We start from the raw sequence: 72,089 nt of genomic DNA on the forward strand, positions 1-72,089 counted from the left end.
CTAAATGGAAAGATATGAGCCCCTTTGAAGAGCGTGCAAAGCACATTTGGGTGATAATTAGCAGCAGACAAGTGAAACCTACTGTTTATTTGCACAGAATCTGATGTTACTGAAACCTGACTTGAATTTAGGTATAGGAAAACCAAGTGCCTGAATTTCCATGAATTAATTTAACAGTTTCATCACTGAGGCAGAAGCTACCACACTTTTAACAAAATGAGACAGATGTGCATGTGCTTAAACCCTTCATTTTAGCTACTGTCCCCACTGCACAGTTCCTGGGCTTTCAAGGCTTTATGCACTGTAATTTTTTCCCCAGAAGAGTCCTCTCCCGGGAAAGTGATGCAAAGTGATGCCATAATTGGAATGGAGAAGAACCGCGCGGCGCCGAGCTATGATGAAGCGTTACCTCCTACAATGTCTGCCCAACTCGGTCCCCGCTCGTTTAACTTCGTTTGCCAGGGAACATAAATACACGTGTCATCAGCTACATGTTTGGCACACCACGCAGTTTCTGCTGGGGATGTGCTTGGCCTCGGCATGAGAGGAAGCCCAGGGTTTTGCAGCTCGAGTGAGGATGAGAAAAACGGCTCTGCAGCACAAAGAAGGCTGGAGTAGCAACTCCCAGATGATAGGCTTGGCCAGCACACTGAAGTGAAATTTTGGTGTATTTTTCTCTTCACTGAATGTTTTACAGAGTTGTTAGTCAGCCTGAGCCATCAGCGAATAAAAGGAGGCCTGATAAAGATTAAAAAGAAAAAAAATATGTGACAGCACCTTTGCGATGAAGGACACCAGCAACAGTGCGATGAAGGCAACGAGTAAGGGGGAAGCAAATGCAGCTGCGAGCTTTAGAATGCAGATGTCCCTGCATCAGTGACTGCTCCCAGTCTCAGCTTCCAAAGGCACCATCCCGAAAAGATGCTCGGATGCACCTGGTGGAGCTCTGAACTATGCGGATAAAACCGCTTCCCATGGCGCTCCTCCCTTTGCGCCCCTCTCCCAGAGGCGGTGACGGGGACGAAGGCACCACCATCAGCGGCAGAGCTCCCTGCAGAGCTTCCCCAGCGCCTCCTCCTGCTCCTGGCGGGAGAGCAGCAGCCGCGGATGCCGATTCCCTCCCCTGTGGGCACGCAGCCCTCGAGCCCTGTGTGAATAAGGGCTGATGAAAGAGCAGAGCTCTCACGCTCATTAGGTGCCCTGGGACATGCTTTGCCTCTCCCGTGAGCTAAGAGCGTGACTCTTAGCACAGCTTCAGGGGGCAGACATCCCGAGGCAAGGTTATGCTCTTCAGGATAACAGCACCCTCCTCCAGAGGGTTTTTCCACATATTTTCCCCTCAGCCCCAGGAAAGTATATTACTATTTAATTTCCATATTACTGGAGCAGAATTATTCCCATTAATGATAAGATTTACTAATTATGACTAAGATCACTTGAAGTTCAAGCTTCCACAGAGGATCTAGAGCTGGGGCATCTGACCAATTTACCCCACTCTTAACAGGTTACCACTTATCGACAGACCCCTCAGTAACAAACTATACATACACACACACGCACACTTAGCAGTCAGAGATGTTAGGAAAGCTCAGCTCCCCTCAACCTCTTTAAGGAAGGTTTATGTTGACTTTGTTTGCCAGAAGCTAGAACACCCAAAGGGAGAGTGACCAAACTTCACCTGGATATGAGTCACATACTCAAGAGGCTGGAAATCTCAAAGCCCCGTCTAACAACTAAGTGTCTAAGTCATAGCTAAAATTACTCAGGAGCAAGAAGAAAGTACAGCCCTAAAAGGTGAAGCTATGCAGTAAGAAGTCTTTGTGTATATCTGAAAAAATAAATATTGTTGCTTATTTAATTCACCAAACTGGTACAAATTATATTAGCCAAGAGGGGAAAAAAAAAAAAAAAAAAAGCATTGGGACCTCATTTAACCTCATTTATCCAATCCATTATATACTTAAGAGGAGGTCAGGGTAGAGTTCATGGACATTTGCTCTGAGGGCAAAGCCATTTACCACATCTGCACCTTCCTCACCTCACTTCATCCTGCTCCTCACCTCTTTCTATATTGTGCCAACTTAATAAGAACACAGCTCACAGCCCAATAAACAGAGAAATAGGGTTTAAGATAAAGAAAAGACAGGGAATCCCAAAAATTTAAGGTTTTGATTGCCAGAAGTCACAGAAAACTAAAGTGCGTTTCAGCTCAGAGCTCACCGCGTGAGGCCTCTGGGACCGCCACTGTCGCCAGCCAGGCACGAGGCCCTCGGCGGGCAAAGCCAGGCCCCGCAGAGGCAGCGCGGCACAAGTTGCTTACGCCTACGGATGCCAGCTGCTGTTTCTGCCCCTCGTGTTTCACACCGCTCAGTGCCAGCGCCGCCGGTGCCGCCGCGGTGCCGCGAGCCGGGCTGGCTGCCGTGAGGTGATCGGCGGCGGCTGCCTCCATCTTGTGGAGAACCGCGAAAGTGGAGAGCGAAGGGCAGGCCCGGGGCTTGGCAAAACCCGCAGGCTTCAAAAGCAGAAAAAACCTTTCCCCAGGCCCGCCTGAGGAGCTGCAGCTTCTCTGAGAGGTGTTTTCAGTTCTACTTGCTCTAGTTTACGTGGTTAAAACCTGTGGGTTTGCACTAGAGCTGGTACAAGAGAACTGGCAAGAAGCCTAGGGAAGAAACTTAAGAGGCCACTACTGAAAGGGAATGGCCGCATGTTATAGCACCTCAGAAGCTGCAACGCCTCTGAATTCCATGTTCTCCTAGGAAAGAGCAAGGAGCCTCACATCATTTGGGTTTTGTTTACATTGCTTTCTAACCCCAACTCACCCCAATTTCACTGACCGGTTTCAATACCTTGTAGCAGTAAATTCCACTGTTGTTACAAAAAAAAAGTAATTTCTGTATTTCTAAAAGTAGTACTATAAGAATATAAGCATAGTATTCTTATATACACATATATAAGAATTATACTTTCCAAGAAAAGCTATTTAATCCCACTTGCTGCTTACCTTTGCTTCATCTACTGTCCCTTTACTCTTGCACTACAAAATTGGAACGTTTTTCTCCATGTCAGTCACTGTTTTAGCAGGTTTCCTTTAAGACAATTCCTCTTTACAATCACGGGAACATTTTCTTAATCTCCTGTCTCCCAACTCCTTTTTGCTATGTCTTTCTGACAAAACGTAAAAGAACACTTCATTCGAATTAACTGTAATGGCATTATAATGTTACCAGCTTTTGTGGGGGGGAAGAAGGAGGAATATTCCCATTTCTGTAACCTCCGATTGCATTTCCTCTTTGCACCACTCCCTTATCTTAAGTGGATTACGTTTTCACTGCCATGTCCATATCGGCACCCACCCGGACACTAAGCAGGGACCACACAGCTGCACTAACCACAAATATTAACTGGGAGCTAATTGCATGGCCAGCAGCAGGGAAATTCGGTTTTAAAATCAACACTCCATTAGGACAGCTGGGAGAAATTCACACTTAATGGAGCTACTGTGCCTGCAGGGGTGCAGAACCACCTGTACCGGGCACTTCTTTCCAACAAAGGGCAAGAAAAACAAACAAACAAAAAACAGGTCTGCAGAGTAAACTTGAGTTTTACGTAGATTATAGTGTTTATAAGCCCTTATTCCTTCTGCTGGCTACTGAAGAACAAAAAAGATTATCTAATAACTACCAAACACCTCTGTGAAAAGTTCAACTCACTCCTGCAGTCAGTGAAAACAAAAATTAAATTTAGCATTGAACACTTAGCTTTTGTAAGTTAAAAAAATATATATATCTACAAAACATTATCTTGCTAAACATAACTGGCACATAACACTGCAAGATTTCTAAGCTAAGTGCTCAGAATCTACCAAGTCAATCCCTGCAATGTCCTTAGAATTATTTATTTTCTCATTACAGACCAGCACTTTGGTGGTGGTGCTTTTGGGGAGAGGAAAAGGGGGCAACCATCAGTTTTTCCATGTTTTCCACATTAAAGAGACTTTAATCGGTATCGTTGTAGGACAGGGTGGCAAATAGCCTGTCTAAAAAAATAAGGATTAAAAAAATTAAAACTATCGAAGTAGAAAGAAAAATGTGGATGCAAGCAACCAATTAATCTGATTTTGCATAAGCACTGGAGGGGAAAAAAAAATAAAAGGTTAAACTGTACCCATAATGACATTTTGTTACATCTGTATTGCTTACTCTGCTTACTCCAAAGCCCACCAGAAACACTGCACTATGAACAACTTTTTAAGCTCCTCTACCTCTAACCAAATCATTCCCAAACTCACCAAACAAGCAAAGCCAATTCACAGATTGACACAAATTCACCTCCCCACTGAGGCCATGAATCCCTATGTATATAAACCAGAGAGACACTGATTTATCCGGCAGATAAACACATTCCCAACATTTCTTTTTTCCAATTGACTTTTTTCCACTTAAGCTGCTTTTGGTTTGAATTAAAGATTCATCATAGCGAAACAAATAACTAAGTGGAAAGGCATGAGCCCCTTTGAAGAGCGTGCAAAGGGCAGTTGGGGATAATTGGTAGCAGACAAGCAAAACCCAGCGTTTAATTGCCCAGATCCTCACGCATCAGAGCTGCCCTTGGAACAGACACGTATATGCACCCTACTTACAAACGTTTGTTTTTTGACTTCAAATAATTGATCAGTCCAAAGCTAGATCGGTCTTTTAAGTAAGGGAGAGGAAGCAAGGAACAAGCAAAATGCCAAACCCAGATTCTCCTTGTTTTGGCTATTCTGAAAAACAACAGACCTTTGATGAAGTTCTGCTGCTCCTTCTCCTCTTCCTCTCCACATGCAAAACAAAGAGCACTCCGGGTCAGGGATCACTTTTGGATTCCAGTACAAACCCATAGAGCAAGATTTAGCTTTGGCGTTTCCAGCCACTTTGCCCCGCTCTCAGCCTGCGGCAGCATTTCAGTGATGAGACCCTCGTCCCACAGCTGCCACAGAGGCACCACCATGAAGCTCCATGGGCACCTGCGTGGCTCAGCGAGCCCAGCAGGTGAAATATCTATCAAACCTTGAGCTCCCACCACCCCTAATTACTTTTTTTTTCTACCAAGCTGGCCAGGTTAAGAAAGACCCTGATCTTTCTTGGGAAATTTTAAAAACAAAAATGCAAATAGCAAAGAGAGTCCCTCTGTTTTGGTTTACAAATGAAAGGGGAAATGATAGAGATATCCACGTTTGCTTATTTACTTACAGGTTTCAAATTTAAAACAATCGGTACTATGGGAGATCTCTTTGGGCTTTGACAGATCAAATGTGCCGTAATTCAAGCTTTAAAAGAGCAGGTCTCCTCCTGCAAAACTCTCCGCGAAACACCTGAGTTTTAAATGTAAGACTGGCCAAATTAAAACTGCCCTTCCATTAAGCAAAAGTAACACGATACATTCTCAGAAACAGTACACTAATTACTACAGGCTTCCTAAGATTGTATATGCTATAATCACAACCTCGAAACTTGATTTTCACTATATGGAAGAGTTCTCTTACCTATCAGTGGGAAAAAATAACCTCAAATGTATAAATACATATATATAGTAACAAATATTTGACCTAATCCTTGTCTCTTGTATGAAATACGATTATGCCAATTGTCATTAAATACCATGAAAACACTTTCCCCAAGAAAACACAACTGTGACACTGATAAATTATTTCGTAAGTGCTGGCTCAGTGGCGGAATAACCCAACGTAAGAAAAAAAAATATGCACATTTAGAGCCACGTGAGCTCAAATAATAATCTCTGAAAACAAACCAGGCCACATTTTTCTGAATTTCATTGCAACCTGTAGTTTGCCTGTGTGGAAACAAGTGCATGTTCAGAGCAGCTTGCTAGGAGGCCATTGGCTGCCCAACTGATGAGGAAGTGGGGGCACTCAAAAAACAAAACAAAAAGTGGAAGTAACTTGTGCCTGCAGCTTTATAAGTTAATAGTTTTGAGGTTTATTTCTTAAGGCTCTTTATCAGTGTTATTTATGTATCATCTGAAGCTTTCAAAAAGCTGTATGATTTGAGATATTGGAAGTAATTCTCATAGCTTGAAGACAAGGAGAATCCAACTGCAAAGATGGTGCCCAAGCATTTGTTGTCATAGCCCAGGAATAACATGGGTTATTTTAATGATTTCAGCTTTCTCTTCCTTCTCCAATTGTATTTCAGAATTCGCTAGCTGTTGAATTTCAAATTCAGTTTTGATGGCAGCAATCCAAATAGCATTTTAGCCTCACCTAAATGGCAACTCCATCAGCTCACGCTTATCATCTTCCTCACCGTACTGTGCACTGGTGAACTCCTTGAAGTCCTTTCTTACCCTGAATTTACCACATCTCAGAATGAGATTCCTAGGATGGCTGGATCTCCATACACTACCAGTGTACCCTATCTCAGTGGCGTGCAGAGACTCAGCAGCTGGACCAGGGCAAGACTGTTTTGGCAACTTAAAAAGAAATGTCACTATCTTGTCAAATTGTAATACTGATAACTACGTGGCAACAACCAACTTGCACAGCCAAGAGCCCAGCATCATTTTGAAAAGCTCCCCTCTGCTATGACATTACATATGTAATGCTATAAAGACGTACAAGCTAACTGAAACATTAAAAGCCGTCTAGCCACATCGCCATGAGTTTTGGTTCCTCTTCAGAATGCTGCGTTCTCCAACGGCATCAATTGCTGTGGCTTCACTAATTACAACAACGTAACTCAAATGAGAAGGTCTCACTTTGTACCTCTTTTTACAAGCCGAAGATAATTCTTGCAGTACAAAAGCAGTGAAGGCAGGGTACGACGTTCCAGAAGTTGAATAATGTCCAGAAACAGTGGCCTTCACCTACATGAAATCTATGTATAAGGTAAAGCTGGGGGTATGCTACAGAAGAGACCTAAATTATTTCTCCATTTGAAAAACATGTATTCCGACAAATTTGTGAGTGCAATCTCAATTCTATAAAAAATAAACCGAGTTTTCTTTATTCAGCAAATATATTATTTTTAAATCAAAAATATTGGTTCAACAGGATGCTTCAAGAACTACTTACCATTCTTTGATCTTCGGGCTTCTCTCACCTTTACTTAAGTGGTTACTATTTCAATTGGTTATTATGGACACTTTGTTACTCATTTCCAGGAAGGTGACAAGCTGCAAGAGCAGCAGCTCAGTTACTGACACACAAATTGTAGACAAGAAATCAAGCACAGCCACCACTACGGTACTCTGCGACCCACGTACCGTGCCCTGCACCAGTGATGTTCAGATCTGCAGGGCTACTTGCTTGCTTTATTTTCTCTAGGGTCTTCTTCAAACCAAAATGACAACTGACCCAAGTCCTGGGGACAATTACTTGCTGGAACTGTTTCACAAAAGACCTCATTGTGAAAACTCCAAGAAAAAACAAAAGGGCAATTCTAAAGGGGGAAAAAAAAATCCATGAAAAATAAATTCCTGGAGAGTTTCTCTAACGTTTTAACTTACTTACATACATACCTACTCTTGTGCTGAATTCTGGTTCTTATTCTGGCATTAACTTTTCTTCATATGGATGCTCACTAGCAAACAGGTTAGGACTTTCTTTAAAATCCCATACATAAACACATATGCCCAGATGTTCAGAAATTCTGCCCAGAGTGTTGAAATAAACACAACAAGCCCCTTCATAAAAATGCTACTACAAGGCAATTAAATATACACCATATTTTTGTAGCAAAATTAAATTCTAAAGTGAAGACAGCTGCATAATAAGCTGTATATCAAGTCTTTCACAATCCAGAAAGCTTTCCTGGTAATTCTATGGGGACATGCAAAAGAAGAAAAAGAAAAACCAAGTGGTTTAGCCATCCTGATCCACATAAACATTAAAATAACACGTAACTACTTTTATCGGTCTCGTTACTCGCTGCATCCACGTGAGATGCATTCCGACAGCAGGTTTTTGTGCCTCGCAGGCACAACTGCTCAGGTTCGCCCCGCTGGGAACACCCAGGGCTCCCTGGAGCCCCCAGAGGGGCTCTCCGAGCGCTCACGGGGCTGCGCAGTCCCTCTCCTCTCTGCTGTCGCCCCCAGGCATCAGGAACACGACATCAGGAACACGATGCCTCCGCTTTGTGCAAATGCAAAGGGGAAGACGGCATCAGATCACGGCAGGATTTGCAAAGACAGCAGGGCACGACCACTGCTGGTCTTGTTCTTTTGAGACCAGCCTTGCTGCGTGTTGTTATGACGCTATACGAACCTGGTCTAAACAGTCTATGTTCAGAAAGTTCCACAGACAATATGAAAAGCAGGTCTACTAAAAATCTATAATACAGCTGCAATAGGAAAAGCACAGAAGGATATGTTGCAACCATATTACTTAAAACTGAGAAGAATCTTCTTCTGGAAATGTAAATATTCAAATTGGTTAAATCAAGACAATCACAGATAAACATTTTTCCCAAATCTTTGGCTGTATTGCAATGGTTGTTTCAATTTGTAATCTCCAACTAAACATTTCCTATCCATGGATTAACAATATATTTACTGACTTGTGTCTTTTAACAGTATTTATCCAACATAACAAAATAAACTGCAATTTGTTATACTTTTTTTTTTTTTACAAAACATTTTATAAATATTTTTACAAAATGTATACAAAGCAATTTCAAGTGAGACATACTTTACAAATGAAGGTATTTAAGCAAATAAAGTCCATACCACACTGACAATAAGTGACACATCCTCCTTAGGTGAAGTCAGTCTGTAAGGCCTCCCTAATCTAACAGATAAATTATACTAAGATCTTCAAAATGAACATATTTTCTTAATTGCCAGTTTAAAATTTGTTTTAATATTAGGCAGTATTAAATAACATTGAAATCACAATGCTGATCCAGCAAAATAATGAAAACGCTTCAAATCATGCACATTCACAATACTTTGCTGGATTTGAGCTCATATGATTAATAAATTCATACTTTCTAAGCACAACAAAAATACAATTCTTTCATTTACTGCTTCATAACGTACCAAAATTCCTTTAGAATTGAATTCCAAGGAGTGAACAACAGAACACTAACAATCTAGGATGGATCCTGCCAGAATTGGTCAATGGTTTCCCCTCGTAAGTAACTCAGAGTAATGTGTATGACCAAATCAACAGTGATCACTCTTCGCAATCTGTCCTTCGTATACGCCATTGTCCCCTATCCCAAAATAAAATTCAGTAAAAGACACGTAGCCTCATACTTCACTTATATATTCGCTCTGCAGATGCTGGAAATCTCATACCCATTTTAAGGTGGTACAAAAAGCAAGCGGATCAATGAATGTGCAACTTGTCTGTCTTTCCTATTAAAGAAAATTTTAGCTAGTCAACATATAGCTGTGTAACTTACTGTTTTTCCTTCCTAGATAGTTTCAAATGGTTATATTTCCAAGATCATAAAATACACACGCATCAGCATACACAGCTATAAGCATATTATTTAATCTAAAAAGGCAATAGGTGATGTCCGTATTGTCGGTTTTGCCAATAAGAAAACAGCTAACTGCCTCAGAGTCTATTCTATTGACACCTAACTAGAAATTTAAAACTGGCAATACTTATTACTTTTAATATTTTATACAACACTTGGGAATGCTGGGTTTTTACAAACATGTACTTTTAAATTGGCACATTTTTTTAAATGGCAATTCATAACATACAAAAAAACAGCATATCCATTTATGTTCAAGGGGAAATGAGCTTTAAATAAGTTGATCTTTCTCACGTTGCTTTCTAGATTTGGTTTCCTTCAGCGTTCAGACAGTGGACTGTAACTCAGCACCGAGTTTGCACTGTAATTTTCTGCTGTCACAAGGATCTAATTCTGCTTTCTTTTGCAGTATTCAGATAGGCTGATTTACATGATAGCAAGACTTTACCCTTTGTTTTCTTTGCTGGCTATGTGGCAACCAGAGCTTGTCACAACGAGCCGCTACGAAAATGCCTAGGAACATGGCAACAGGCAAGTCTGGAAAAAAGCAGATTCTCGAAGGAACTGTGGGGAAGGTCTGGGAGAGAACATGAGCACACCTCAGAAATCACCGAAGCTACATCCTCCTGAGCGGACATATGTACTACACGCACGCGACTAATGTCAGCGTACTTATGTGCACAACAGCACTGATGACCAAAGTAAACTAGTAAAAAGCAGCATGGGCAGCAAAAAGAAAGATGTCATAGAACAAAATAAATAAATAAAATAATAAGATTCTATCTTACCAACACGACAGCAAGCCAAATGCAAACCATGCAATGGTTTCATTTGGCTCTAGAATATGAATTAATAATTACACTCTTTTAGATATGTTTTAATAATGGGGTTGATGATTGACTTTGGTCTGTACATATCTCAGTAATTATGACTGCTACCGTGTATGATTTAACATTCTTTGAGAGCAAAAAGAAAAAAACAAAATCAAAAATAAACACTGGCCTTCAAATTTAATCAGAGTAAGGCTAATGTCCTCTTAAAATATAAGCTACTAATATTATAACAGTTTTCAAATAAAAGTGCTTTTGACACTTGGTCTAAAAAAAACAAAACAAAACAAAGAAACCAAACAACAAATTAAAAAAAAAATACCACTTCAGAAAGACTCAAGGCTGACTACATCCAATTATAAAATGCAAAATCTTTTCCTCAAGAGTTAACATATATATATGTATTATATATATAAATTCATGGCTCTGTCATGGCCTCATCCTGTACACTTCTGCCACTCACTGGCTTCCACTCTACCTTCCTTAGCCAAGCAGTTATTACTTCATTGCATGCCACTGCGACTAAGATCATATAGGATCATCCCACAGACTAAACTTACCCACTACAAATATTTCATCAAGTCCTAGCTTCTGCTCAGAAAGCAATAGAAAAGCACTTGGAAGTATGAAGCCTTGTACACACACTGATGACATCCTTCTGACTCCCAGAACAGACGGATTCATTCATAAAGCATGAATAGGAGCACAGTGGGTTTTCCAGAAAAAATATAAATAAATAAATTTGATGATCTGTGGAAGAGAAGGGTAGCGAAAAATTGTTGCTTCCATCACTTTTTAAAAACATTTTCTTAATAAATATATCCTTTCAAATGACTGTGATTGTCAGTATATTACCGTATTACATAGGGCCTAAGGACCTGCAACCTTGTTACGTTGCAGTTCTGCACAATTATCAAAAGCACTATCATAATAATACTTGAAATAAGGCCCTAACAGACTGCATTCTAACAAGGATTAACTTTACTTGGATATCTCACTGTAACCACAATGAGTATTGCTCTCAAACACAGAACAGAATCTAGTTTAGAAAGGTTAACCTTAAACATATGTCAGGCTGTACTTGTGGTGTCATTCACATTTGCTTCTGCTAAGAGAAACATCACTTGTCCATGGTACTGCAACTATTAACACTCTAAGATACTATTTACAGCTGCTTCTAAAATAGAGTCAGTTTCTACACCACCTTCACTGTGGTCTGGAATAAATTTCTCCAGGCAGTTTTCCTGTGAAGCAATAGGTGAAAAATTAGGAAATTCTAATTCAACAGAGCCACTACTAGTCGCCTCGCTTTGCGGCTGTCTCCCAGCTTTCTTAAGTTCCAAGATGTTTTTAAATGTAGTTTCTAAACTCTTACTGAGCAGTAAGTCTTGCTGGGGTTCACCAGAGCCTTTCATGTTATCAGGATGTGAAACCTCATTCTTTGGAGAACTCCGCAGAGTTTTATCTTGGAGGGAATTATTACAGGTCACTTTTGAGTAAGATTGAACTATATTCCTTGATATTTTATTGTGTGTTGTATGACCAGCTCTTGACAGAGATTTTGACAAGTCTTCAGAACTCGAAGAATTCTCAACTGACTTGGCCAGGTCTTTGCCAGCCCCCTTTTCTTCAGAAAGGGCCATGTACTGGCTCTCAGGAGAACAATTAGCCTTCTCAAACTTTAAAGCTTTAGTGAGACCCTCTGATTTTTTAGTAGAAATCTTTCCTTCTTGTGGTGTCAAAATGTTGTTAGGCACTAGAGGAAGTTTACTGTGATTTGTGGACTCTGCTGAGCTGGATTTTGGTCGGTCTCTGGCATGGATCTTTGCAGTGTGACTTCGAGAGGTTAATGTTTTGCTAGACGGATGGTCACTTTTGCTGGTCTGTGCTTCATCAGCTGTTTTATCAAATTGCTTGGCAGAACAACAAAAATCGGCCTGATAACCATCTGAAAATTAGAGCAGTAACATTTTATTTAAGCTACCTACATACCAGAGCAACCAAGATTCCAACTTTTTACTGAGTATTAAAATTCAATAACATTAATAGAGTAGAAGGTCTTTAAGAGCTTAAGAGCTGTGCCTAAACTTAAGCATAGGCTTCAGTGTTCTGCTGCATTAATGCTTTAATGACTATCATTAAATTAGCCAGCAAGCCATGTAAGTGGTCAGTACTGTAAAGTCAAACTACAGGCATTTTTGAGCATTCTACATACCCAAATATGGCATAACAAAAACAGTATTTTGTTGTCTAAACTTTCATTGTCATACACTCTCTGAATATCTTTTAAAATATGCAGAACATTAACAAAACTACCCTTTCAAAATGACATTTAATTGACAAGTATATTGACAATTTTAAAACTAAAAGCAACACTTCTTTAAGATGAACGAGAGTATTCACACTTCATACATGTCTTTGCTTCATAAGAGCAAACTCAAAGAGATTCTTCCAAATTAGACTTGACACCACAAGGAAACACAATTATGGTCAGAATAACTTCAGAAATATTTCTCTGTTGACCGGCCCAGTACTTCCTTTTCTTAATAACCATCTTCAACTTTAGAGCATCTCTAGATTATTAAATCTGGTAGTTATTAAAATTTAAGTTGTAACTGCTTATTAGGAATTTCAATTAGTAGAATCCCTAACTGTCACCATAGTCACAGGTACTTTTAACACCCTGTGCTTATGCTGCTTCCTTAAGGCTTTGAAGTTAACCACTACTTACCAGGATCCATTAGTGCAAGACGCTTATCCCGGGACAGAGAGGCCCTTTCTTCCTGGTTAAACATCCTATCAATCATAACCATTTCAGCAGAGGGATTTATCCGCTGGAAGAAAAGGAAAAAAATATAACCATCTCTGAAGTCACTTCACGTTCTGTACTAAACCAAAACTTACCACTTAGAGGTAACTCTTCAAAGGAAGAGACCAACATACATTTGTAAAATGTAAAACTGCCACATTTGTACAGAATCTTGAAAAAATCTTCACAGTGACCCCAAGCATTACTGAAACTCAGCCAAAAATAAAGTATTATTCATAGTTTAAGGTACATACATATACATACAAATACATATGGTATTTGATGAAGATCTTACAAATTATAATAAAAGCTTTACAAATGGCTTGAGGCCTCAGAAGGGAACTTTTCAACATTCTTTCAGGCACTGTCACCTGCAGGAATGTAAGGGAACCCTAACTCCATGGAACCACCCACCTGGTTACAGAGCCATTCAGAGCAAGAGCAAAGCACATACAGAGAGCAGTAGCTCCTGTGCCTGCAATGCCTCTTTGCTCAGGCAATATGTGAATTCTAGTCCTGTTCAATTTATTCATCAATGACCTGGATGAAGGGATAAAGTGCTGCCTCAGCGAGTTTGCTGATAATACCAAACTGGGAGGAGTAGCTGATACCCCAGAGGGCTGCGCTGCCATCCAGAGGGACCTGGACAGACTGGACAACTGGGCGGTGAAAAACCTCATGCAATTCAACAAGGCCAAGTGCAAGGTCCTGCACCTGGGGAGGAATAACCCCAGGCACCAGTACAGGCTGGGGACCGAGCTTGTGGAGAGCAGCTCTGCAGAGAAAGACCTGGGTGTCATGGTGGACGACAAGTTGACCATGAGGCAGCAGTGTGCCCTCGTGGCCAAGAAGGCCAATGGGATCCTGGGGTGCATTAAGAAGAGCGTCTCCAGCAGGTCGAGGGAGGTGATCCTGCCCCTCTACTCAGCCCTGGTGAGGCCACATCTGGAGTATTGTGTCCAGTTCTGGGCTCCACAGTACAAGAGGGATGTGGAGCTGCTGGAGAGAGTTCAGCACAGGGCTACGAGGATGATCAGGGGCCTGGAACATCTGCTGTATGAGAAGAGGCTGAGGGAGCTGGGCCTGTTCAGCCTGGAGAAGAGAAAGCTGAGAGGGGACCTGATCAGTGTTTATAAATACATCAAAGGAGGGAGTGAGGAGGATGGTGCTGGCCTCTTTTCAGTGGTGGCCACCGACAGAACTAGAGGTACACAAACTGAAGCACCAAAAGTTCCACAGGAACTTAAGGAAAAATTTCTTAACAGTGAGGGTGACAGAGCACTGGAACAGCCTGCCCAGAGAGGTTGTGGAGTCTCCTTCTCTGGAGATCTTCAAAACCCACTTGGACGCAGTCCTGTGCCATGTGCTCTAGGTGACCCTGCGTGTGCAGGGGGTTGGACTAGATGACCTCTAGAGGTCCCTTCCAACCTTAAGCATTCTATGATTCTATGAAGCGTGGACTCAGCGCGTTTCTTTGGTTTTAGGATACAAGCATATATACTTAGATATATGGTCACTGGTCATGCTGCTAGACTAAGCTGGAATCGGACTGCACATGTATAAATGCAAGTAAGAAATGGTATCAACAACATGAATTCTTTTAAGTGATAGCTCTCACCTTCCTGCAGAAAAATATTCAGCAGGATACTAAGCAGTAAGTTCTACTAGTTCTGTAGGCATTACCTACTGAGCTGGGACCATGCTCTTGAAAGTTATCCCACCCCAAGCATATGCACCTTACAGTCTACTCCAGGGGAGGTGTGGGAGCTCTGCAAACTGTGCTGCAGTAGATGCAGCACAATGCTAGAGGAACCAGACAGAAGCGACATGCTCTACAACAGAGATCTGAAAACAGGAAGAACAGCAAGAAATGGGAGATGATGCTAGGAAAAGATCCCAGCTCTAATTTCAACTACAGAACTGTAAACAGAGAATTATTTCAAGTATTTTTCTGAAGCCCCTGTTCCATACTAAGAAGTACCTTCAAAAGTATATCTCTCTTGAGACAAATTCAGGTTAAATTATTTACCAAGTAGTATCAGGATCCTTTATATAAGCATGAACCATCTTATAGGGCTCACAGAAAAACAGATTTTTACTGGCAAAATACAACTAGTTTACTGATTCAAGGCAATTTATACAAACTAAATCATACCCTGTAAAATATAACTGGATTATCCACCTTACCATTGCATCTTCTAGAAGCAAACTCCTGTACTTGTTCAGCATAGCCTGGGTTCTCTTCAGAAGCTGTGTAGCTACAGATTCAAATTCACTGTCCACTAAAGAGATAAGAGAATACTTTAAAATACTTTTCTTCAGTAACCACAAGTCTCAGGAACCTGCACAAACTTTAAAATTTTTCCTTTCTTTTTGCTTAACTTACATAAAGAATTCTCTTGATCCATTCATTACCTTAACTCCAATTTTCAGAAGAAAATTACCTTTTCTTAAGTCTTCCTCTGTTGGCAGGGATCCCTGGCACACATGATATGAAAGGAGTCTCTGAACTGCGTCATTTAATGATCTGAATTCGCTTTTATCTGGTGTCACAGCATGCACCTGATCCTTCTGCAATTGTTGTAGGATACTGCAAGGAAAATTAATGATATTTATAATTAACACAGTCTAATCCTAAAAGAAGTTTATACATTGACAAAAAGAAAAAGGAGATAAAGGTTGAACAGAATGTTTGCAATAAAATTACAGAAGAAGGATGTAACTTACAAAGCTCCTTTAGTTAACTGTTTAGATGCAGGCCTTTTCTGTCCAACGATATGACCATCCACCTAAATTCAAAATAAAAGACAAATTAAATTGATACTACATCCTCCCTTGCAAAGCCTAGGCTTTCCAGCATTCATCTCTGCCAATTCAGCATATTAAAAATATTAACTGTAGTCACCAAGTAAATCAATTTCAACTGTCTCTTATCTTTGCAGGGCACTGGATCAATGAAATAGGGAAGCCGCTTCTCTTGCGCAAACCCAAGATAGGACAGATAGGCTGCTTATAGGCAGATTGCACTGTGGTGCATACACACACTTCACTGGGAAAAACATTGGTCATCAAATTTAGCAGGTGAGAGAAGGACAGATACAGTTAAAAACTTCTGAAGCAAAATTTCCCAGCACTTCTCAGCTGATGCCTCTTGCCCAGTTTTGATGGATTAGAAGACTTGCCAGAGGAGCATGCTACGGCTTCAAGATGTGAAATCTCAAAGGTCATGGTGGTTGGGATGGGCAGCCCTAGCAGCTCTGATTCAGTGTTAGTGCTACAGATATATCCATCAAAGAACTGGGCAGCTTTCTTGCTTTCCTTATACATCTAAGAACACAAGGTTTTACAGAGAATCACTCCCTGGGATGTGAAGGGCTCTGAGGTGGTAGAGGCACATGTTTCCACGGTATGGAAGGCGCTATTGCAACCCAAAGACTCCCAAAGTGATCATATTCTGGATCCAATTTATCCTAGTTATTTATGATTCAGATGCAAATAACAAGCTCTTTTAAATTGCAATATGCTCAGCAGGAAGAAACAAGCATGCAGTACAGAGCATCCTTTCTGGCATGGCAGAAGTCACATGAAGCAAATACACTACAATGATTCTTGCTGGTCAAAAGCTTCTAGCACACACCACCATAGGAGAAGGCATTCCTCTTACTGAAGGTACCTCAAAACATTAGGACAATAACTCAAAGAACCAACTGAACTCAAAATTTAGTACTACATTACATACTTTCTGCGTTACAGTCAGGAATATAGTGGAAAACATGTATGTCAAATTGCATCAAACTGCTCCATTAAAATTTAAAGGAAAACCAAAAAAGAAGAAGACTCTCTACCTGTATATTCTGCTGAACAGGAGATGATCCTATTACTTTTTCTTGTTGTAGTTGTGCTGTTCCTAGAGACTGCGGTATGATTTTTCCTCCAGAGTCCTGTCCTATAAAACATATGTTAAAAAGACTGTTATCTTAACCGAGAACAGAATAAATTTCAGGTCCCTATCCCAATAGTGTTACTGAAGTTTTTAGCTTTTAAGAAAGAAACATATATTAATCATAAGCTTAAAAAACCTAGCATAAGAACCCTGCAGAGAAACTGGCACATAAAAATGAAATATGACTGATATTATTGTGCCCCAAACTATAAAAATGCTTCGCTGTAGAGAATGTTCTACCAAGCTACTGCAAAATAAGGAAAGAAAAGAAAAAGAGAAAAAAAAAAAGAAAGAAGTATCACGTGTATAACAAGCCAGAAGTTTACTGAAAATAACACAGTATATTTTATCATTTTTTTTCAATACTAGCACAACACTCCTAACATATCAACCTGAATTTTGCAGAGCTCTTAAAAATATTTAGATAGTAGCCTTATACGTTTTTCTTGATTTTAGATGCAATTTTAGAATTCCTCCTACTGTCTGGCTTGGAAATTCAAAGAGCATTCTATCAGTCATACACACTATAATCAACACCTAAAGAACAAATATACTTTTTTCTTCAGAAACACTGGTGTTGATTTTAACAAATGCCTGACCATCTTGCACATACCACTACACAAGAAATAAACACATAAATAAATAACTGAAGCAAGTAGATGGGATCTTATTCAGGTCCCAGGTTATTTATGTACAATGAGAACAAGAAGGCTCATTGCATTTTCTCTGTCTGCTTTGAATCTATCATAATCTGCCATTTTTTGGCTGTTGCTTTTTTGTTTTGTTTCCTAGTAGCATAGTGCCACTTAAAAGCTGTGTGTTTCACCATGACCAATGCATTAACAATCCTAATTGAAGGTAAAAAACTTATTCAAAAGCAAATCCAGTGAGGAAAGTCTGCCTTGTAACCACTATTCTTTATTCTTCCGTATTTGAAGCAGCCCTCACAAGAGGCGCTCTAGAAGTTTCAGAGAATATTGTCGCAAATACCCATCTTTTGAAAATAACTAATGTTCTAAGCTGAAAAAAACTCTAGAGAAATAAAAGAGAACAAATTTGAGTTTTATACAGAGGAAATAGTTGTTTAGTGCATATATTTCACTTATCAGTCTGAAAAATGAAGCAGAATTATTAGCTGTCCAGGCTGGGAAGAACAAAAGCACTCACTCAGTGCTAAAAAAACTTGTTTTGATTTCTTCTAAATACAGAATTCTGATAACCTGTAGGACCCTAACAGAATACACCATCAATTCAAGCCTGACCCTGTGAAGGATAACCAATTTTTGTTGCAGGAGGAATTAGCAAAAATGATTATAAAAAGACCTTAGTTGACCTGATAATGTGTTACTCAGAAGACTTGTTAGCTGAGGCTGCCTCAAATTATCCTGTGTCTTTGATGCAGAAACTGGTGACATCTGGCTCATAGATTTTTTTTGTGCCTGTGAAAAGATCACATACACATGTCAGTGAAATGTTTACCAAAACCTTTAATAGAGAAAATGAGTAGGAGAAAAAAAAAAAAAGGCAGCTACAGCTCATCAGCTCTACACACTTCTCTCTCACCTCAACTTTGTAAGTAGTGGAGTTTCAGCTATCTCAATCCCTACTACTAAACACAAGAATCTTATGAACTACATCAGACAGGAATAGATATTAGACAAAAAGTATAGCTAAAAAAGACTCTACAAGAGCCATTATTTCCCATGATTCTACCTAAAAGTTTCCTTCAGATAGGTGTACTTTTAAGAGTCTCAAAACTGCAAAATATATCTAAGCGAAATGTCTCAATAAATCTGTCTCAACTAAACACATGCAGAGGCAAAAACTATGCAGTATGTAGTGACTAAATCATGCATATTTTACAGTACAACATTTCAAATGGGAACACAAACATACTAAAACGATTCTTGCAAACAGCAGAATCTGATCTCTGCAGTTACCCATGGATGCATTTTCATTTTATGGCCCTGAAATTTCAACAGACAAATAAAATGCTCTTTCACAGCAATGGGATTTTTTTTTTCCAAATCTCACTGACTTCAGCACATATATAAATCGGAAGATGTACATGAAGAGTCCATCAGGCAGGCTTTATACTACCCATCTACAAACAACTTTTACCACCTGCACTAACAGTTTCTGCAAAGACAAAAACATGGTCCTACAACAGGTCCATCCTTATTTTCTAAATAAAGCCAAAACTTGAATATATACATCGTAACTACAACCACTGGAAAAATAAGACCCGTTCTCATCTTACAAGCACACTCAGACCTTTCTCTCCTCCCTGCCTCCCTTCCTTGACTTCTTAGAGAAAATATACTTTTCAAATGATACTCTCTTACAAACTGCCATGGAAAATATATCCTATTAATTGTTCCAAGAAACACCTTTTGCTGTTTTTTGACTGCTTAATTTCAAATTTGAAAGCTACGAACTGTTCAAGAAACACAAAACTGTAGTGGACAAAAGTATCAAAATGGCATCTTTAATGGATTAAATTTATACGGTGAAATAACAGTTACATGGCCTGAGAAACTTTTTTAATTTAACAGGTCCAATCTTGAAAACAGATGCATACTTCTTACTGAAGTCAAAAGGTGTTAAGATGTTATAGATGTTAAGAATGTACCCCAAATTCTAGTTTAGTCCTAGCTCTACAGTAAGATCTTCAGGAGTGCCCAGGGTTTCGCAGTCCTCATTAGTTTAGGTGGGAGCAGGAAAAAACAATCATCACTAAGCAGTTTTCAATATATCACTACAAGCCAACAATGAAATCTTCATTCATTCTCATTCACTTAGTGATACTTATTTTATAAAATACTGAATGAAATGACTTCTACTGGAATACAGGAACTTCCAAGCATTTCCACAATATTTGTAATTAATATAAACCAGCTAAATTAACGCATTAATGCCAGCGTAAACACAGCCTCGCTCACCCATTTTTAGCACAGTATAAGCACATTTCTTCAGTTGCATTCTCAAGGAGCTTTCGTACCTGACTGAAAGCGAACTGCTGTTGGGTTACTCCAGCTGATGTGTGACTGAAGGTGCTCACAGATTTGGAAGAGGATGCTGGAAGACGATGCCCGGCACTCGCAGAGACTTGAGTTCTGTTCTGTGCGAGTTGATCTCCCGTGAAGTTTCCTCCTGATGCAACAGACTGAGCTGGTGGTCCCAGGCTGGGATGTCCCGAACCAGAAGAACTTACAACAGCAAATCTATTCGGCGCAGACATATTTGAGACTGTAGACTGCCCAGGTGACATTGTAGTAAAACCAGATCTGCCTTGAGAAACGTTAGCTTGACTTGGTGATAAATGCAACACTGTCGGCGATGCCTGTTGCAGTGGCACCTGTCCACCAACAATTTGAGAAGATCCATGATTCACTATAACTTGGCTTCCAGGAGCTGTGAACGTCTGGCCGGAAACTAGCTGAACAGCTGTGCTCTGATTATTCAGCATCTGTCCCGAATACGGCTGGTTGGCCCTCAGCATGTTTGTAGAGTTCCTGTTCAGCATAACATGCTCAGCGGACACTTGGCTAGGAACCAGCTGGGAAGATGGAGTCTGCAAAAGCTGTCCGTTTATGGCCTGGACATGATGAACTGAATTAGAACTAACAGACAAGCTTGTAGGTATGAGGAACTGGTTCTGAGGTGCATGCGACTGCCCCATAGGAGAATGGATAACAATACTACCTCCAGCATTACTGACTGTCTGAGGCGTGACTGGTTTTCTTGTATTTTGCTGATTGACAATATTAACAGACATATGAGGACCAACCACTGAATTCTGAGGTGAGTTTGCAGAAGCAAAAGGAATCCCTTGCTGCACATGATGTTGCTGTATTCCCAAGTTATTCACATTGTAAGCAGTTTGCTGACCCATCTGGAGAGGCTTTGGTTGGATATTAATGGGAACTTTATTAGAGTTTGGTGCTAAACCCCTTTGAATGATGATATTATGGACAGGCAATGACGTCTGAAAATTTGTGCTGTTGAATGGGACGGTTACGGGTTGTGCTACTGGGCTTGAATTTGAGTTACCAAACAAAGAGTTACCATTTGGAGTCTGTCTGTGAACCAAGAGGCCACCACTCATGTTTGCAGGTGCTTGCTGTCCATTGCCCTTCAGTATAATCTGAGATCCATCAAGGTTATTAATGGTCATCATGGAAGGCTGATTACTAAAAGAACCAATTAGCTGTATCTGCCCAGAACCACTAATCTGGCTGCTATTGGACAAATGCTGGCTGGGAACACTAATTCCAACATGTTGCATAAAGCCATGTTGCACACCAACTGTATTGCTTGCAAAAGATGCTCCAACAGGTTGCTGTACCACTTGAGTAACTCCTATAGGTTGCAACGTCTGACCTGAGTAATTAGAAACATTAGAAGCCTGAGTAAAGGATGCTGATGAAGAAGGATGAAGCTGAGCTTGTGCAAACTGTTGGCTAGAACCTACACTGGCATCCAAATATGCCTCTTCTGCCAAAGTCTGTTCGGTAATATTGGCCTCCTGCAAGGACTTCTGAAGAATATCAAAAGGCTGATCCTCACTAAGATCAGGTAAAGGAGAAGAAACAAGTTCATCTTCAAGAAACTGAAGGCTACTGGACAGCGGCAGTCCATCACTAGGCCCCTCACCAAGCTGGCTGCTCACACCTTTTACAGATGACTTAGGATCGGTGTTCTGAAACATAAAAAACAAGAAAATTAAATTACTTTTCAAAAATTGTAAGCTTTGCTTTTTTCCCCCCACCATGATTCTTCTTGCAAACAAACTTCTCCTACAAAATTATATCCTCTGCATCCTAGGCATATTATCAAGTAACATTCACCCCATGCAGGGGTCAGCACAAACTTGTATCCCTTACATATCACTTGGGTCCCACAGCAGACTGCTGGGGACTCTCCTCTCCTCGCACTCCTCCAACGTCTCAGTCACACAGATCTCTGCTCTGGAGCTGCCCTTTCTCTAGAGCATGGGACACTCAAGGTACCACCTTCCCTGCCCCCCAGCTTGAGCATCTGACGGACCAGCGCATAGAAGAAAGAGGAAAAAGACCTCCAACGTAATTGGAATTTGGGGCAAATTATAGTAGTAGCAGTATTAGGAGTGAAGAGGTGGGAGAAAGGTGCTCTTTGCTGACTTTCTCTATCAAACAAGACCCCAAATCTCCAAAATCCTGCCAGTATCAGCCACAAAGAACAAGCTAACAGCCACCTCAAAGTTAAGGAACAAAGATAAATCTTTATAAGAATTTTAGAAACAAAGCAGTAAGAAAAATAAAGCTATAGATTTTCTGTTGTATTTTATTAAAGAGATTATGGAGAGATATAAATGTTTAAACTAGTATCAAAGGTCACCTTCAAGAAAAAAATCCTTGTATCTGTAGTCATAAGTATTACGATAAAGAAAATCCTAAGTTTCTTTACTTTGGTCTATTGTCAGTAACATTTTATTGCCACAGAGCTGTGTCCAGGAGCTCAGCACAGCAACATTGATGTCAGGTTTCCAAAGAGGACTATAAATGTCAAATTTAAACGGATATGGATCACTTAAAATAGTTAAGGTAGACAGCTCATTTTTCTAAATTCCAAAATCTTAATTCAATTATTCCAAAACAAAATCCAATTTCTTTTTAAACCAGGTCAAATACAACATGTGCGTGTATAATTACGAGCAGGTTCGTATTCTGAACCCTCACTCATTGAAGATCAGCAGACATCTGTTTTCACCTGATCTTAACAGGGTGGAGATGCTGCAAGGCATAATTATCAGCTCTCCTAACTCCAGTTCCCCAAACATCATAGCTGCTTAGAATTTTAGTTATTATAGTTATTTATAATTCTACCCCATTCTCCTCCTGATTCTATGTTATGAAACTTCCTTCATGTCTTAGAACATTAAGAAACTGTTCCAATTCAGTAAAACATTTCAACACACAATTATAAAATTGTAGAAAATCTTCTTTAAATATACGTTAACAAATGGAATGAAACTGGTACTTAAACATTTTGATATCTGTACCTCCTGAACACCTAAATTAGGTTCTGGACTGTGCCAGACAGAGGAAAAAGGAGGTTCTAACTAGGGTTCCATCAGCACTGCTGACTGTCGGCTTCCTGCGGAGGGTTCCCTACGGTGTCTGTAAAGCGTCTTCAGCCACTGTGCTTTGACATTAGTCTTTTAGAAACCTCATCTTAGAAGCAGAATTCAACCTGGATATCTCTCTTCCTTACGAAAAGGGCAAGGAACACTAGTTACCTAAGAACAGCCGAGCATGTTTTATGGAGATATCTCATCTGACGCAAAATTCAGTTCAAAATCTTTCCTATCTCTATAATTTAGCTGTCTCTTTCAGGTTCTAAGTAATATCGTTACAGGCAATCAATATTCACAGTTATATTCCCAGGACTTTTTAACATATGAAAATACATTTGGGTGCATAAATTGGAACTCAGAGTCTTCCAAGTTATCAGCTGAATCTATCTCTACTGCCCAGATATTAAGTAGAAGGAAGGAGAAAAAAACTAAAAAAAATAAAAAAAATAAAAATGAAATTAAATTAAAAAGACACCTAACGCCCTACTAATTTCAACAGGCATTTAGTGCCTCTGGAACTTTTTCTATCTGGTTGAAGTAACCAGAGTCTTACTCTCTCTGGCTCTGTAACTATTCCAATCCCGTATGGTGTGTAATAGGAATGATGAAAAAGTCATTGAATACAACTCATCTAAGAGAACATTAGTATTAGTTATAGAGATGCAAAAGGATGAGAACAGAAACACAAGAGTGAAAGGGAGTAGGCAGTCCTAGGAGCACAACCTACAAAACTGCTACTCTGATCCCCTGTCTTCTAGATCACCACACCAACCTCACACCACAGAAAACTTTTCTGGCATTCACTGAATATTCTCGTTTCTCCCAAACACTAATTCCTACCAACAATCCCACCTTGCCCAGTAGCACCCATTTCATCTCAATTTACTCTAGAAGTTCACCTTCTGAGAATATACAATAAATACACCCCTTACTCCCACCCACACACTCATGCTCATTTGAAGAATCTCTGCAAGGAACAACTAGAAAGTTCATCCTGGGCCAAATCCATGTCGTACATTATCCTTTTTTTCCCATGATCTTGTCTTTCTTAGGAAGCCTCCTCAAAACTCACCTTTGCTATAATGTACACAGGAAAGTGCTGTCTGATCATGGCTAGCCTGGTATCAAGTTGTGCCCACTGTTCCTAAGCAGTTGAAAATTGGGTGCACCTTATTCTTGTTGGTACCCCATTTTCCCCACCAGCTACTCAACCAGTTCAGCTATGACGCCTCACATCTGTTAGCTTGTAAGCTCTAGAATGGGCTGTCACTCAATGTATGTTCTAAATATGTAATAATAAGGATGAAAGGAGAAGGGCAGGGCAAATACTTCAACCTTACAATACTGCGGCTCAAGAAAGCTACCAGGTCTCCACACACAGTACATGTTTTACAGGACTTATGTATGCCAATTAAAGACCCTACACACCTACAGTATATCCACAAATCTGTTAGGAACACGGGCTAAACATGCACAGTCACAAAGACAGTAAAACAGAAAGAGGAATTAACTGGGAAAACCCAACTGTATGCACTCAAATAACTCAACTGTGGGATGAAGTCAATTTAAAAAAGAAGAAAAAAAAATGAGAGAGATCACAGAAATGTGGCTTTGAAGGGACCTTTGGAAATCATCTAGTCCAGCCTCCTGCTCAAAGCGGGACTATTGCCTATCCTAGACATCCATGACAGCCATGGATCTGTCAAGCTGAGTCTTAAAAACCTGCTCAGATGCAGATTACACATCCTCCCTGAGGAATTTGGCCCACTGCTGCAATAATCTCTTGGTTAAGAAAAAGCACTGAAGATGACTTAAAGGACCTAATAAATTTTAAGCGACATTTTAAAACATTTCTTAAGGATAAAAAGTTCATACACAGCAATAATTCAAAGCATACCATGGATCAGGAAATAGTTCAGAAAAAATTCCCTAATACTGGAATTATAGAAAGAGGATATCCCAAGAAAATTTTTCAGTCTAAAAAATACTAATTTGTTTAAAAAATATATTATTTAAGATTCTATTTAGAAATAAGAAACAAAAATATTCTAATATACACAGGAAACATATGAATGACTGTGTATGATTTTGAGCACTAATATTTCTCTGAACACTAAAATGACAAGTCCAGTTCACTGGGTAGAGTTACACTAGAGAACATTTACACTGCTCAGCAAGTTGCTTTTGCATATTTGAGAAATGTCTCAAGAGTGTCACTTATTTTTTAATTCAACTCCCCACTGAAAATTCAGTGCTTAAAATAAACTGCATGAGGCAGTCCTAATTCAGAATTTTCATACCAAAAAGCTCAAAGCCCAAATCTACTTCATTCAGCCTTACTAAAAGAAAATACACACACACACATATAAAATCATAACAGAGGCATGCAATCTCAATTAAAATATAACTTATCTCCTGGCTACTTACATTGGAGTTGGCGAAAATTGAATTTGAGTTGGCTACAGAATATTCTGCATTAGTCAAGTCTTCATTGCTCTGGCAAAACACAAAAATCATGTTCAAAAATAATATACATAATGAAGTTTATACATGTCTAATAAATATGAATGCTACTTACAGATTTACTACTAGGTCCATGTAGAAAATAATTCAGCGCCTGTGGGTCCCTTTAAAAAAAAAAAAAAAAGAAGTTATTACTTAAACAGCTTTCTGCTCAATAAGGCTCTGAGTAGGGCAACTGAGCCCTGTATTCTACTCATACAAATCAGGTCTGCTTCACTGATTCCAATAAAAAGCTGAAAAATTACATCATCTGTTTATCACATTGCCACTGGGACAAAGCAATTAAGAAAAAAAAAAAAAGTTCTTAACAGAATCTTAGTTACATTCAATTTCACTTCCTTTTACATATGCTTAAAATACATAGTACTTTATGACCATACAGAGCACAAAATGTAAGGAAAATACTATCACCAAATAATATGAAAACTAATATATGAACTATCTTTTCTACTGAGATCAGCTATAATGCCCACCTGTTTAGTTAAGCATTGTAATTCATTATCATACTTCTAAATCTTAAACATCTGATAAAGTATTGAAGATTCAGATAAAACATACACCAGTACAACTGAACATACAGACCTATTAAGATATATTCAGAAGTTATGTTACATAATTATTTTAATACAGCGATACAGCATTTTTGAACATGCTCATTAGCATAAAGAGCAAAATAACAGAATTTTCTGATTTTAAAGTATCTTTATGGGTTAAAAGCAATAATAAAACATGTTTAAGAAGCAGGAGCTTCCCATGTAAAAACATTAATTCTAAACATCTCTTCTTCATTCTTGATCATCCTACAAAATAGAGAGGGAACAAATTAAATAACTTCCAGATTTATAACTACTCTTTAAAAAGCTCAAATACACACCTCCACGCCTGTTCTGTTTGTTTCCTATTTATGCGTGTGCGCATGTGTGTATATATATAAAAGAATTCAAAAATCTACTACATACATTAAAGACAGACACAGAGTCCTTTTGCAGGGCTCCACAGTAGAATTTTGCTTACCATTTAAAGAGGTTGCACAGATTCTGAAAATGAAAGTGTCATTTTCTTACTAGATTACACCAAATTTCATGAATTAAGGAGAAAGATCTCAAGATCACATACAGGCATCTATCATGCTTATGAGTTTTACTGATACATAATCAAGGCATTTTATGCATTCATCGGCTTTAAGGCATGAAAAATGCAATTTAAAAAGTTAAAACACTATCAGCTTACATATTGTCTTTAATAACTACAGAATTTTCAAAGGAACTTACAAAAATCAGAGATCTGACAGAAAAATGGAAGAACAGTCTTCCATTCTTCTAGATGCTTTAGGGAGTAATTCCTACAAGCAGCAGGAAGGGAACACAACTTTTTCCACACAAATGCTCATCTACATAGCACTTCCTTTCAGGATCTGTGAACTTGTACTATGATTACATATCAACACTCATGACAGAGCACTTAATTGTCCCATGCAGTCAGCGGTTATTTTTTTGTTCCAAGTAGGATATAAATACTCTCATTTTTAGGGCTACAATCAGTAAACTTACACTGCATACTACATAAAATATAACTACAAGCCATTGTGGGCAATGCTTTTGTTACATCAGCCAAACAGTAATGCCCAAAATACAGCACTGTTTTGAGGTGGCATTTTGTTTTTTAGAAGTCAAAGCTCTCACTAGTTTTGCTGGAAGCTCTGAGTAAGAAATTCAAAATTAACTTAAGATTGTAAATAATTCTGTATGAAGTGTGGAAGATACTGCAGTAGCTGCTGCGTGACTGGTGTCATATAGATTTTTGTCAGTTTGAATGACATACTGTATCTGGGATATTCAATTTCTTCTTATGTTTTCAATGCATTACAGCAGATGATCTGTTCTTGAATAACCATCACGAACACTAACCAAAAGTAACTTTGCCACATATAATGGCCGCAAAATTTTTGCCTGTGCTGCAGCTTAGGTAATTGTTGCTTAATGAGATTTTCATCTGTACAATGAATGTACAATAAAGTTGTAAGCAAATGTGTTATGGAAGTAATGAAAACAAATAGGATCATAGACTTCTTTGATTGCATTGAAAATCACCTATTTTATTAATTGTAAGCAACTTTGTGCAAAACGCTGATGAGTGCTTGTTTGTTGTTAATGCTTAACAATAGCAGACCACAATTCTATTCTAGTAACATTTTATGCAAACGTGTATTATTAATAAAAACTAAGCATTTTCTAATTGAGAAACAAAACATGATTTTATTTTCTCTTTCAAAATACAAGCCCAATGCTTGCAAAATTTCTACCGCTTCTACTCCAAAACCTGAAGTCTATTTATCAAAATATTCTGAAAGAATCAGTTAAGGAAAACTCACCCGATAAGATCAAGGAGACAGGATTCATCATCGTCATCATCCATGACAACTAAAGCAAAAAAGGAGAGGATGGATATTTGATTTATATTAGACAGGAGATTGCTTTCAACAACAAGACGATTTTTAGAGTATCGCAATGATTTTTATTAATTTATGAGGCTGGTACTCACTAATAATTCTTAAATTAACAAGCATTTTCTACTGAGAACCATATGCATTCCAATTGTTTCTCTCACAGCCAAACTCAACCACACGTAGTGATCCACAAAATTTCACCTGAAGTTCTACCCTGTAGAACACTCTGTAGGTGTTCAGAAGTAGAGGAAGACAAATTCTTACCAAAGTGATTAAACAGAACTTTAGCAACTAAAAAAGAACAGGAAAAAGCACCACTGAATGCTTCCCATTAAAATTCTTCTGTGGAAATTTATGTTTAGCCTGACAACTATTTCCAGTGAAGGTATCTGTGAGCACTACAGAAACTGTAACAAAATCTTCAGACTTACTGACTTTGCTTAGCTAATAAGCAAAGATAAACAAATTACAAAAAGATAAACCAATTACATCCAGAAACAAAACTATATCCAATATAAACGGCAAAGCACTAAAAAGGTCACTGTTATTCTAGTAAATGCTTCTTAACTATTGCTAGTTACTGATACACTCAGCTTTCAGTTTCTCCTTCATAGTATTTGGACTTGTATTACAATGAGTTTGTGATTAACAGTAAGAGTCCTAAAAAGCCTTAGAGAAGGAGGTGGAAATTCATCTGCATTACCCAAGCCACACATAACCATCTATTCACTGGATGCAGCACATTTTTACACTCACAATATTATAGCCACCTACTCTCCTAATCACCACTTACTCAGTTTGGCGCCAGCTCTAAAAACTATGTTCATCACTTTTTCCTCTGATTGCTGTTTCCTCTAAGCTTCAGACTGCTCAATCCTGGTTCTCCTGTTCATCGTAAGTCTCAGAATTTCAACTGTGAAGTAACACATTCTCCCATTTTCCTGCCCATAACTCTCAGGTCCTCTTTGTGCTCACTTATCTTCACCGCAGAGACGCCCTCCAAACCAACTAGTTAAATTATTCAATGCATGTTAGTATTTCCTAAGTCTGTATCTTTGTACAGTCTCATCTTCACAGTACGTTATAATGAAATAAAACTGATCTCTTCAACCTCCATGCTCATTTTTTTTGGAGGGATATTTGAAAATCTCCAAAAGTCTCTTCTAGTCTTTACTGTTCTGTGATTGTGATTCTGTAATCTTTTTCATGCCCTTTTTCTGTAACTCAATTCTGGCATCAGTTTATCCTTTAGACTAGCACAGGACAGACAGTGGTTCTCTATCCTGCATACCCGCGTTTAGTTTTCTTCAGCCCTCTGCGTTGTAGCTTAGAGGGTGAAGAGACAGTAAAGCAAGATCCTTCACTGCAAGGAACCCTCACTACCACCTGAGATAACAGCAAGAACAGGAAAACACATCGTGGCTACAGAGAAATACTTCAAATATTAGACTAACTCAGCATTCCTGATGTGATTCTGCACTGTGAGAAAGACAAGGTCTCGCTCAATTCAGCAGCACATCTGCTCACTGCTACATACAGCAACCAGCATGAAAACTGACTGCTCTTGCACTTTAGTTCTAAGTAGAGTGCAGCATGACATTTTATGATGTCACTGAATTTCAATGTAAATGCGTATTAGTAAGAACAAATTGATTTGCATTGTTTTAACTGCATAGTTTGCACAGAACATGCAGTTATTTCCTGTAGCAGATAAACAACATATCCATCTCTCAAACACAGGTTTCAAAGACCTGTTTAAAACAAAAATAAAAACTTCAGTAATTCCACTGAAGCTCACCAGATTCTATGTTTTCATACTGCATGCCTACTTTTGAAAATCCCATCATATCCTATTACAATACTAACATTGCCGTTAAAAAAAAGGCAGTAAAATGTCCTTGCTTTACCAAACAAAAAGAAATCTCTGTGAATATCCACCAAAGAGAAATGCTACAGAAAAGTCCAAGTGACTACAGAATTTTGCTCAGTCAGTACTTCTGTGAGCGTTAAAACTAGCGTTTCCTCAGAAATAAAACGCCAGCGCTTTGTAAGGCAGTACAGCATTGTATAAACCCAATTTCTAAATGTCTATCAGTTCTTTTGTAACCATGAACATACTGTGTAAATAATAGACTTCTACATAAACAGCATATTCATCTGGGTTTCTTAATCTGACTACTGTGTGGGATCTATGATTTCACAGTTCCATAAAGAAAATAAATTTATAAATAAATAAAAAGCAACAATACCTAAGATAATATCCACAGAAGCAGATGGAAAGTATCAATGCAAGCTATTGCATTTAGGAAATTACATTTTTCTTTGTGCTTCAACCGATTTCTCAAAAATGTTAGTATCATTCTGTATGCTTATGTAAAAAGAAATACACCAGCAGGGATTTTGTTTCTCATTTACCAAAGAGTTAATCTGCAGAAAAACTACAGAAGTTTTTATATAGCAGATCAACATACCACCACCACCAAAAACAAATCTATGGAATACATATCTCTTGCTGTGTTCAGAAGGTGCTCTGGTCAGCACCCACTGTCTTAGGGGCTCTGTACGCCTGGCACTTCGACATCTGAACATAAGCTGCAGCACGTTCTGATTACCACCACCCCCAAATTCCCAAATAACAGCTATACAACCTCATACTAACCCAGTGCTGTATTGCATCGCTTTTGTGAAACACCACAGAACCAATACACATACCCCATACATTGGGGTATGTTGTCTGCAAAAAGGATAATCAAGTTTACACCAAGCCACATAAGCTCACTACCTATTTATACTATATTTTATTATTGTTTCAGGGCAGATATCCAAATCCTACATAACCAGGTAACCAGATAAAATCTTTTTAATCAGTACAGATTTTCAATGGTGACTGCTCTTGAGGAAAGCAACTGAAGAGGTACACGACCAGACGTACCCTTTGTACACCCAAAAGCAACTACTCATGCAGCCTGTTTCTAAAGAGGTTACCTTTAGCAACACAAACTTGACTTCAAGACACACAGATATTCATTTATAAGTGTATCAGTGCAAGCCTAAGCTGTGTAATTATCACCTCAAGCTTTCCACAAAACAAATTGTTGGCAAATTTTAACTTAGAATTGTTGACGATTTAAACAACTTTTCCATCTGCTGCTGTTCTTGCCAAAGACCATCCTTTTAGTCCTTTTATACAGAAGTTACACAACACACTGAGCCAAATTCACGTTTTATGTATGAAAGGGCTATCAACTGCATTATCCCAAGTGAATTACAGCTAGACACAATGACTAGGAACAGACTCCCACAGATTGACAAGTTTCTAGATTTGGACCCAAACCGAGGTCAAGTTTCAGATGGAAGCTACAGTTATGGCTGCAAAGGAACAGCCTGTGCTGCTCCCATTAGGATAGGGAGTGGAGCAGAGCAACGTGAGCGGGGCAAGGCAGGGGCCCCATCAGCCAGCACCTGTCCCGCACCCCCAAAGGGAGGTGAGCAGGGAGCCCTGAGCAGAAACATTCATCCAAGGGTCTCGATCACGAGGCAAACTAGTGATGATGAAGCAGGTCGGAAGTGAAGGCAGGAAAGCTGATCCACAGGCCAGGGTCAGTATCGGGATTATACACACTTTGTACCTTTGTGATTGAAAGCAGTTTTTTACTTTTAAGAAAGAGTAATTTATCCATACACTGAGGTAATGGGAGACTGAATCAAGAAAACACAAGGAACATTTTCACATTCTTAACAGTGTAGGAGGGCATTATACACACCTTTAAGCTATTTTTCCTCCATCTGCATTATTTACTTTTCTCCTAGCCTCTTTCCAAACTGATACTGTAAAATTACTATATATATTACAGGCACGACACTTCTTGCTGTCACATTCTAAAATAATCCGGGATTGATTCTGCACTGAACCTTCCTCATTTCACACATGAAATGACAATTTTGAACTCATACTTTTTCTAAACATCTTAATTAGCAACACACCGATAATCTTTGACTAAATTCACTTGCACAGAAACATTTTCCCATGAATTCACATACTTGCATTGAAACAACTTCTCTGTGACCAGAACGTCACTGTGAATACATATAGAAACAATCCATCATTTCTAGAGTGGTCAGACAGGCAGGAACTTTTGCAATCCTTCCTAGTCTCAGGTAAGAAAATCCACAACCAACAGAAAGAGAGGTAAAATTAAAAAATATGGGAAAACAAAACACCATTTTGTCAGCTGAAGTATGTATTTATTCTATTTATTTAAACATATATTTATTATATTTGTAATTATGATTAGTTTTCAATTTAGATTAGCTTCCCAACTTGGCTCTGGCTTGCCACAGGGTTACAAGAAGAGCAGTTCCAGCCTAACGGAGAGGACAGGAATGAGCAGTCCAAGTAACTTAGAGGGGAAGGGATCAGCATTTCTGTCTGCTTAAAGCAACTGTTCAACTGCAGCGTCCTTGTACTGTTAATGCAGCCACCACTCTCACACTAGCTAGGGCAGCTGATTGATTCTCCTCCTCTGTTCAGCAACTGTGGGGTCCATTCTGCAATACTGTGTCCAGTTCTATTCCCACACTTGAAGAGGGATCCAAAGAGATGGGCAAGAGTCCAGTAGAGTGCCAATAAAATGACTAAGGGTCTGCAGCACAGGACATTTTGAAGACGACTGAGGAAACTGCATTTCTTTTATCTGGAAAACAGAAGGCTAAACGAGATTAACTACAGTCTTCCACTAGCCAAAGGGAAGTGCCAAGACAAGCAGAGTCAGAGCCCTCTCAGCAGTACACAGCAGAAGGGCAGGAAGCAACAGCTACAAGCTGCAATTCAGGAAATTTCAATTTGCTATAAGGAAAAAAAAAGGTTCACAAACATGAAGCATTAATTCTATAGAATCTTTGGAAATCTGCGCATTGCTATTCGAGTTTTGAAACTGCATAACCTCTAAAGGTCCTCTAAAGCTACCTTATTCCTTTGCTGTGCCTATAAAGAAAGGAATATATTGCAATTCTATGACGAAAGCAACTGCTTTTATCACTGTGCCATGCAAATCACAGTACTATGTAGCCTATGCAGGGTCTATAACCTCTGCAGTCATTGAAATTGGAGTTGTCCTGAAACCATTTACTCCTGTTTCATGTATGTATATATTATTCACATAATCCATAAGCAGAAACAATTAATGTGTTCTTAAAAAAAATACACAGCCATAACAAAATTTGAACCCCAGGAAAGTTTAAATACTTAAAGTTTAAAGGTTTAAAGTGACTGTTTACAAGACCCAGCTTGTATGTTGTTGGTCATAAGGAGCAGACAGGATAAGCATTTATCTTGTCCCTACATTTCTAAAGTATCTATAATTCTGTAGAACCTGTAAAGATTATGAGTAGCTACCAAAAAGGATAGCTTCCTCAGAAATTATGCTAGTTATTTTGATAGCTTTCACTATTGTACTAGACATTTAGTCAAAACTATTGTAAATACCAAATTTCAAACTCACTCAAATTATACTCACATTTGTCATGAAAGAATTACTTTGTTTTCACTGAAGTCTTTCATAACTTCATGCACAACTTCACATACAAAGCAGTAAAATGTTATTTTTACATTTTTAGAAAGCTTGCATAGTGGCTTCTTTAGATAAGCAATGCTTAGAGCAATAATTCCTAAAAGTTTGAGATAACTAAAATCCGAACTCCATCACCCAAAAGGAAATAAATTAGCCGCAAAATCTTTGTAAAAATCTGCATCAGTGCAGCAACATAGTCTCAGTGCCTGATGATGTTTCATTATGAAAAGCGACCTTTGGTAATCTCTTTTAAAACAAGGAAGTGATAGCTGTAATAACCACTTGTTAGTGGCAGTGATCCAACTGAAACACAGTAACATACTCAGCACCTAAGCAAACACTCCACAACATGCCTCTCAGATCTCACCAACTTCAGTAAGATTTTGTGCAGTCAGAGAAACTGGCATGTTTGTAAGTAAACAAAACATCAGATCACCTGAACCATTCCACAATTCTGCACCATTTTCCAGGATTTTAACCTACAGTACTAACATCAATAATTCCACTACGGAAAATACGAGAAATACTGCCACTTTAACAATTGCCAGGTAGAAAAATAGAATAAATCAGAATTACTACAATATTCACCATAGCAAACTGCTCTGCAGTGAGTTAAAGGTACTATTTGAACATCAATTTTAGGATATTTTTATCCCTGAACTTGAATACTGATAAAAGATAACTCTATTTAGAGGATGCATCACAAAAAGAGAATGTGAAAAGGTACACAAAGGCATTAAGATTGATCCTACACTGACCGCAGAGACAAAACTCCCAGAGCTCTTCAGCTCCCTACAAAATTTCCATTAATTTGAATAGCGCCCGAATTTATTTTCAGTGCATTTCTTAACTAGGAAGAAAAGTTATCATTTTATCACGTTAGCTAATGTGTATCACCTAAGTAGTACTCAAACAAGTTGGTAATGTGTTCTATTACCTTGTCTATACTGGGAATTTACTATGTCAGTTATCACTTCAGGTTCCTAATGAACAAGAAGGCCTGAGATCAGTTGAAGGGAACTTACCTGAACAAGGACTGCAGAATCTTGCTTGTATTCTCTGCAATATATGAGTGTAAAAAAAGGAATGTAAATTCAAACCCTTATGAGTGTATAATTTGCTTTTAAATTTCAAGTCCTTACTACTTTTGAATAATCTAAGATCTGGCCAACTATGTAGTACCAGAAAACAATAATGGGTTTTATGTTAAACCTAGAGTTGCTTGCCACACACAGTCTTTTACAAAAATGGAATTAAAAAATTAGATTACTTAAAGATACTTATTACTACTTAAATTACATGTAGCAGAAGAATGACACAACAGTCAGCAGAGAACAGGTAAATATTGCAGAATTTGACTGGAAATGGTAATGTCATGTCCAAATTTTATTTGGATAAAAATAGAGAGGAGAGTTATAAAAACCTCTCATTTTAAGACAATAGGAGTAAAAAAAGTTGTATTATTTTTTAAATGTACTTTGCAAAGCAAAGGGCTCAACCTCTAACTTGTAAACCACACCGGGCTTGTACTCTGCCAACATACTTCTTGCATGTATTTTCCCTCCCATAATTAGAAAATATTAATAATAATAAATCAAGGGGAGTGGGTCCAGAGTAGTTGCACAGAACTCAATCTCTGTGAACCTTCTCCATGTAGGAAAACACATTTCCATCCTCAGCTTCTAAACCTGAGTAGCATTTTTAAGATGAACTCACTATGTCTCAGATCAGCTGTGGAACTCATTTAAAGCATCAGTATCCCCAGTGATTTTCTGTACATGACAGGTACAGGAAGAAATTGGTACATACTTGGAAAATCTGTAAATACTTGGAAAAATTATGCAGAACCTCTCCTTATGGAAAAATAGAAATGTTAAGAAAGAAAAAAAAAAAAAAAAAGAAAAAAAAAAGGGGGGGGGAGAGAGATGGGAACAATTCAAGAATTAGATAAAGTGCTACAATCATCTAGTAAACACCCAAGTGCTACAACAGGGTGCATCTCAATGGATCCTGAGACCTGGCAGGAGACGGAAATCTAAGATGACAGGCTCTTCTTATACAGTTTTTAATTACAGCTCCACCTACAGAAGGGCAAATAAAAATTACAAGCTAACCCTAAAGCAGAGACAACCTAGAGCAGACTGTTTGTCTATTCGTTAAATTTGATTTCCAACTAATACAGCGCATAAAACTGATTCCTTTCAATTGGGAATGCTTATTCCAAACTCTTCATGCTTCCAAAAACTACAGTCATATTTTAATACACTAAAACTAAAATGGAAATTTGCATTTCAATTTTAGTAGTATATTTCTCAGTGAAGGTCAGTCTAACTGCAGACAAGCACACAGATCTGAACTCCCACGGCAGGTCTGCTTTCCCACCACACACGTTTCATTAATTGGTTCAATAGAATTTTCCCCATTGACCACAGAGCCATTGGTGGCCACAACATTTTTACAAGACTTCCACCTAAAAGCAGGTCACGCAGAACCAGCAGAATCACGCAGAAAATGCAGAATAGCTCAGTCTGGAGGTCAGGATGCCTGCCTACCATTCACCAGGTTCAACATCCAGCTCAGCCCTTTTCCCAATGATGACTGCTCATCATGAGCATGTCACTGACTATTCTAGGCTCTCTCTTCTGCTCAAGCTGCTCCACCACGTACATAATTCTTGCGAAACTCATTATGCACAGAACTTTTTGAATAGGGAAAGAGAAGGGGGTAATCTCAAAAAATTCAGTTAAGCAAAAATACTGTCTTGTCCAAAGCGTGTTAGATGGTCTAAGTACTTCTACAATCCACTACATGCAATAACACAAAATATGACAGTATGTTATTTTTGCAACACAGCAGTTTAAGTAATATCTTGCTTCACCTCCTCAAATGCTTTTACCTGATGTCTAGTACAGAATACCTGCATGTCATATTTTTCATTACTTACATCTAATTTCCAAAGATTCTGAAAAGGGAAAATACACACATAGATCCAGAATGTGACTACCATATGAACTGATCTTTCCTCAAAAAACTTGTAAACCAATGCCCTGTTAACACCTTTTTAACACCACTCCAGTCAATACTAGTTTAAAAAACCCCAATGCTGGTATCTTGCCACAGGCATGATACACATAAGCAAGTATCATCTAAACCTTTAGCCCTGTCGATAACTGAAACTGAACAGACTTTTATATCCTCTTAGTTACTGTGTTCAGGAAGTTAACCAAAATTTAAATGTGATGAATTTACAGAGGGTGACTAATTCAACAGTGCAGTCCATACCACTGCTCCGAAAATAAAAATCCTCCACGCTAACAATCTTTTCCTTGCTGAAGCCAATGCCCTGCTGAAGCTATCAGATATTCTGCCATCCAGTTCAGTGGGGCAGAAATTTTTTTCTCTAGTTAACGTTTCTCTCAATAAATTCAGCCTTAACACCAGCCTGAACCTCCATATTCAGGTCAAGTTCACCATACAAATCAAGGCAAGTTCTCCCAAAACAAGTTACAAGAACAGTATTACAGTATTCTTGTTCCCTTAAAAGAACAATCAGCCTCTTGCAATTAAGTTATAACTTTCTTCCTGGACTTTCTTCTTTCTTCTTCCTTCTTTTCCACTCCTGATACCTTCCCCGAAAGGAAAGCCACTGAATTAGGTTTTGACAGAGAGTGCCCACCTTCTTTCTTTACTCTCCGCTAAACACTCCCCTATTCAAACTAATATCCGAAATAGTTCTAAATGATTTTAAAGCCACTATAAAGAAAGAAGTTCCAGGAATAGAAGACTCACATCTTCAGTTGGTATTAATTAATCCTGTTAATTCTTATTTTGTCTGCAAACTCAGCGACTCCCAATTAAAACAGAAATAATAAACACACAACAAATGAGTCTTTCATAAGGAAAATGGGCTAATCAATGGTAGGAAATACACGCACGTTCATTCAACTCATTTCTGAAAATACACCATTCCAGATGCACTGTGCTTGCACTTTTCTTGGTACAACAAGGGCTCTACTGATGTTTATTCCAGCTTTCACACTAGAACACTTGTACTTTAGAAAGAATGTTATTACACTACGTGCATTTTGCTGCTCTGCCTCTACTGTAAGAAGGCAAAATATCCTTGTTTTTGCAGACCAGCCTCCAAATCTACGCTGGAGAGATTCGGTGAGCACAGGAAACCTTCCAAGCAGAGATGCAGTTTATTCCAGCAGCAGAACCAGCACTAATTATGACAACTCTCAAACCAGAATGAGCTGTGCTATTAAGGTTCTCATGCCTGCATTGTATCTATCATGTCAGAGGCCTTTCTTTCATACTCCCATTGCTAAATCTGCATTAAAAAAGCACCAACCATTAGAGTCACCACAAGCCTAATGCAGCATGAAAAGACACAATCATTGACCATTGGAGCCATATTATAAAATACAACTACAGTTATGTGGCTATAGCATGCTTTTTTTCAGGAACTGAGGTGTAAATATACCAAAAAAACTCTGAAAATGCACCTAGAATAAAACGCCCCAGCAGCATACCAGCACATCCCATAGTGACAGAGCTCTTCAACTCTAGACTAAGAACTAGAGTTTCAAAGCTTTATTGATACAAGAAGTGCCCTTGGAGGAAATGCAGCTTTTACCTGACTAGCACATTGTTTTTTTTTTTTTTTTTGGCTCAGTCTTCCTCTCAGAATAACTGAACTATATAGATGAACTTTACTGAAAAATAAATAAATAAGTAAATAAATAAATAGAGCACTTGAAGTGAGGGGCAGAAAACTGCAATGACAATGTGATATACATGTTAAGATACAGCAAAGCTATCTTTGTCAAGTGTGTGGTAACTGTAGCCTTAAAGCCACATATACGCTGAAAACCCTATCAAATCAAGAGTGCAGGTACAATACACTACAGCCAAGTGCTCCCAGCACAGCTTCAGCCTCTAAAATCTATCAACACGGTGAGCTTCTGCACCGAATCGATAAAAATAACCTAGGAGAAAAACGGAGCACTATACACATACAGGAAGGAAAAGGTTTAAAGCTCAGATCTGACCAAAGGGTACATCTAAAAAGAATGGAACTTGCGTATTTTAATTATAGCCTTCAAACATCTGTGCTCAAATGAAGATGCATTTTGCTTTGATGTGTGCGGGTCAGGGCAAAGGGTATTCATCACTGGTAATCTCTATTACATTTTTTGTCACTTTATGAATGAAGTGACACTTCAGAAGTGGAAGAAACTTTACAAATGAAAAAAATCCAGAAGGAATCTGTCATCCACTAACAAAATTATTATAAATATTTATTAGGAAAAATGTATTATAAATATACACAAACATTAAAAACATACATTCTCAAGCCTTGTAACCCAAGACCACTGCTATCAATAATAAAAAGTAACGGCTTCAAGGATGGGCAAATTTAAATTTAAAAAATAAATAAATAAATAAATAAATGTTGGCCTCCAGGAAGACTTTAGAAAAGTTTATATTCTGAAAAAAAATCTCTGGATATATCAAATACACAACCGTGTTTATTTCACAACCCTTCAACATTAACAGTCAAAGAATTTAAAAGGCTTTAAAAATAATCTCAAATAATGAGACCTGCCACTGCCTACAGGAATGAGCAAGAGGTGGGGGCAAGTCCTCCAATGATGTAGCAAAACGTGTAAAATGAGAATTAAACAAGCATTCCACACTCCCTAAGGGGTCATCATGGGCTGGTTTGGCAGCATACCTACTGTTGTTTAATTCAGCATTGTTGGTATTAAGCTCAAGCATCAAGAGCATAGGTCAGATTATACAGAGTTGGTAAAAAAATTGCGGTGTCTTAAAAAAAAAAAAAAAAAAAAGACGATTTATAATTTCTCAATTCTAACATAAAAGAAATACACGCACCAAAACACAGCTCAAAAAGCCTATTAAAATAGAGTTGAGAACTTCAAGCCACATAGAAGAAAAAATACTTCATGTGGGGTAAAAACTAATCATGGAGAAAGGAATTAGTCTAAGAATAAAATAAAACAAAATAAAATCCTACCAGGAGAGCAAAAGCAACAAAAATAAGGTGCTCATCCACCTAGAAGTTATTTACCCTTAAATTCTACCAAGATGAAGACTGAATCCTTTAATACTGTAATGATGCCTTTGTCATATGTGTTGCACTCAACTCTGTATAAAGATACGTTTCATTGTTATGTCCTTTTCTTCAGATTACCCGGTGGATGAGAATCATCTTTCAAACGCAAACCCCAAACTTTTCCCCTTCTTCACCTGTGGGCACGTATCTTGTCAAGAAATCGGCTTTGGAGGTGTATACAAACGAGATGTAAACTCATGTTTACAGGTTTAAAAAACATGGGTCCCGGCCCACTCTGGAACAAAGTTTAATAGCTCACAGGATCATCAACCAAGGTTGTTCGAGGGATGTGGGAAGCCTACAAATGAGCAGGTTCAATGTAAGAGATTTAATGGGACTAACCTTCCTTTTCTTTCCCCTCCCCTGGACACAAAGAAAGAACCTAAGAACCCTCTCGCCGTGAAACACATATTGGAAGAAAATAATAATAATAATAAACACTTCTTACATCGATTTATCGATTTTCTAAATAAAAAACGGGTAACTGGTAAGTTTGGAGACAATGTTTCTCAGACCAGCGGGGCAACGTTCCAGCCACACTGCGGGACGCGGGCGCGCTCGGCAGCGGCGGCGGCGACGCCCCGCGCGGCGCAGCCACAGCAGAAAGGACCGTAAAATGGCGCCCGTGGGGGAGGAGAGCCACGGCGAAAGTGCGCAACAAACGCTGGCAGGAAGCCAGGCGGCGCCATCTTCCCTGCTCCCTCCCGCGCCCACGGGCGCCCGCCGCCGAGCCCGCGCGGCCGCGGCGACTGCTGCGGGACCCCGTCCCCTCTCCTTCCCAATGCTTCGGTTTTTGTTTGTCTTAATGCTACCGTTATTTCGCCCCAAAAAGACCAGAACTGGGGCAGCAGGAGCTTAGGATCAGGGAAAGCAAAGGCCTCAAGATCTCATTCTGTCCTTCCCTCAGTATTAACAGCTTCAAATAAATACAGATGTGTCCTCTAAACAGACACTCCCCCCCCCTTATATTTTTAAAACATAACTAGATCTGCTTTATTTCTACTATAATCCACAATCTGTAAATTAATTTTACAACTAATGTCAAAAGCAAATGAAAACTAGATAACCCCCTCCCATAACCAATAAAAGTTAACTGAGTACTTAAGAAAATCACCATCTTAATTTTTTTTAGTCGCAATTAAAAATGATATTTATAAAACATTGAATATGGAATATAATCTGATAGCACAAAGAAGCCGACACACACCCACTCCGAATGAAAACCAAACAGGTTACTCCAGAAAGAGACGGTTTATTGCTACGCTTTAGAGGCATTACAGTCAAATATTCTCTCTCCAAGAGGAGAAAAAAAAAATCTAAAACTTCATCCTGAAGAGGAAGAAACGAAAAAGTCAGGAAAAAAAAAAACACAAAAAGATAGAAAAAAAACCACACAACAAAATAATAATAATTGAAAAACACATTAGTCCAAACCTTCCGACAGAAAATTCGCGCACACAAAAAGAGCACCATTTCCATCCTTTGCTTAAAAGCATGAAACACGGAGCAGTTCAGAGGAAATTGCGAATAAAGAAGCAAACAAATCAAATCAAATCTAGCGGCGACACAGAAAACGAGGAAACAAGTGAAAAATAAATCCCCGGCAGGCACGAATCTGAGACACAAGCTCAAAGAAACGACAAGATTAGGGTGGTAGCGAGCGAAGGATGGAAAGGAAAAAATTAAGCCAGGAGTGAAAAAGAAAAAAAAAAAAAAAAAGGAAAGAAAAATCCTTCCCAGCTCCACAAGCAGGAGAGACAAAGTGTCTCCATTTTCTGAGGAGGAGGAAGAAAGAGTGTTTCACAGACCACAGAGCTTTAGAGAAAAGCAAAGAAACGAGGGGGAAAAAAAAAAAGAGGGAGGAGATTTGAAAAGATTATTTTTCTTTCTCCCTCACACACTCTCTCTATCCCCCTCTCTCCGTCTCACTCTCTCTCTCACACTCACACATACACACACGCTCTCTCTCCCTCCTCTCCTCTTTCCATCCCTCTCTTGATGGCCATCAAGGGGGCGGAAAAAAAAAAAAAAGACAACAACAACAACTAATTTTAAACCGGCTCAATCAATGAGTCATTAAAAGAGATTTTTCTTCCCTCCTCTCCTGAATTTGCATGGCATCAGCAAAGAAAAAAAAAAAAAAAACACCAAACCTCTCCCCTCTCTGCAGCTATCAGCCTGGACCTGAAACCTTATCTCTCTCCCCCCCCTCCGCCTTTATTTTAAGAAACAACTTTTTTTTTAAGTGCCCTCAGCAGCCGCCACCACCACTAGTGTCGATGAAAAAAATATATATATAGTTCACTTCCATGTGAATCCACATCTGCCCAAACAGCCACCCACAAAATATCCCTCTTCTTCCTCCTCGTCTCCCCTCTCGCTCGCTCACTCTCTAGATATATATTTATATACATAGCCCCAGAGCCAATAGCTCTCTGGGCTGAAACCTAATATCCTGGTTTTGGCAACTCCTGGTTGTTAATTTGCTCCTCTTTCTTTTCTGTCTGTCTGGAGATAGATTTCCCCCCTCTCTTTTCCCTCCCCGAAGGAAGGGAGGAAGGAGGTTGTGTGTTTTTTTTTTCCTTGAAATTTTTATCACAAAATTATAATACACTCAAAGGGAAACTCACCGTCATGAAAAAGCAGTGCCTTGTCAACGGGGTTTCTTCGCCATCACATCAGGGGCTGGCAGTGTAAGAGAGAGAGAGGGAGCGCGAGAGAGCGAGCAAGGGAGGGGGGAAGAGAGAGAGCGAGCGAGCGAGCGGGGAGAGCGGCGAGCGCCGCGGAGCCCGAGCCGCCGCGCGGCACCGCACCGCACCGCACCGCGCCGCGCCGCGCGGGCAGCGCCACCGGCACCGGCAGCGCCAGCCCGCTCCTCGTCTGGCATCTTGGAAAGACAGGCCCTTTAAAAAGTTCTGTCTTGTCTTTTTTTTTTTTTTTTTTTTTTTTTTTTTTTTTTTTTAAAGCTTTTGGGGCCGGGGGGGGGGGGGGGGGGGGGGGCTGCGGAGCTGGCCATCCTTGCGCGCCCGAGCTGTTTACTTTCGGTTAAAAGTTGGGGCCGTTGGGGCTGAAAGGAAAGGCAAAAAACAGTCTGCTCTTCTCCACTTTTTTTTTTTTTTTTAAGAGCTGGGTTAATTTTCCTCAGGTTAAAGCTGCAAAACACTAAGCCTTTTTTTTTTTTTTTTTTTTTTTGGCGGGGCCGCTTAAGGGGGGAGCAGGAGTCCCCAGGAATACATGTAATGCAAGGTCACCTTGAAAAAGATGAAGTTTCACCCTCTCAGAATATAGGTGACTTAGAATATACTTTTTTTTGATGTTGTTGTTTTTTTTTTTTAAAAAAGACAAATTCCAGAGACAGATGCATTAGAAAAAAGTAACCTAAAAATGCTGGATTTGACTCAAAGCGTACAGCACTGAAGGTTCACTGATACAGGTCTACAGTTTGTTTTGCTTAAAAGTATTAATGTGATCCGATACAAGCTTTTTATTATTATTATACAAAATTAAACTTAAAATGCTTACCATATTCTTCATTAAAAATATTTTTTGTTCAGATCCTACAGGCCTAGTTTATATAAAAAAAAAAAGATTGAAAGCAGATTCTTTGCATGAAGAGTTATGTATGCTAATGACTTTAAAACAAGAAATCTAAAGACCCTTTATATGTTAATAATTGTAATTCCCAAGGACTTACACAGCAGCCTTTTTTTTTTCCTTAAAAATTAATTTTATTAAACTCCTTAGAGACAAGGATTTGAAGACTTTATTTAGCAACATATTCCTCTTTATTAGCTTTATATCTCAGAAAATACTAAGTTTTTAGGTTTTGAATACAAAGACATGAAAACAGCTTATGGGCAGTATAGTTAAAGTGGAACTTCTCCCAAGAAACAGGTGGCCAGATATTTATGAAAAAAGTCAGTACCTAAACGTTTTTTATTGACAATCTGGTTATGTTATTTTTTAATTAATGGAATTATTTCATGCTCGAATGTGGATCACAAAGGTCAAGCCTGGTGCCAAACTACTGCTGAAGCCAGCTCACCTGCCACTCGTGTTCCTGCGCACAGCCACAGTACAAACGTGGAGTTTCCGACTGCTCCCCGCACAGCCAAGTCCTACCCTGGCACACAGCCCTCAGGATGAGCCTGCGGGATCCCGCACGCATCCTGCCATGCAGGCACCACCAGGACATGAACTTCACTTTTTACCAGTCCAAGATGGCCTTGAGCAGCCAACACTTCCAACACAAACCCTGCCCATCAAGCACTCAGCATCCGACCTGCCCGTGCAGCGCACGCTTCCGAAACCAGAGCGAGTGAACCAGAACGGCCAAACCCCCAACGCCCCCGACTCCAGCAACTGCTGCAGGGGCCAGCTCTGCCCAAACCACTCAGCATCACCGACTTCAGAGGACTTGTCTCGAGCCCCAACTCCTGACCTGGAGAGACCCCCCGCCTTTCTCCAGGTTTGACTCCCGGGAAGGAGCTGTGCCAGGAAGGAGCCAGCTCCGAGGCAGAACAGCTCCACAGCACAGCCTCGCCCTCCCGCTCCGGCAGAAACCACAAGTAGGAAACAGACAATACAAAGATGGAACAGTAGGAAGACAACAAATGATGCTGAATCAATTCCCTTATCATAAGCAATACCAGACAAGGTACATAATTTATCAGATTGTACCATAATTGACACTTACGTTCCCTGAAGGATGTTTCAAAGCAGTGTTAGTAATAACCTTGATAAACAGAGACAGTACAAAACCGGAAGGAGAGATAAAGTCTAAACAGTGAGGCACTCTGAAACTACTAGATTTCTCAATCTACATAAGGCGGTGAGTTTAAGGACGAAAACCCTTTACTTGGTCACCGAGTGAACAGAACCAAACCACAACCTATTATAGCCCTCCACTCCCTCTGCAGAAGCAAATTTGCATAATTTCTATATTTACTTCTGTTCAGAAACAAGTGTGGCTCAGGTAGAAAGAGTGAATAAAAAAAATCAGGAGTTGGGTATGACTTTATGCACCAGATTGAAGTATGCACTTAATGTTATATCTTGCACCAAGAAGTTTGAATTCTGTCTACAACTATAGTGTGATCTGTACTGATGTACTACAAAGTTTTCCAAACCGTGATTGTACAGAAAACATGTTGCCCTTTGTATTTAAGTATTTATGTTTAAGAGGATCATATGGTGTTTCTGAGCTGAGAATCATTGCCCAAGAGCTCCCCCTCTTCTCACTGCCTTCATACCCTAGAGAGGAAGGCTTGAGGTGTCCAAGCTCTTCTGCCCAGAGCAGTCCTATTCAACCTAAATCTTCATATTTGATGTGGTAAAGAAATTCAACATTTTACATATATAACAACTGCTGCTGTCCTAGGTGTGCAAAGATACCAATTGACATTTGGAGTCAAGTGAGATATATAGCCTTGGGATGACAGAGTGTGCAGAAGTCAAAATCAGGCTTAGCTATCAAGAGGAAGAACAATACAAATACAAAAGCGCTTTCCCTTCCTTTCTGCCTGAAGGTTTCTCCTTGGTCAAGTCACTTTCTTATTATTCTGCCTGCTTTTCCTGCTCTTTCCGTTCTTGTACCATCACGAGTTAGTACCCAAAGGCAGACCAAGAAGCAGCAGATTGTTGCCTGAGTAATTCCTTAGTAACTTCAGCTCACAGCATCCTTTCTGAGATGCATCGGGTGGGAGCGAGCGCTACCCGCTCCGCTGCAGCCTTGCTCCCTCGGGCTGCGTCCAGACCCGGCGCTGCTGCGGCTCAGTGCTGGCGCTCCCGCACCTCCCCGGCCCTCAGCAGCTTTCTCTAGCAGCTCATCCCCAGACCCGCCATTTCCCCAGCTACGCATTTCCTTTATCAACTAGTAACACAAGTTGGGTGCACAAATGCACAGAAACAAATAGGTTTTCATTAAAAAAATACAAGCAATAGAAAAGTAGAAGTCACAACGTTGTTCAGAAGTAGGCCACTCAAATGCAGGGGCATGAACGGAAGCAAGGGTTTTAACTTGGAATATAAATGCAACATATGACGGGCAAAATTCAGCTCTTCAATAACCATATGAACTCCTGTCAAATTTTGACTAGTTACCACCGATACTTAGGTCACAGATAAAAATTTCCTGAACATTACAAATTTCAACCTGATACAGTGCCTTACTTGCACAGAACATTACCCGCAAAACCAGGTTCATAACTGCATAAATTATGAATCATTACTGCATTGCAAAAGCTGTATGACTGCAATATTATTCCTATCAAACACATGAATACCTAACCAATAAATATCTGAAAGCTTCATTGTTAGGTGTAGGTTGCAAGGAAAGGTAACGAAGGCTGAACCTCCAAACAAGAGTTTTACAGCAATACCATAAAAAGCCAAGTCTCTATGTGGCTGAAGAGCAGATTCTGGAGAACTAAGTTTCTGTGAGACCCAACTTCTGGCAGACTGTGAGTAGAAACAGAAAAATATGGTGACTGGACCTCACATTGAAAAAAATGGTATTGCAAAATTATTGAAATTATTACTGGAACACATGAAGGATAACTATCCCTTGCCTTAGGTAAGGTATTTTAATGGAGTCATGGATTCTTTAAAGCACCTTAGTGCCTTGAAGAGGAGAATGAAACATTAGCACCTCTACCTAACAAGTTAAGAGAATAGTTCTAAGATACCACTGGAATGCATTGATTAAAAAAAAAAAAAAAAAAAAAAAAGAAGACACCACTTCTTAAGAGAAAACTCTACTAGAATATCTCAAAAAAAAAAAATCTCCACAACTAGATGCCAAAATTTACAGATGAAATTTGAACTACAGCATGAGGGTAGAAAATTTGGAGACGCTCCATAGCTTGTTTAGCACAGACATGTAGGAGAGAAAAAAAAAAAAAAAACATTCAATAAGTATATAGTGATAGTTAAGGGTGCGTGGATGGACACAGGCTGGGGTAAAAAATGTCAAAACAGAAGTATTCATGTTCAGAAAAGAAAGAAATACAGGCACATTAAGTGACCATTGTACATGTACAAGGCAAAATAAGAAAGAAAAAAGGCATTATAAATACAGTCACAACTTTGGAGAAGAATGGTTAAGAAAGGTGTTAACTTGGCTATTGCTAGGAGCCTTATAGAAAGTAGCTGTGCAAGATTTCTATATGAATAAAGACTGCTGTAATGTAAGTCTTGCTGCTATCCCTAGGAAGTGCATCAATGTGACAAATCATTTTCCGAGATATAGAGTGAAGAGTAAATGCAAGTAATAGGAAGAAGCAGTCTTCCTTGAATATGATTTGATAGCCTACAGCCTACATGTGCAATTTAAAGGCTCTGGAAGGAAAAAAAAAAAAAAAAAAAAGGAACTCAGGACTGAGAAAATATCTACCTCAAAAGGATAAGTAGAATAAGCACAGTCCATAACACAGCATCTGTGGTTTACAGCTCAGACTCTAAAACTTAACTCATGACAAATAGCAAGTTAGAATCCTAAACTCCAATTAGAAGCTAGGTCTGGAACTAGAAGCTAAACCTATGTCCTCTTTAAGGCTTAATCGTGTGTGTTCAGTGTATCTGGGCCCTGCTTCATTAATCTTGAAGTTTGTCTTGTCATAAAATGCTATGCTTTGAAGTCAGCTCCTGTCTTTTTGAGGATAATTCATTTTCATATAAATTAGTGTTTCTCCACCTCTGGTATTAGGAACACCTAGTTCTCAGAAGAGGCCGGCACAGACCTGTTTCCAAACAAGTGCACCTCGACTGGCTGGTATATAATTAGGATCTTAAGCATTCCCAAGGATTACATTTCAAAGCTTTCGTATTACTCACAGCAATTAAGATGCAGCAAGTAAGTTTTATAGCTGTTGCTCTAACTCTCTAATTAGTGTTCTAAAAAAACATACATATTTTACATTGTCTTGCCTTTCCATATGGCCAAATGTATGCAGAAGATCATTTCAATCCAAACAGAAGCTGTTTTGGAAAACAATAGGTATGCCAACCATAATGCTCAAGGAATTTGTTAGTTTTTCGAAAGCCGAACACCAAGATACAAAGCCCTGACCGTCACTTTTGCCGAAGCACGTTCCACCATGCAAAATGTACTGAAACTATCACATGAGTGATAGTTCAGCTTGTATCTCACTTAATGCTAGATCAAAGAGTCCTCGCCAAACCTGGCAGTAGGATACTACGGTTTGTAAGGCACTGAGATACCAGCTCTGGGGCCAGAAGTCATTCTGTGTCTACCCATCTCATCTGGAGCAGCTCAATGCAACAGGTGTCCAGAGATCATCACCTATCCCAGAGCTCCAAGCAAGACACAGCTGCTGTTGCTTTTCTTGAAAACACAGCTGGAAGACCAAGCAGCACTTTCTGTGTTGTGATGCAATGTGCAGGTATCACTCTGGAATAAAACCTACAATAAGGAATATGGGCGTTTACTTCTTTGCTCCACTTCATCAGCAGAAGATTGTGCGACCAGCTACTAAGCTCCTAACCTTCACAAACCAGTGGACCAGGGTATTCTTCTCAGGGTTAAAAATCTGTTATGTGCATCTGGACACCCAGCTGCTTCTGTGGATGTTGCTTTTATATATACAGCCCACTCTTCTTTAAAAAAATGATTGAATGAGACAGGATCTTGAACTTTCACCTGACTGATGCAACGCAGCATCTCGCTTCAAAGGCCATGAGTTAATACTGTTCGGAGTTAGTTTGAATCAAGGTACTATTTCCAGGCAGATAGCATTCCAGACCTACAACCATGTGGTTAGGTCCAGCTGAAATCTGGAAGCACAGTATTGCAGCTAATGTTTCCAAGTCCCATGGGGCAAACCGCAACTTCACATAAGGTGAAGGACACTGTGTAGTCCAAGTGACAGCAAAAGGTTTGACTGGAAGGACTGCTGTCTACTTTCAAAGCAGAGAGAAACTTAGGCATTTCCAGGAAAAAAAATACAGGAAAAAATATATGGCAGAACTATGTGCTTTTTGTCTCATGTTCTCAAAAAACTAACTTGCTTCCTGCAATTTACCAGAAGAATCCAAACCTGAGCTACAAGGCTTACTTTTTATTTAGGTGGTTCACGCTTGGGAAACTCTAAACTCGCTCTTTTCTACTACTTATATTGGAGCATGTTAAGCAGCCTTAAACATAAATGTTGCTGCCAGCAGCATCAGGAAGAAAACTGTCAGTCTTTGTGTTACCAAAAGGAAAAAAAAAAAAAGTATACCACTATAAATTACACCAGAGCCTCAAATTATAAGTGTGGATAAGTAAGCTTGGAACATCAAGTTGCTAAGGCTAGAAGAATTTTATTGCTTCCTTTTCAAATTTTCATTATGGTCATACACTTCATGTTCTTTTATCTGGAGTTCTTTTGCTTGTAACCAGAAAGTCATTTCTATGTATTAGTAATATGATTCACTCTCTCCCAGCAGCTCATATTCACAAGTGCATTTGGGCATCATTAATTTAAATCTCCAATCAGCTATAGGAAAAACCAAGCTAGCATACCTAGCTCTCTGAGCAACCCAGTGCAGTAAGAGGAATCATTATATAACAACTTAAAATATAGACTCAGTTTGACCAGAGTAGTGTTTGCCTGTAATCTTTTCAAATATAGTGGGAAAGACTGCAGTTCAGCTGCCTGTTCACATTTGTGCAAGAGTAAAAAAGTTATATTAACAAAAGCTCCAACACAGCATCTGGTTTTGCAGATACTGAAGACAACTGAAGACCATTTTTCTGTGAATATTCTTATATATGTGTGTTAAGCACTGTTACTATCTGTATTACCTACACCAGTGGGAACAAGGCAAAAAAGGCTGCTAATTAAAATGAAACTTTCATACATACAGTTCTATTAAATTGTATGAAATTCTTTCATACATTTCTATTAAAAAAAATGAAGTATTCTCTTTTCCGTTCTTTCTCAGGAGTTCTCCCTTTCCACAGCATAAGGGCTTTCATCTTTACGACCGCCAATCTCACGCTCCAGAAGCCAAACCCCGAGCACACGAAGCTGCCGGTGCCGAGGCAGCCGAGCGCTGTCGTGCCCGGAGCACCCACCCGCACGGCGACCCCATCGCCTCCAGTTTGCTGGGCACTCATTACAGGAGGGCGGCGCAGCCCCTTGGGGACGACTTGGCCCCGCGCCGCTCCTGCCGCCTGCTTCGCCAGCCCGCTCCGAAGCTCCGCTCTTGCCACACAATCCCTTGACACCCCTTGACTTTGTATTTTAACAGTGATGACAAAGAACAATTATTATCTCGCTATTTTTGCGTCCGTCCTTCGTGCATTATAAGGATGCCAAGGCATTGCACTGCCTTTCTCCTCTCCCATCCTAACTGGGCTGGCTTTACTACACCTAAGGTTCAAAGTACTCCCTACCCTCTAATGATATTATATCACATCTGACATAGAAATTAAACCCCATATTCCTCAAGAGAAAAAAAAAAAAAGATAACTTGAGAGAATGCAGACTAAATGCTTGCCCTGACTCTAAGCGATAGCACAAGCTACTTTCAAACAGGCCATCAGCTACATTTGCTGAGAAAATGCCTCCTACCACCAAATACAGGAGAGTAAATTCATAGCAGTTCCTCTGGTTCCCCACATTTTCATTTGCAGAGTTGTAGGAGTTGCTCTGGGCAATTCGGAAACACTGAGGAGAGGAAGGTATTTGTAGAACCGCACAGCAGTTCCGTTTATTGTCATGTGTTTCAAGAGTGCTTTGTGCCAACTTCATTTACAAAAACTAACTTCCCACGAGACTGATACGGCAGCTCTCCACAGGCTACAGCAACACCAGAGCCCCTCTCTTACTTCGCAGCCATAAAATTTACACACAAGCGTCAAAGGTCTCCTTTGCCCCAGTGCTCTGCCCAGACGCAGGCCTCCTTTTAGGTTATCATAACCCACACGCGCCGCTCTCATATTTTCCCTCAACAGAACAATCTTCTCAAATAAAGCCACCGCGAGATCAAAAACGAAAAAAAAAAAAACAGGAAAACGGGCGATTTGGCAGCGCCTTGGCAGCCACCCGGGAGCACAGCCAGCCACCTCCACAAACCGCTTTATTGCCCAGGAGGAAGCGGGAGGCTCCCGCGGAGCCCCCCGAGGGCGGCTGCGGCCTCCGGGAGGGGCCGCCCGCGCACCCGGCCCGGGGGAGGCTCCGGCGGGCGGCAGCGCGGCCCAGGCGGGCGGACACGGCCCGGGGCCGCCGCCTCCCGGCCGAACCGGATGGAACCGGCCCGCCCCAACGGCCGCCGGCCGCGCGCGCGGGGCGGGGCAGGGCGGAGGGGAGCGGAACGAGCGCGGCAGGCGGCCGGGAGGGAGGAACGGGTGGCGGGAGGGGGAGCACGGGCACAGCGGCGCCGCGGCGGGCGGTTCGGGAAGCGGGACGCGAACCCCGCAGCACCTGGCGCCAGGACTCACCCCATCCCGCAGAGAGGCGGCGGCCCCTTTAAAACCGCAGGAGACCCCTCCCTCCGGCCCTCCTCCCCCTACCGCCGCCCGCCAATCGGCGGCGGCCGCGCAGCTGCGGCCGGCGGTAGCCAATGAGCGAGCCGCTTAGTGAGCGGCGGCGCGGCGCGGCGGAGGAGGACAAGATGGAGGCGGCGGGCGAGGCGGCGGCGCCCGCCGAGGTGCCGCGGGCCCCGGCCGCTTTCGTGGCGCCGCTGGAGCCGGACACGGCGCCCGATGCCGCCGCGGTGCTGCCCGAGTGGCTGCAGCGGCGGGAGGCGGCGCGGCTGCAGGGCGTGGAGCGGCAGCGGCAGCAGCGCGAGGCGCAGGGCGTGAAGGAGGAGCGGAGCGAGTTCGTGGTGGCCGCGCTCGCGCGGCAGCGCGAGGCCGTGGAGGCGCCGCTGGCCGCCGGGCAGCTCGAGGAGGCGGCCGCGCAGCTGCAGGCCCTGCAGCGGCTGCTCACCGAGAGCGTGCGCTGCCTGGCGCCCTACGAGGTGCGGCAGGGCCAGGAGGCCGTGGCGCGGCTGCAGGCGGCCCTGGCCGCGCGGCGCCAGGAGCTCCAGCCCAAGAAGAAATTCGCCTTCCGCGCCCGAAAGAAGGAGGGGGCGGCAGCGGCGGCGGGTGCCGAGCAGCCGCCCGCCGAGCCCGAGCCCACGCCGGCCGCGGCGCCCGGGCGCGCCGAGGGGGAGCAGGACGCGGAGCCGCTGTGCGGCTTCAGCGGCGTCGAGGGCGCCGAGCTGGAGCTGGGCCGCGCCGAGCTGCTGCAGCGCGACGTGGTGCTGAGCGGGCTGCGCGGCTGCCGCGTGCGGCTCCGCGGCAGCGCCAACACGCTGCGCGTGCGGGACTGCCGCGGCTGCACCGTGCTGTGCGGGCCGCTCTCCGCCTCGGCGCTCGTGGACGGCTGCAGCGAGTGCGTCCTGGTGCTGGCCTGCCAGCAGCTGCGCGCCCACCGCACGCGCCGCAGCCGCTTCTACGTGCACGTGAGCAGCCGCGCCGTCGTCGAGGACTGCGCCGAGGTGGCCTTCGCGCCCTACTCGTGGAGCTACCCCGGCATCGAGGAGGACTTCGAGGCCTCCGCGCTGGACAGGAGCAGCAACAACTGGAACACGGTGGACGACTTCAACTGGCTGGCGAGGGACAAGCCGTCGCCCAACTGGAGCCTCATTCCCGAGCAGGAAAGGATCGCCTCCTGGGACTGACCCCTGCCCGAGGGGAAGCGCTGCAGGAGCGTGGCCTTCCACAAGCAGCTGGACTTTGGGCTCTGATTCACCAAAAAACAGTTGCTTTTGGTATGTATTGTGAATTACAATGCTTGACTGAATTCAGTGACTTAACGTTCCCAGTCAAATGTCGTTTACTCTTCTGAAAGTTGCTGCTATAATCTGCATATGCCACTCTGGGGCTTGACCACAACTGCAGTACCTCGTTGCTGACTTCATCCTGGGGGAAGTGGGGGCCTTAGTACACAGATGAAAGGGAGTCTCTGCTTAGATCTAACTGTGCTGCTGACACTCACCCAGACAAAACATGAATTGTCTGAATGTGCTGCAAGCTCTACTGGAATGGAAAGATCAAATACCAGATTTTTCCCATCTACAGGGTGCTTAAATAACAGACCCCAATACACCATAGAGCTTAATGTTACAGAGAGTGGAGGAGAGGAAAAAAAACAACCTTTAAAAGTCTCTAATAAAAACTCAGTGCTCCACTAATATGTTAGTAAATGATTGGTTGGAATTAACAAATCCGTAGAATGAATAGTCACAGTCTGAAACTTAGGTGAGTGGATGCTGCTTCTGCAAACTAACAGTTTTAACTGGAGATGAGTAAGTGGGTGCTTTTATTCTGGAGGATACAGTAAGTGAAACATCAGGATAGAGGTTTGTTCAGGTTTGACCTACTCCTGTGCCCATTTTGCCTGCACATCAGATAAAAAGCTCTGTGGTGCTCTGAGTGTCCTTTACAACACCCTGCTGCTGCAGGTAAAGTGTAACCCCACAGAGGGAGCGAGTTGAATGCAGAGATGAAGTGCCATATTCCAGACTTGACCTAGGAGGAAGGCAGTGCTGCAGGAACTTCTCCCGGTCTCTCCTTCCTCACCAAAGTTCAGAACCAAAAAAAGCAGCAGCGTCTTCTTGTGGCGTGACCTTCTCGCAGTGCCTGCAAACGGTGAAGTGCCCGGTCCCTGCACGGAGCACACGTGTAGTAGCTCCATCTTCCAGAAACACCCTGTAGCTTGTGGAGTTTTGAAAGAATCACGTTGCTTATCATGCCTAAGAAACAGCCCAGAGCTCTGTTTAAGAAAAAAATGCAAATGTTTCTGCTGTCCTGCCGTCGTATATTTGCCTCTGTAAAGGACATTGAATACCAACTAAATTGTCAAAAATTGCATCATTGCTGTGTTCGGATATCGCTCGAGTACTTGACAGCTTTTGAGCAGATGAGAACTATCTATTTGTTTTCACTGTTCTTAAAAGCAAAACAAAAAAAAAAAACCCCATGTTTTGGAAACTTTTCAGTTTGTTTACTTGTGTTGATGTATACTTTTTAAGTCAGATTTTTGCATTTCAAATATTTGTTTTGAATCATTATAAATATATTTAATGATGGACTTCATAAAATAATTTAAAGACAACAGCAATCCTGTTTTTTTTTTTTGTGGTATTTTTTGGTATCTTTTGAATATCTAATAAAGGAATCTCACCATATGAATTTCTCAAATGTCTTGATCTTAATAAGTCATCTAAGTATAGAAACGGGCCATGTAGCGTGTGTGTGTGTTTTGGTTTGGTTTCTGTCCCCTCACATAACCTGTTTGTGACAAATCGGTTCCCCTAAGGTCCTTTATAGTTTTGTAACTGCAGGATGCTCGATCTGAATTCTCGTAAGAACTGCAGAAATTCGTAAACCCTTCCAATTTTACTTGCTGCCATGCTGATAGAGACTGTTAAATGTAGGAATGCGGGTGTTGCTACAAGGAATCAAAGATGGGCCTTTCTGGCCCTGCTTCACAGTCCAACATGTAAGCACGTGTCTTCGGCAGGGGTTGCTCCGTGCTTCACAAGTTCTGATCTTGCTGGTCAGGCAGCATGCAGTACTGCCCCAATAAATGGAGAGTGAATTAAAAATAGGACATTGGGGGCTTACTTCCAGCTGATGACGGGCTTTGCCTTTTCTGAAGGTCAGCTGATAGCCCAGTTCTCAACGTTTTTCTCCTTAAGTATTTAATTTTCATCAGACCAGAATTACTAGGCAATATTCATGAGGAACATGAATCAGTGCTACTGTCAGATACAGACCGCCTAGGGGTCTACCTTCACAGTAAGAAATAGGAAACTGAATCTTAGTTTCCAGCGTGCCATAACTTAATTTCAGAGTAAGTCTGTGAGAATGCTTTCTCAGAATCTTACATGTATGTAGTTCTAAATATGTAGTTTATATATATGCACACAGTTATATGGGCTTAAGTGCACCCCTTTTCATTTTAGAATCTAGAATCATGTAATTTTCAAGGGGAGGATTTAAACTATTTTGAAGTGAGCATGTAACATCAATAGACACAGGATGTGTGAACACAGCTTATGCACTAGAAAATGCTTGCGAGGTTATTTGCAGACTGTATCAGCACAGAAATAGCAACTTTTCCTTTTTTTTTTTTTTTTAAGAAGAGCACCTAGGCTTTACTACCTAATGAGTTGCTATGCTATTTATAATAACTTTTAATAAAAATACCACTGGAAAGGGAAGCTGCAAACACTACATAGGAGCAGAAGCAGGTTGTCATCTGCGGGATCCATGTGTCCCAGAGGAAACAGTTCACTCACTCTGACAACAGTAGTGCCAATAATTCTTGAAATACTCACGTGATGTCCTCGCATTCTGCGAGCAGAAAAACAGTCTTTGCCTCAGAGGAAATCCATTCTTAGTCAAATCTAGTGGAAAGTAATAATTCATATGCACTGAGAGAATTAATACGCTCATCAAGTTCTTACAAAGTATTTAAAAGCAGGGTGGGATTAAATACAAAAAAAAAAGTATTATGTTTTTATTAAATACTAAGTGTCATGTTTCACAATGTTAAAATATTATGAAAATGTTTTCCTCAGCTATAATTTCTTCCACTAAGATGGTTTTTTTTTTTTAATAAAGGTGTTGACATGTACTCATTAGTTAAACTAACAATTTGAAAACAAGACCCTGGTGATACTTTTGGAGATTTAGACTGCTCTAGAGTTGTCGCAATTATTTACTGGGAGCTCTGCACTCAGCAGATGCCAAACGTTGAAAGACTGGAAGAGTCTGCCCCGCAGTGTATGTAGCTCCGTAGTATTTACTTACTTACAGCTGAGCAAGGCTTGGCGAGGGACAGCAGCGACCGAGGTTGTGGTTGTGTCGCCGGGTCAGCCCTGAGCTTTGTGTTCAGAGGACGGAGCTGGGCTCGCGTGCCTGGTGCGAGCGGTGACGCGGGTGACTCTGCGCTGCTCTGCAGAGCCCCGGGGCGATGGAGCGGCCCGCGCGCCCGGCCAGCTGCCCCACGGTTGGAGGGGCCCCGCAGCGCCGCTCTGCCCCGTCCTGCCCTCCTCCGCCCCGCGCTCGGCCGGGCTCTCCCGGCCTCCTGTGGCTCCGTCTGTCGCGTGTGACGTTTTTTATGCGCAGCCTCCTTGTTCGGACTGTCTCAGCTGGACAAGGGAACTTGTGCCCGTTCTGTGCCCTCTGTGCTCTCCTAAGAAGCCAGTCTGAGCACAGACAGGGTGATGCTGTGAAAAGGCTAGGAAATACCAAGAAGAGAAAAAAAAAATCTGTGCTACTTGCAGAATTCCAACATTTCCATTCACGTAATGACATTTATGAATTTATGAATCTATCTGATTTATCATGATCTCTTCTAATGTATCTGGTTTACTTGAGCTTCCATCTGTTTGGTTCGTGAGCTTTTTGCGAGCTTCTTTCAGTTCCCAACATACTTCTTCCCTACTCCTGTAAGTACAAACAAACACGAGTCCAGAATTCCTGTTCTTCCAACAGCAGCACTACATCCCAGGCATCGCAGTACTGCAAATACAAACACTTGGGCTGAAGGCTTTGGAAGGAGCCCCATCAGTTCAGCACTGGGCAGCAGACTGTCTAGCGAATAGCAGGCTGGATCATCTGCATCAAAAACAACTTTCTCCTCCCTCTCAACATTCGCTGATTTTATGGTTTAGGTTAGCAGTTTTATGTTTAAGTTAGAAGGCATAACTGTTCCGAAAGGTATCAACATCACATTGCTATCCGTAGAAACTATAATATCTAACAAAATATTTTTTATTCAAACCCTTTTACAGGGAGATCTGGTAGATCAATTATGTTTTCTTCTATTTTTTCTTCTCCAAAATGGCATATGAATTATACATTTGAGTTTAATATTCAGCCTCTGAAGGGACCAATAATGTGAACATTTGAGCATTCTCACTGCAATTAGCTTTTATCTGTTTTGGCCTGGTTTCAATGGTTTCTATTTGAAGTAGGAAGAGTTAGTAAATCTGGCCCAACTACAGGCAAATTCCAGCCAAAATAAGGATTTGTAAGAAGAGCAGATGCCAGGAAAAAACAGTATTTGTCTTTGTGCTGTCCACACCAGAAACACTTCCTGATGATCCTCCACGACCTTCCTTTTGTAGGTAATTCAGCTCCAGACAGCCCTCAGCTAACCATTTTGAATCTGTAAGATCCATCTATCTACATTTTCACATGGGCCCCAGCAAGCGTTGGGCACTTTCCAACACCAGAAAATGTGCACAAATTGGGAGCACTTCCTTGAGATAAGCACAGCCCTTGGGCCGCCAGCACCCCTGGCAATGGCAGCATCGCCCTTTTCCGTCCATTTCTCCCTTCTCGCTGCCTTTAGCTCCATCTCCCCACCAGCACAGCTGCAGCTTTCTGCGGCTTCTGCTACTCGGCACTCCTCAGCAAGACCGTGCTGCTGGAAGCACCGCTTTGGTAGTCCCTGGGCTGAAGCTCACACAGAACTTGTAGCAATGTGTCTGAGGTAAGGTGGAAGCCGTAACCCCCCAACTTTTAGAGCATAACTTTCTTTTTATTTATTTATTTATTTATTTTCTGAAGGAAATGCCAGCATACAGCGTATGACCTACTGTCACTGATCCCTTTTAAAGCTTCAGAGCATGGTGATTCAATTTCGTATGAAGGTGGTTTGGGCCAGTTTGAGCTCCCATCTGGTGCTGAATTATCAAAACTGCGTGGATAAATGCAGCAAATTTCCAAATCTCCATTGTTTTGGTCGTGTGGATTGTTCTCTGTGACAACTTCAGAGGAGCCCAAATATCATTTGCAGTCCTGAAGGTCTAACTCTGAAGCATTGGCATGTCCCTTCCTGGACATCAGATTAATCACCGGGTATCACATCATCATCTGGGTATCAGTTAATGCCCAGAGGCATTAACTATTTATGAGTAACTTATTAGGACCCCTCCTGCTGCCTTTGTTTAAGGAGAGGAGCACTGGAGTTTCACTCTAACATCTCCGACAAGAAGGAAAGTCTCTTCACTTTCATTTACACAGGACTGACTTCAAGCTCTCGGATAAGCACACCCTCCAGGCTCCCTCGTATTTCCCAGCTGAGCCCTGGAGAAGTCAGTGAAATGCAGCAACCTGCACCACAGCGTTCATGTGATACTTGCCCAGAAGCCAGGAGGTATGTTCTTGCAGTGCTGTGGTTTACTGCACGAGAACATTTAACAGGCTCTCCAGAGAAATGGCACTTTTCTTCCACTTTATAGCAAGCAAGAAGGATGGCCCCAGCTACATAACTTCCTTCTTTCTGCCTGTACGGCCCTGCTATTCCCCTGCAGCAGCAGCAGAGTCCGGCTGAGCAGCGATTTCAGGAGCCCCAGTTAGCAGCTGCTCTCCAGGTCCCTGTGGCAGCACCCGGACTGCCTGTTTCAGCAGCTTGGGAGCACGGGATGACAAGAACTTGGTGCTTGCTGGACCAGGAAAGGTCCGTCACAGAAACCGTTTACTGCATGTTGCAGCAGAAAAGCAGCAGCTGGGTATCCTTGATGGCCAATCAAGAAAACATCTGTATTCTGAGCCCTCAGACAGTAACTGAGCAGCATCAACTGAGGTGTGCAGTGACAGCTTGCCAAAATACAGGTTTTCAGCTGGCTTTCATACTGTTTTTCATTTTAAACCTGTGTTTTACCCTGGGCACCGCCCTTGCTGACCGGGCACCTTTTACACTCCCCTCCGTGCAGCCCTTCTGTTGCAGCCGCCAGAGGATGTCCCCAAGCCCGGGGACCAGCGCGGGGCTGCGGGTCCGGCCGAGCCCCGCGGCTCCTCACGGGGAGCAACGAGGCCGGTGCCCAGGACGTGGTGCTGCCCCTGCCTCTGCAAGGCAGGAGGGCCACGGGAGGGAACGCTTCGAAGCGAGACAGACCCCTGAAGAGCTGAAAAGACCGCGGCTCCCTTCCCCATCCCAGGGTCATATTCCAGCCTGGAATAAGCAGCTCCTCTCTGTGTCTCCTTGGCCAGGCCTGGTTCCCTGCTTGGCCCTGCAGTTATCCAATAAGCTGCTCATGTAAACTCACTTCTTCAGGGGGAAAAAAAAAAAAAGCGTTTCTAGATTTTAGGCTGCGGTTTATTTATTGAGTTTCCTTGAACTTTCATTTCCCCTCTCTCCTGTCAAGGCCTGGAGATTGTAAAAACCCTAAAAGTAAATAGAAAAGAGCGAGCTTAGTGTTTTTTAGGTCACTGTAAACTGCATGCTTATCTGCTTCCAGAACACATAAGCCACAGGATGTCATCTAGGGTAAACAGAGAAGGATAACGCCTGGAACGGTGTTCCTAGCTGCAGATATGAATAAACCGGGATCACGCAGAGGAAGTGTATTTCTGTATTCAAGCAGCCTCGTTTTTTACCTAGGAGCCTTCTTGCTTCTTCACCAAAGAATCCACATTCTTCTGGTGAACAAAGTTCTTTTTATATCTGTGTTTTCACATCCTACCAAGTAGCCTATCGTAAGAAAGAACAAATCTACTAAATAGTAAAATGAGGGATTATTTCCACTCATCTGTTGACAGACATTTCTCTAAAGTGGATCAAATGATTAAAGGTATTAGAATGACGTCTTGCAGATCCAGATCAAATCATTTGAAACCTTGAGATTGTTTCTCCTTTGCTTGGAAGGAACCACCAGAAATAGTTGTAGGTCCTAATTGTCAATTATTATTACTAATGTGAAATTGTTAATTTGGATCTTCGGATATTTGCTGGCTTGAAACTTAACTCAGGGCACTCAAGATGGAAGGACCAAGCAGTGGCTCGCTTCATACTGAGCCATTCAGAGGCTCTTTAAATGCCTGAATGGTTCTTTCTAGAATTGCTTGCACTGAGAAGGATCCGGACTGTGAAAACTTTCAGCACCTCACCTCACGAAGATGGCACTGTTGAAAGTCAAATTCAACCAGAAGAAACGGGTAAAACTAGCTCAGGGACTATGGCTCATGAACTGGTTTTCCGTGTTTGCTGGAATCATTGTTTTTAGCATGGGACTGTTCCTCAAAATCGAGCTCCGCAAGCGAAGCGAAGTGATGGACAATGCTGAAAGCCATTTTGTGCCCAATTCTTTGATATTGATGGGTATATTATCCTGCGCCTTCAATGGTTTTGCTGGAAAAATTTGTTACGATTCTCTGGATCCCACTAAATTTGCCAAGTGGAAGCCTTTTCTGAAACCTTACTTGGCATTGTGCTTCCTTTTTAACATCCTCCTTTTCTTGGTGGCTCTCATCTGCTTTCTCATGCGAGGCTCTCTGGAGAACACCCTGGCTCATGGGCTCAAGAACAGCATGAAGTTCTACAGGGACACAGACACCCCTGGAAGGTGCTTCATGAAGAAGACAATTGACATGCTCCAAATTGAGTTCAAATGCTGTGGAAACAACGGCTTCAGAGATTGGTTTGAAATTCAGTGGATCAGCAACAGATACCTGGATTTCAGCTCCAAGGAAGTGAAAGAGTAAGTGATTTAATGGAGTTTTTATTGCATGGGATCATTATTTGATCAGTGTTATGCTAAACCCATATATTACAACACACACTGGCTGTAGGGTGTACGTGTAAAATGTTGTTTTCTTCCTGCTCTTGGTTTAATAAGGATTCTAAGAAGTCAGATAGATAGATTACTTTCTCTTCTGACAAATCCCTCTAACATTATCCAGAACTTCACAAAACATCATAAAGCACCAAAATTTGATTCCCACTCGTATGCAAGGTGAGAAAGTATGGTGAGCAGACTTAAATTTTTTTTCTATCTTTTTAGTTCTTCACAAACTCATTACATGGAGCCACACATACCTACTCCCAAAATACGCCTGCAAACAGCAAAGTATCAGAACTTCTCTGTTCCTAAAGCAGATTTCAGCTGGAGCTGTTGAATTAGCAAAAGGAATCCTCCACTTCACATATTGGCAAATTCTCATTCTCATAGAAATAAACAGAAACAGTAAGGTTTTACCAGTAGTCTCATAAACAGAAATGGTAACATTTTACCAGTAACCCATGCGTCTTAAATTCTTAAGATTTAGAATTTTATTTTTGATTTGCTTAATGGATGTTTAATGGATGCTTCAACATCATGACAATACTGGGCTGCCAGCGTAGGCAGATGTGTTTTACATTCTCCCACCATGGGTACTTGAGCTTGTTATTTCTTTAAACCTCATGTGAAAACATCAGTATTTCTTCTGTATAAAGAATAACAGATTGTTGACCGGAAACACCCTAATTGCTCTGATGTCAATGCTTGAAAGAGTATTAATCTCCAAATGAGGTCGGGCAAAGTACATGCAAGTAAGAAAATGTACATTAGAAAAAAGCAAACTTTTGAAAAGGAAAAGTGACCATGGAGCATAAATACCTGCAACTTATTAATAACTAGTATTTTTGGAAGAGATGTTTACTGAGGTTGCTTTGAGAACACCACTGATTAGGTTTGTGCTCTTTGGCTGCATGGGAAATATTGTGAACTAGAAGCAGTCGGGTTTTAAAATACTCTGTCGGGTTTTAAAATACTCTGCATGCTTTAAAAGTGTCTGAAGCTGTTTTGAAAAAAAGCCCTGTGCGTCTCATGGGATCCCTGGCTGACTGCGTAAATGGGATTTCATTTGTGCCTCTGTGCACACAGCTTGGGTGAGCTGGGTGGTCTGGTTGTTGGTGCAATTCTGAATTAGGACGCACTGGGGAAGGCTGTTAGAGGGTTAACCTATTGCACTGCTGTGTTCTAACAAATACACTCACTGACTGCTTAATAAGGGGGTATTTGCACTGAGGAGGTATGCCCATGGGTATAAATAGCTACTTGGAAACACAATAAGAAGTTCACCTTGCCAGCATTATATGAAGATTTAAAAGCTGTAACCTAATCCAGGTGCAGTAGAAGGGCAAAGCACGGAGAGAAAACAAGGTTGTATCGTCCTTAGCAAATGGTGTCGAGTTTAGGATTGTGAGACTCCTGGGTTTTTCTTTGTACTATTGTGGTAGTAAATAGGACATCAGAAATGGGCACTAATCAGTAAATTTGAGATTTGAACTACAGAATGTTGTGCGGTCTCTGCTCACACAAATGGTGGGATAATCTGACCCCTTTGAACTGAATAGCAAAGGTCCAGGGAAGGTGAGAATCCATCCTCTACGGTGCGATTTTTTTATTATTCATAAAATCAAGGTCTGATCCCCTGTCTCTGAATTGTATAGAGATCTTATCATATACATCAGTGGGAATTAGGCCGATCCTTTGTACATCTAGAGATAAATCTGGGACTGCACTCAGCATTTAGCTAGGTCAGATGACTGCCAGCAGTTCTGTCAACCTTAATTATCCTGTGATTGCTCTTTTCTGATTGCCCTTCATGAAATTTCTTGCTGCCATTTGCTTTTCTTAAAAAAAAAAGTATCGAAGCAGTGACTAGAGAGGGTGCATTTCCAGTAATGCAGGGTTAATTATAGATTTTATTTAGTCTTGACATAGGAAAGGACTTCAGAAATGAAAAACACCTGAGGAGAATGCCACTCTATAAATAGGGTATGCGGGGAAATCGCATGGCCAGGAAAGTGGATGTTGCCTTTGCTTTCCTTTCTCGTTTGCGTTTTCTCAAGTGCCCCTACGTGTGCGTGTCTGCGTGTACTCACGCTTCCTTCTGCCCTCACCCACGCGCAGCCGCATCAAAAGCAACGTGGACGGGAGGTACCTGGTTGACGGCGTCCCCTTCAGCTGCTGCAACCCCAGCTCCCCGCGGCCCTGCATCCAGTACCAGATCACCAACAACACGGCCCACTACAGCTACGACTACCAGACGGAGGAGCTCAACCTGTGGAGCCGCGGCTGCAGGGAAGCCCTCCTGCACTACTACGCCAGCATGATGAGCTCCATGGGCGCCGTTGTCCTCCTCGTCTGGCTTTTCGAGGTAACCTGCTGCCTCGGCCCTGCCTCAACAGGCAGAGTGCCGAGTAGGGAGGAGAGGGGGAGCGGGTTCAGCTCCCCGGCTCGTTGCTTTTATGGGTGTCCCCACGAGCGAGGAACAAGAACTACGCAGAAGTGTATCACAAAAGAGCTGGCCATATATTACGGCCCAGAAAATGGGATTAGAGTTTTATGTGGTGAGAAACCTGGGACCCAGAGCGATGTGCAATGTCCAGTGTTAGACTGGCATTGGTTTTAAGGTTCTTGTTCAGGCCAGTCAACACTTCCAGTCACAAAAAGTAGCCCAGGTGAAGCGGCTGGGTCAGTTTTATTCTTCTTCCAGAAACCCCAGTGCATGCACCAAAAAGGTACAAATACCGCACAGCGCAGACCTGCGCGGCCTAGAACCCAAAGTGCAGCTTTGCTCCTAAAACGCTGTTTATTCAGGGTGAGAAAAACACGTTTTTCCACGGGCCAGGGGTCTCTGCCGGCAGCCGGCCTGGGCTGCTCGGGCAGAAGGGCGCGGGTCGCCCGAGCGTGAGGCGCCGGGGCAGCGGCCGTGCGGCCTGCGCCGCGGGAGGGCCCCGCATCCCATCCCGGCGGGATACGGGGGGAGCTGCCTATTCACAACGCCAGAAACGGCTGCTGCCAAACAACACTGCCCATTTTAAATGGCTTGGCCCACTTTTAAAAAAAAGAATAGATACAGGCAAGTTTAAAAACGCATTATGGTTTGATGCAAGGCCTGGTCTACCTGCTTCCTGGAAGGAGTACGCTTTGTAAATAAATAAATAAATACATGCTCACCCAAATGATTTGTAAACCAAGAGGGAGAACAAGCGATCTCAAAGTTGCTTCACGCTGCATTGTTTTAAAAATAACCACTACGCCAGAATGAGAAATATTACTTGGTAAGAAAACAGCAAGAAATCTGTGGCAGGTATCTCGATGCATGCAAGAAGAGATCTTGAAGAGAGGGGTGTTTCAACTGCATAAAATTGTAAAGATATTCAAAAACTCATGACTCAGGATCTAGTTATGAAAGATTTTCAGTCTTTATATGAAACAGTGATTTGCATTGATATAGTAAAACTAATATCATTGTTAGAAGTACTGTATCTTATTTCCAAGTCCTCAAGGCATACCTTGGTAGTACTTCCAAGATTTTCAAGCTGTGAAGTAATGTGATATACTATCTTCTTTTTTAAATAAATGCTGATGTTTTTTCCAGGTAATCAGAGGGCTTTCAGAGTCCTTTAAAGAAATATTACAAGCATTTGCAATCCTGAGCTATGCTCACTAGAGCCCTGAATATTTATAACTGGCCTGATATTCTGCAATAAAGGGTCCAGATTGGATCTCAGAGTCCCTCTGCTCTTAAGGGAAACGGGGTGACTTTGAAGAGAGAATGGAAAGAGCTGTTAATTTAGTCTCCCTCGGAATATTACCACTTAATTTAAATTCCAGTCAGAACAGGAAAAAAATAGTACTGAGTAGCAGTGCCACAGAGGTCTAGACCGTGGCTAAGGTAAGATTTCACTCGATACAGTGTGCAATACAGATGGGAGTTAGTGTACTGGCTTTACACTTTTTTTTGTTTTGTTTTGTCTTTGACTGGCTTGCTGAGAAGATAAAAAAAAATTGCTAGTAAAGCACCTTCCTGTTTTACTCTGCACCTGGAACTGATGTGAACTCGAGGCAGCCGCACGACTCCAGCACCGCCTTGGTCAGAGCACTCTTGGTGCCTGCAGAGGACTCTTCCAGCTGGAGCAGTGATATTGACAGCTGGGAAGTGGTACAAAGCACAGAGAAGCAAGCTAATCACAGCAGTAGTTTCAACCACAGAAGAAATGTAACATGTCAAATAGCCTAGGGATCTCAGGGAAGGCCATTTGGACTTAAAGCTTCTATATTAGATGTGCAGAAAAAAAAAACTGTTTTGAAGTATTAAATCGTCTGTTTGAAAACATGCAGAATGCCACATTTCCTGGGAACGCATTATTATCTACATGCTGCTTTTACTGGCAAAAACAGCAGGCTTCTCACAGGGACTGACAATCAGTCACCAGGGTGACAAAAAAAGATCACACCATGCTCTAGCTAAGCCGCCTCAGGCTAAACCCTGGCAAACAGATGGGCTTGGCTTTTGAAGGTTAAGCAGAGTGAGGTTGGTTGCCTCTTTAACCTGCTCCAGCCAGTGAAAATAGGAAATTTGGGGATTTAGGGTTGTCCTGAGCAGACCATTTTAAAACTAAGGACCACCAGGTGGGAGGGCAACAGCTGATTTCTAAGATAGTCCAAATTCCTACCATAGTAGCACAGCTTGATAGATCATAGTCACTTGTGATGGCTGAGACCACGAAATTCTTCTCACATGCAGTATAACATTGAGTCCCAAAGTGAGTTCTGGCCCAACGAAGTAAGCAAGCAAGCACTATAGACTTGTTCTTCCTCCAACTTTAAAGCTACTGTTAAAATGTCAAGAATTTTTTTTTATGGCAGTTTGTGCATTGCCCAGGGGAAATCAGTGAAGCTGCCCTGGCTTTCTGACAACCAGTACTTCTCTGCTGGACTGTTATTAAGCAGGGGTCTACAGCTCATGGCATCTTTGCAAAGCTGGAGCCTGCTGAGGCATTAGCAGCTCCTCCTGAAGTAGCATACAATGTCAGCTACCTTTCATAATTTATTTGATAATCTGATCTATGCACAGTAGACAGCCTGTAAGTGCCCTGGCCAAGACTTGCACACAGTAATAGGTAGACTATTAAAAAGCTTCCTTCATTAGGGCTCTGGATACAGAATTTGCCAAACAATTTACTTCAGCAAATCTCATGGTCCAAAGCTCCATTCTAAAATACAGGAGATAGATACTTGTTTCCAACTTTCTGGGTTCTCACCCTTCAGAAAACGCAGTCTCACTTACAAGAACGTCTATTGGGCATTGCCTCTTCATTCCGGGCGCAAGGCCCTTCAGAGCAGAACTTTCACAACAAGGCTGCCTTCGAGGGAGGGAAGATGTCAAAGACTCTCAGCTGAGGGTAGGTCACGCAGGCCCCGTCCCTATTGAAGGGAGGACATATTTAGCAACACGGAGCAGTTTAAGAAGGTTGCAAGGACACTCATTTTGCTGTCAAAGAGGGGGACTTTCCAAGTCAGTCACAGACAGCTCCTGCTGATGTACAGTGAGGTAGTACAACTAGGGAGCAGTCTTTTGGATCCAGTCCTATTGGAACTTACCCTCTCCCGTCACCTACCTACAACAACCTGTTAGTGTGAAGGATGCCAGTCCAACGGCTGACAGTACCAAACCCCAGGACTCCAACTGAAAGGAGGTTGTCAAACACTTTAGATCCTAAGACTGCCGTTATGTGATTTATGACTTCTTATAACCCTTGTAGAATGGTGTGTAAGTTCATTTAAGTCTCCGTAGAGCACGGTAAAGTCATAAAGCTATTAAATTATTTCCAGATTCAAGGCCATTAGGAGCCTTTTAAAGGACCAGGAGGTGAAGGGTCACACATTCCTATGTTAAACAAGACACAAAAGCCGCATTTGGATAGGAAAGTATTTACTCAAGTTTGCTTCTTTCACCACTATTTTTTCCTTTCTGATTTGGAATGAAAGGAGAAAAGCCAAAAATTTGAAAGGCAACCAGAGGTAGCTTTAGTCTTCCAAGAGTTTGGAGACACTGATGATACATAAGCAGGGTGACAGGGCAGACAGGCTAATGAATGGTCCAAGCACATACAACTGTGTGGCTGTTGGGATTTGCTAAGACTGCAAGTGATCATCTCCTTGAGAACTGGGCTAGGATGAAGGACCTACAACCAACAGAACGAACCCTGTGAAGCTGCTAATCAGAATTAGTAGTCTAGACCTTAGCTCTACCAAACACACGAGAGACTGAACTAACCCTCCTGCTGCCCCACCAGGGCTGGAGACCACATGTTCTAGCCCTGCACTGAGCTGCCTCTTCAGGTGCTGTTTTGTCTCTCTCTAGTTCAGAGCATTCACTTTTCTTCCTGAGTACCACATCGATGGAAGTCAGATAACTGTGAATAGCGTTAGAAGACAGAAGTTAAAAACATTCCCTCTCTGAAGGCAGGTTTGGGGATGCTGGTTACATCCCAAAATACATGAGAGAAAGTCCCAGTCAGGGCTGCTGCTGAGACCAGCGAATATTTTATAACAAGAAGAAATGTATTGTGATTTCATTATTTGCACGTATCTACATAAGAATAAAACAAATTGGAACTGGCTAGGCTGGCAGCCCAAATGTTGATGCCTCTCTGTCCAGAAGAGATGCTGTTTCGTGACTATCTCCTTGATCAGGTTCAGATACTTGCCTAAAACACCCAGGTCCAGGGTGAGTGGTGCTCCACCGCCGGCAGGGCCACACCAGGTGCCAAGGAGCACGGGGAGGTGGCCCTGACTCACTTGGTCTTTCCCCTCCCACCCCACAGATGTCCGTGATGGTCGGCCTGCGGCTGCTGCACACCTCCCTGGAGAGCGTCACCAACCCCGAAGACCCCGAGTGCGAAAGCGAGGGGTGGATTCTAGAGAACAGCCTGAAAGACACTTTCAAGTCCACGTTGGAGAGCTTGAAAAAGATTGGTAAGTTCAACCAGGTGGAAGCAGGGGCCGAAGGGGCTGAAGGAGAAGAAGGCGGAAAGACTCCAGCCGTCGCAACGGTCAGTTGAGCTGCTAAATAATGTGGACTTTGATAAAAGAGGAATGAACAAACTGAGAATTGTGAATATCTGCTTTCTAAAAGCTATATATCAACCATCGAAACATGCATTTCTACACATATTTTTTTATATATGGGAGTACACAGCCTAGTGCACCTTGGGATAAAACATTTATCTATATCACGAATACACCACATTAATAACTTCTGGGGGAAATAAGCCCACTGGGACTTACAATACTCAGATATTGTTCCCTTATCAGGGAGAGTTAGTTTAAAAAATAATAATGAAAAAATAATACTAAAAAAAAAAAAAGGTTGGCATCACTCTGTGTTCCATCCTATCTTATTTTGGAAGTAAAAGAGGAATTTGAAAAGTTAATATATGTTGCTCAAGTTGATTTATCAGCATACTTTATGTATTAACTTTTTAAGACAGTTTTTTTCTGGGGTGGGGGGGGTGGGAAGGGTGGGGAGAGTGAGTAGAATTTTAGAAGTTCAAAGAAGGAGGATTTCCAGAATTGCATAGAATTTAGTATAATGGTATTTTGACAAATTTCTCCTGTAATGTAATGCTTTGTTAATGTACTAAGACAGGGTATTTCCACCGTGTTCTTAAGATTACATAACGGAAGAAAAGGTAAACTAACACTGAGAATTTATGTACTAAGCAAAAATTGTAATTTAATGAAACAGCACAAGTATAATGAAAACATCATTAAGGTAAGATTTACGCTTTTTGTTTCTCAGGGTTATATTCAGCCAGTATATACTGAGTGAGTGTATATTAAGCTTATACTTCACCTTGTATTTAAACTAGCAGAAGCCTAGATGATTCCTCTTTTAGTAGGTGGAATTGATGCTATGAGCATGTGCCAGTTACAGTTATTCTGGATCTAAATACGTAATCTCAGCTTCTCCAGAGTACTCAAGCCCAAACACTTCTAAAACAAGAAAGAAAGAAAGAAAGAAGCTATTTAGAACTAACATGTTAAATGTTTTCCAGGATCCTAGCAAATGGATACTATTCATCCGTAAGTACTTCGAGCCTCACGCTTTGAGGCAGCAACAAGTCATAATCTGTCCCTGAAAGGATCAGTTTGTAAACACACAACTTTTATTTTTGGTAGAATACCCTTTGCTATATCTCTTAAGCCAAAGAGAAGCTGGCTTTTAACCATATGGCTACATCCCTCTACCTATTAAAATTATGACTGTGGTTAAAGTTGGAATAAAACACGTGAAGAGCTTGCTGTGGTGTGTGACCTGTAGTAAAGGAACATCACATGGAACTAGTCCGCAGCTGCCAGGTAAGTCCAGCTGAAGAGAAAGAAGCCGGAGAGCAAACCATCTCTGTTCCCCTCATGACAGCTCCAGAGCTTGCAGTCCCTCAGCTTAGTCAGGCCCCAGGCTGTTGTGTTTTAACTCCGCTGTGCAAACCCTAGACTTGGCTACAGCTTAAGCAGGAAAGTTTTCTCTGAGCACCCTTTCCGCCCCACGGGGCTCCCCACAAAGCCCTGCTCGTAGCTGCCCCACCACTGCACAGCTCAGGAGTTTTAATTCTTCATCCCCTATGCCCTTTCCCCAGCAGCGCTTTCTCAGACTCATAAGCAGCTCCTTGGAGGAGGGATAAACCTGCTACGAGTGGGACAGTTGAAGCCCAGGTGGCCATCGTGGTGGCTGGGCTGTTTCAGGCCATCTGCACCCAGAGCAGTACCATGGCAGGTGCTGGGGCACCCTTCCAGTTTTTCAAAGCTAAGCTGAAAGGCTTTTTTCCTTTACTTAAAATCGTGAGAGGAAAAAAAAAAGGCAAAAATCAACTCCGTCCTTTGCATGCAAGAAGGACTAGAATGAGGGCAGTAATGTACAGCCAACTTGCTATTCACCACAGCCTATCTTTTCTTGCTCTGCTGAGTATAGCTCTGCTCAGCAGAACTACATAAAGCAAACCAACTGCTTTCTTCTAAGTAATCCATAGGACCTGCTGCTCATCTCAGCTGGTCCCTTATAGGAGAACAGGACTTGGATCGTATATGACGTGTCCACATTTATCAGAGAAGAGCTTACCAGAGGAAACGTGCATAAATAGGAGCTGTATTACAAGGATTACAGTTTTTCTTTGCAAGGCTTCACTGTGCTGTGTTGTGATCTATTGAAGTCACTCAACTAGGCATCTGATTTTTCCAAGACAACTAGATTTACTGCAGTCCTCAAAGTTTGGCTTAGACCATTACTATGGACAGAACTCTCCAATTAGTTGTGGGCTATACTTTTTTTTTTTTTTTTTTTTCAGATGGTTGGTACATAGACATAAAAAAGTGCCCATATTGGAGAAGCCAGTTCCAGGAGTAATGGTCTCCTTGGATTAGGAGGGCAGAGAGACTACCTGAGACAGGTTGATGTAAGAATATTACTGGCACTGGGGTTTCATCTAAGTAAGAACAAATAGTATACATGCTAACACTGTCTAAAATAAAGTCTCCTGGTTAATTAAAACCTTTGTAACATCTTATGATTATTACAAGATTGTAATATGACTGCTTTGTATTATATTCCATGTAATATATCATTTGTCCAATCTTAAATATATTTTCTTGTGATATCGCAAATGCTGTTCTAGATAAAGATATCTATGCCACCTGCAAGTGTAAATTTAGGTATTAAAATCATATTGCAAGTAAAAGCTAGGTAAAAGAAAATGTTTAAATATACAAAATACAGATTTTCCTTAATTTACTGACTTTTTGGTTCCGAATTCACTTTTTGACTTGTTTTGACAAGTGGGAAGTTTTTTTTTCCTCTCTGTGGTACCCAGAGGAGCAGAACTTGTCAGATGCCAGCAGCTAGCCTCCAAAATTGCTTTTCTCTTACTAGAAACCATTTTAGTGTTATCCTCTTGTAATACACAGGAATTGCAACATCTTCACAGGGCTTCACTTCTTGAATTGCTGAACTGAAATCACTGGCATCTTTGGGATCTTTGGAAATGGAAAGAAATGGGTTTATTACCTCTCTTTTTCCCCCCTTTTAAATTCCTTTCATTCATTTTTGCTTGCAACAGATACTCAAAAGAAAACATCATTTTTATTTTAAATCTACATGTAAGGCTCAAATAGTCAAGCCTGGCTGCTTGGAACAACTGAAGAACTTCCAGAGCCATGCCCTGATTTTCAAACTAATAAACTTCAGCTCACATCAACTTCAGGAAGATGTGAGCTTAACTCATACAAACCAGGCCACTTCTTTTTAGGTACCTCCATGGGGATTAGCAGCTTAAATCCAGGTATTGAGATCTAAAAGCCAACCTGAGGTCTCAAAGAACAAGCTTTTAAGAAATATCCCTTAGTTTTAAAAATGACTTGCCCAGGAAAAGTGGCTATTCTACTGCTGACATTTATTTGAGGAGACATAAAACATTCAAATGCTTTAAAGGGGAAAATATAAACAGCTTCCTTAAAGCTATTAATTCCTAAGTAGCCTTAATACAATTGATGAGATTAGCCCTCCTGCATTACAAGAGCTTGGATGTTTTATAATACCAGGCAAGTGCATGCGTGCAGCTTAGCAAAGAGCATGGGACTGACTGCTATATCGGGCTCCGGGCTCGGCCCACTTCCCAACTAATGGCCAAGGAAGATTTCCAAAGCTGATGCAAAGTAAAAGGGATCCCAGAAAAGCAATTACTTAGTTTCGCTCAATTTGTTTAGTTTAAAAACAAACAAACAAACCCCAAATGAACATTACCCCTACCTATCAATGTAAAATGAGGACAGATATCAAACTTTTTTTTTTAATGAAAAGAGCATTATTGTAGATTAGTTAATTAAGAGATAATTAAGGCAAGAGAAATAGCAGGGTGTCATGTGGTAACAACCCCCTGCAGGGAGATGAAGGCTTAAGCACATTTATTTCTGGTAAAAGGGAGCGCAGCTACCTCAGTGATATCTGCAGTACTCTGGACGTGAAACAGGTTTTTTTAGGAAGTACCAGTCTCAAAGAACCTTAAAGTCATGCTGATCCCATAGCACTTGACTGAATTTCATCCCAAAGGGCATTTGTGAGGTAGGAAAACTCCAGGAAAGAGAGGGCCAGAGCCGTCCCCTGGCCGGGTCCCGCTAGGTGAGCGCGCACAGACCAAGCGGGGTTACCCCATCCACCCACCTCTGCGGAGAGAGCAGGCAGCAAACATAGGTGAGCCATCAAAGCTCACTGTGAGCCACACGTCCCTGTACCACAGACCTCTCAACACCCATTTGCCCAGAGCTAAAGGCTAACGGCATCAGAAGGGCCAGGAAAACACGTCAAGAAAGGTTCAACAGGCCTGGTCTGCGGCCTATCACCTGAACAAGGTCACTTTTCCATGAGGCAGTCGAGCTTTCTCAGGCTTCACGTTATGCTCCCTGCTGGGCTGGCTGTGACAGCAGGAGGCTCGAGGGCCCTGAAACGCAGCTGGGCTCAGCCTCAGCCGGGCAGCAGTGAAAGGAGGAGACCAAGCGCTGCCTCCCAGCAGCAAGGTAAGTCTGAGGTAAACAGCGGTCCCAATGGCCTGCCTTGGTAAGAGTACAAGGATGAAATAAAATGTGAGAAGCACCTGGTGCCAA

General features: G+C 41.4%; 3 protein-coding genes across 5 annotated transcripts; 2 read left to right on the forward strand and 1 right to left on the reverse strand.

The window, feature by feature from the left end:
• Positions 1-11,345: 11,345 nt before the first annotated feature.
• Positions 11,346-51,351, reverse strand: BICRAL (BICRA like chromatin remodeling complex associated protein). 3 transcript variants are annotated; one of them, XM_010223824.2, is made up of 13 exons: positions 42,497-42,627; positions 34,750-34,783; positions 28,080-28,128; positions 25,764-25,812; positions 25,613-25,681; positions 20,069-21,769; positions 18,401-18,506; positions 16,970-17,070; positions 15,852-15,913; positions 15,569-15,714; positions 15,312-15,406; positions 13,047-13,149; positions 11,346-12,263 (listed from the first exon to the last, which is right to left on the reverse strand). In XM_010223824.2, exons 1-13 carry the CDS (start codon positions 42,500-42,502, stop codon positions 11,461-11,463), a joined length of 3,324 nt encoding a protein of 1,107 aa, XP_010222126.2. In that variant the 5' UTR covers positions 42,503-42,627; the 3' UTR covers positions 11,346-11,460. The 3 variants fall into 3 exon arrangements, with proteins under 3 accessions (XP_010222126.2, XP_088387784.1, XP_010222127.2); XM_088531658.1 differs by lacking the exons at positions 34,750-34,783; positions 42,497-42,627 and adding an exon at positions 51,313-51,351; XM_010223825.2 differs by lacking the exon at positions 34,750-34,783.
• Positions 51,352-51,481: 130 nt separating this feature from the next.
• On the forward strand, positions 51,482-52,540 carry TBCC (tubulin folding cofactor C). Its single transcript, XM_088531469.1, has one exon. The coding sequence runs from the start codon at positions 51,486-51,488 to the stop codon at positions 52,536-52,538; it is 1,053 nt and encodes a 350-aa protein (XP_088387595.1). The 5' UTR covers positions 51,482-51,485; the 3' UTR covers positions 52,539-52,540.
• A 6,908-nt stretch (positions 52,541-59,448) lies between these two features.
• Positions 59,449-67,755, forward strand: PRPH2 (peripherin 2). Its single transcript, XM_010223826.2, has 3 exons — positions 59,449-60,356; positions 62,556-62,802; positions 67,262-67,755. Exons 1-3 carry the CDS (start codon positions 59,776-59,778, stop codon positions 67,496-67,498), a joined length of 1,065 nt encoding a protein of 354 aa, XP_010222128.1. The 5' UTR covers positions 59,449-59,775; the 3' UTR covers positions 67,499-67,755.
• The last annotated feature ends 4,334 nt before the right edge of the window (positions 67,756-72,089 follow it).

Source organism: Tinamus guttatus, unplaced genomic scaffold, assembly GCF_059628265.1.
Source record: "Tinamus guttatus ecotype Peru unplaced genomic scaffold, ASM5962826v1 Tinamus_guttatus_pri_ptg000033l, whole genome shotgun sequence".
NCBI classification, from domain to species: domain Eukaryota; kingdom Metazoa; phylum Chordata; class Aves; order Tinamiformes; family Tinamidae; genus Tinamus; species Tinamus guttatus.

Excerpts from the sequence above, each read along its gene's own strand:
- BICRAL (XM_010223824.2), bottom strand. Across the intron at positions 21,770-25,612 it reads CAATTTTCGCCAACTCCAAT|AACACCGATCCTAAGTCATC; the intron begins GTAAGTAGCCAG and ends TTTATGTTTCAG. Across the intron at positions 15,407-15,568 it reads AGAGGAAGACTTAAGAAAAG|TGGACAGTGAATTTGAATCT; the intron begins GTAATTTTCTTC and ends TTATCTCTTTAG.
- TBCC (XM_088531469.1), top strand. The coding sequence starts at position 51,486 with ATGGAGGCGGCGGGCGAGGCGGCGGCGCCCGCCGAGGTGCCGCGGGCC.
- PRPH2 (XM_010223826.2), top strand. The coding sequence starts at position 59,776 with ATGGCACTGTTGAAAGTCAAATTCAACCAGAAGAAACGGGTAAAACTA. Across the intron at positions 60,357-62,555 it reads AGCTCCAAGGAAGTGAAAGA|CCGCATCAAAAGCAACGTGG; the intron begins GTAAGTGATTTA and ends ACCCACGCGCAG. Across the intron at positions 62,803-67,261 it reads TCCTCGTCTGGCTTTTCGAG|ATGTCCGTGATGGTCGGCCT; the intron begins GTAACCTGCTGC and ends CCCACCCCACAG.